The 72,089-nt window shown below is 26.3% G+C and overlaps 3 protein-coding genes across 5 annotated transcripts; 1 reads left to right on the forward strand and 2 right to left on the reverse strand.

Annotated features, from left to right (window-relative positions):
- Positions 1-14,931: 14,931 nt before the first annotated feature.
- On the forward strand, positions 14,932-37,357 carry LOC145835923 (uncharacterized). Of its 3 annotated transcripts, none has more exons than XM_082943680.1 (12): positions 14,932-15,052; positions 16,364-16,413; positions 17,396-17,517; positions 19,451-19,491; positions 19,898-20,422; positions 20,654-20,842; positions 21,441-21,494; positions 22,653-22,731; positions 25,220-25,382; positions 25,998-26,123; positions 32,431-32,555; positions 36,691-37,357. In XM_082943680.1, the coding sequence occupies exons 1-12, from the start codon at positions 14,950-14,952 to the stop codon at positions 36,878-36,880; spliced, it is 1,767 nt and encodes a 588-aa protein (XP_082799806.1). In that variant the 5' UTR covers positions 14,932-14,949; the 3' UTR covers positions 36,881-37,357. The 3 variants fall into 3 exon arrangements, with proteins under 3 accessions (XP_082799806.1, XP_082799807.1, XP_082799808.1); XM_082943681.1 differs by having other exon boundaries at positions 19,901-20,422; XM_082943682.1 differs by having other exon boundaries at positions 16,364-16,407.
- A 5,708-nt stretch (positions 37,358-43,065) lies between these two features.
- LOC145835860 (uncharacterized) lies at positions 43,066-55,066 on the reverse strand. Its single transcript, XM_082943601.1, has 21 exons — positions 54,976-55,066; positions 53,591-53,721; positions 52,061-52,164; positions 51,608-51,729; positions 50,705-50,830; positions 50,365-50,428; positions 50,137-50,186; positions 49,741-49,857; positions 48,769-48,894; positions 48,674-48,701; positions 48,110-48,345; positions 47,859-47,944; positions 47,690-47,787; positions 47,453-47,502; positions 47,049-47,153; positions 46,556-46,788; positions 46,100-46,248; positions 45,427-45,478; positions 45,270-45,316; positions 43,902-43,948; positions 43,066-43,499 (listed from the first exon to the last, which is right to left on the reverse strand). The coding sequence occupies exons 1-21, from the start codon at positions 55,031-55,033 to the stop codon at positions 43,399-43,401; spliced, it is 2,130 nt and encodes a 709-aa protein (XP_082799727.1). The 5' UTR covers positions 55,034-55,066; the 3' UTR covers positions 43,066-43,398.
- A 1,282-nt stretch (positions 55,067-56,348) lies between these two features.
- On the reverse strand, positions 56,349-59,630 carry LOC145836866 (microfibril-associated glycoprotein 4-like). Its single transcript, XM_082944640.1, has 6 exons — positions 59,282-59,630; positions 58,962-59,092; positions 58,676-58,772; positions 58,261-58,357; positions 57,955-58,019; positions 56,349-56,826 (listed from the first exon to the last, which is right to left on the reverse strand). The coding sequence occupies exons 1-6, from the start codon at positions 59,628-59,630 to the stop codon at positions 56,567-56,569; spliced, it is 999 nt and encodes a 332-aa protein (XP_082800766.1). The 3' UTR covers positions 56,349-56,566.
- Positions 59,631-72,089: the final 12,459 nt, after the last annotated feature.

The following is a 72,089-nucleotide window of genomic DNA, read 5'->3' on the forward strand; positions in this document are numbered from 1 at the left end:
AGCTTTATTTTATATATATTTGTTATATACAAAGTTATTTAAGTTTGACTTTTTGAAAAAATAATTTTTAACAGTTTCTATAACTGAATTATTTATACAGATAATTGTTGAAACTAAGTGTTCTAAGTTTTTTGTTTTATTGTCATAACTTAAAAAAATTAATATATTTATATTAGACTATTAATAATCAAATTTAGTCCAATTTCTATGTCTTAGCTTTTTAAAAAGTTTGAAATAATTGTAGAGATTCTTGTTTCTATTGTTAAACCACTTTTTTGAGATTTTTATAATCTGGGTAGTAGTTCACATAACATCCAGAAAACTAATGTTTTCAAGTTACAAATTTTAACATATCTATTTTGACTTTAGTGTTCTGTCTTTATTTGATAATTGGTGTTTATAAAATTAATGGTGTTTAACTTGATTTTATATAAACCAGTTTGTAAGCATTTATTATCACTCATATTTATATTACATTTTTTGTTTGATTAACTTTCTCAAAATATATTACTAGTGTATTAATATAAAATGCTTCAAAAATCTTCAGCATTATAATTAATAACTAATTAAATTTTTGCTAAAATGAACTTGTGCCTTTTTTCTGAGCTTAAGCAATTTTACCCGTAAACTTGATTATTAAAGTGAATAAGAGTTTATTGAATGTAGATACCATTAAACATTTTTTTAGTTTGTATTGAAACAAGTCACTATTTTTGTAAACAATGATTGAAAAGTGTATTGGTACATTATAGTTTGGTCACTATACCTTAAAAATCTGGAATTAGAAATTTAAGGCAAAAAAATCAAAAATAAAATAATTTGTTTAAGAACAAAATTGGAAAATCTTAGGTTTTTAGTCAAAACATTGAAAAAATCTGAACAATTTTGTAAAGTTTTTATATTATGTAGAATTTTTTTGAAGTAGTTGGGAAAATAATTTGTAACAGAGTTGCTAAAAACTTGTAAAATTCTAGATTTTTTAACAATTTCAACATGTTCACTAGTAAAATTTTGATTTGAAACTAAAAATCTATCATATAAAATTTTTTGTCATGACCAAAATTTTTTTTTTTACTTAAAGACATTTAGAGTAGCTTTACAGTATCTTTTCTATCTTTTTATACTATTTAAAACAGTTTTCTACCTTAAACTTTACTTTAAATTAAAATAGACCCAAAAATGTGTACTTTAAAAACCTAGAGGAAATTTTGAAAACCTAAAAAAAATTTGCCAAGAATATTTTGCAACCCTGTATGTAAACAAAATTGAAATGTATTGAAAACACATTTAGGTATGTTTTACTAAATCAAAATATTAAAAGCTTTTTTTCTACCATAAGTACAATTTTTTCATTAGTTGTCAAGCAAACTTGTACTTTAGAAAGCCTGGAAGAACTAAAAAGAAATGGCCACCCTGATTTAAATTATTATGCTTCTTATATAAAAAAAAATCATATTTACAATTTAATATTTATTGGTAAAGTTACTACAATTACAAAACAAAATTTTTCAAGATAAAAAAGTAGTTGAGTATAATACAAAATATCTTAAGCTTAAGTTGTTTAAAGAAAGCTTAAAATTAAATTTAATCTAAATAAAAAACATACCAACAAAAAAAAATCAAATTTACTAGTGAGATGATATTCATCACAAAATTTAATGCTTAAATACAGCCAACACTTTTAGTTTTTTTCTTATATTCATAAGTGGTTTGTCAATAAAATAGTCTAAAATTTAACAACATCAAAACTCATTAAAGTTAATTTTCACCAGGGTTGCCAAAACAATTGAAACTTGGAAGTACTTAAAACTTGACAATTAAGGCAAAAAAAATCCTAAAATTTTAAACCTTATTTATATATAAAGAAATGAAATTTAGATTTTATTTTAAAAATCTATCAAGTACAATTTTTTGTATTATTTTGAATTTTCTATTTAAAAACACATATAAAGTAAAATTACAGTATCTTTTCTATATTTTTATACCAAAATATCTTTAACAAGTTGTATGATTGCTTTTTAAATGTAATGGTATGGATTGGTAATAATTTTAATTGTAAAAATTTGGTAAATAAATAAGTATAGAGTTTAAATTATAAAATGTACAGGTCTAAAACCAAAATTCTTATTGGAATTTTTACAATCAAAACTAAACAAGTGACCAGTGTTCATGAATAGTAGTGAAACTTGACATTTTTCCAACTTGAATAATTTAATAGTGGTTAATATGAAAATTTTATTTTCAAAGTTTTAAATAGTTCTTAAATTAGATTTTGTTATTATCTGACTGATTATTTTTATGAGTTAAAAATTGTTTTGAAAATAAAAGTCTTAAAAATAATTGAAGTAATTTATGCTATCTAGGTTAAAGCAATTATAACCTTAAGTTTACCTTAAGTTAAAATTAAAGTATGAAGGAGACTTCAAATCAAAGAATATCAAACACTATTTGTTTCATGTAATACTCTTTATTACTGCCTAAAAATTTTGAAATCTGTTGATAATGAATTAATAAATATAGACTATAGTATCTGCATATTATACTTGAAAAGTTTATATGTAAAAAATCTTTAAAGTTTTAAGAATACAAAACAAAGTTTATTAAGTTATATAGTTAAATTGTTGAACTTAATTTTTTGTTTTAGTTATTATATACATGTACAAACAACAATCAAAACAACTTAAAATTGGATAATAAACTAAAAAGCTTTTTATTAAAATTATCTCTACATTTTTTTTTTTTGTAAAACAAAGTTCTCATTATTTTGTCCTATAGCTAAATAATAAGTGTCAAGATATTGTTATGCTTAGTAGATTTAAATGATGCAACACAAATGTTTCATTATCAATCTATAATATACTATACAATTAAATATATTTTTCATTGCCTAAGTGATTTACAGTTCTTTTGATACAATGAGTTTAGTATTTTTAGTCAAATTAAACTGACCCATATATATTAGTTAAACATGTTAGTTAGATGTTATAAATACTTTTGGCTAACAAGTTCTCAATTTTAAGTACTTACTAAAACTTGATAATGAAATTTCAATCATTAAAGATTCTAAGTTTTTCTAACAATATAAAAATGACAATTTTAATAGAAAATTGAAATAACTCTATGGTCAAATTTTAAGCTTTTATCTCTTAAAGTTTTTAATTGTAAATTACTCTTATGAAAAATTTAAGTTGAAATGATATATTACAAAAAAAGTAATATAAATTTAACATTCAGTGTAAAAGGTGGTGTAAAATATCCTTAAAAACATAACAATGTTAATTTTGATTCAAGAAATTTAAAACAAAACTGTAGTAATACCATGGTATTTTTTTACTAATTTTTTTTTTACTAATTATTTTTTAATTGTATGAACAGTTTTTAGTGTATATTAGAGTTTTATAATTGTACTTGATTAACAAAAGTCCAGGTAAGTGAGTGAACGTAAGCTTTGATATTAACCATATAACTTCTTTTGGATCATGGGCGGCCTAGTATTTTGTTTATGCCAAAACCAAACTTACAAGTCAGGTTTTTACAAAATTGTTTTATAAAAAAGTCCCTAAGTTGCAATTAATATTTATTGAACATATTTTGTTCATTTATAAGTTTTAAGGTTACATGCTGTTAAGAAAATTTAATAAAAATATAATAAGTTGTGCAAAAAAGTTTTAAATACTATAAAGAAGCCTGGCAGCTAGTTTTTGAGAAATTTAGTAACATGTTTGGCGTCAAACAAAAAAAAAATCTTATTTACAAAAGTAAATTAAGGAATTTTAAAATCTAGTGAATCAAGGAAAAAATTCCCAAATAAAACCAATTTGTATTAATAACTCATCAGGTGTAGCTTTATGCAATTTCAAGAAAATGTTCTTTGTGTGGTCATAAAAACTCTATATGAGGTATTTATATTTAAAAAAAAATTATATCTTGAATTAAAAAGAAATTAATTTTTCAAAGAAAATTAATTTTTACTCAAAATATCAAAATATTCCCAAACACTGGAGTTTTATAAATATTAGACTAAAAAAGATTGAAAAGTTTACTGAAAATTTTTTATATAAAATATTTTTTTCATTAACTAGTATTTTTTTTACTATTTTGATTTGTTTCTTCAATAAGGTTAATGTTCCCAATTTTGATCCAATATATTTTAAAGTTTTTTTTTCAAGTTTTAAAATGGGGAAAAAAGTCTGTTAAACAAGCTGCAAATTGAGACCAACAAAAAAACTGTTTTACCCCATGACCTTTATATATTTAAACAAATTTAAAATAGTTCAGAAGTAAATAAATATAGCAAATATTAATTAAAAAAAAAAACCTTGGAAATCTTAAAGTTTTTAGTACTAATTAAAATGTAATGAATTAATTATATAAAGTAGTCTTTTTTTTGACTTTTGTAGATTACTTTTCTTTTAAGAAGTATATTTAAAAAAAGAAATTAATAGTAATTCCCTCATTATAATTTCATTCAACAGGGTTGCTAAAAAAACCTGGAAAAACCTGCAATTTGATATGTTTTGAAAAAAACTTGAAAAACCTGGAATTTTGGACAAATATCACTGAAAACCATGAGTTTTTAACAGTTTCAACATGTTAAGTAGTAAGATTTAGATTTGACTCAAAAATATATCATATAAACAATTTTTTTTATTTTCATTAACTTTAAATTATAAAAAAACTTATTTAAAGTAACTTGACAGTATCTTTTCAATGTTTTTATATTATTTAAAACAGTTTAAAAGACCCAAAAATGTGTACTTTTTAAAACCTGGAGGAAATTTGTAAGCCTGGAAAAAATTTGCCAAAAACATTTGGCAACCCTGATTCAAAAAAAAGTTGTAAATGTAAAAAAATGTAATGTAGATAAATTAAATGCTTAAATTAATGTTAATTAGAATATATCTTACTTAGTTTAGATCAGAATTTTTTATTTTTGTCAATATAAAATTACTATATTGTGTTGTTGTTTTTCTCTGTAGTGAAGTATTTATTTATATTTTTTATTGTCAGATAAGTTTTTACATCTAGTTTAAATTCATAAAAGAAATAATTTAAAAACTAAATGAGGCTTTTAGTTATGAAATTTAGTGCATAAAAGAGTAAATTATAATTGCATAACTTATTTTGTGCTGTAGTTTGAAAAATATTGTTTGCCTTTAGGTTTTAAAACAGTTAGAAATAATCTTTATATAGTGTTTATCTTTTAATTTATAAAATTAAATGTATTTATGTTTAATTTTTTCAACGTTTTTATTTTAATATGGATGTAAAAAGTTAAAAAAAACCTACAACCACATTTGTATCTTAAGCAATAAAAGCTAATGACTAAAAGCTCAGTTTTTTTTACAAGAATAAATTAAAAATATGTGTAACAAAAATATTTTTGAAAATTTTAAATACTTTTTCCTAGCTTTTAGATTTTTTAATAATATATACTGGCTTAAAATTCATAGCTGCTAAAGATATCTATAAAAATAAGTAGTAAAAAGTAGACAGTTTCTTAGTTAAGCTTATTTTCTACTAAATGCATTTAAATTTTTGAATGGTTGGATAAAATTAAATTTTTATCTTTTTTTTTTTAGTGTTTTTTTATATTTCTTTCAAAAAAAAGGTTATAAACTACATTTATTTATGAAGCTACTTTTCAGGTTTAACAAAAATTAGTTATTGAAAAAACATTTGTTTGCTTGTGTGTAGCGCTGTTTGAAAATTTTTCTGCACTTTTTTTCAACCGCGTTGCAGAATATGTAGACATGTGCAAGTAGCAAGATATTTATTGATTTGAGAAGTAAATTTAGAAAAGTCAATATATTGTATAATATTAAGAAGCAGTAGTCTGCACATTTTGTGTTGTCATTTTCATGTGCTCAGTTTTGTGAGTCATTTAAGTTTGTATTTTTACTGTTAAGTTTCATTTAAATTTAGTATTTTAATTTTTTTTCAAGTGTTTAGTTTTCTAATTTTTAATCTACTTTGTAAACAATGTTTTTTCTAGAGTTTTAGTATAAATGAACAAATCTGATTTTTATCTATTTTATTTATTATTATTTTGTTTGCTTGCTACATTTCATAATATATTAAAGTATAATTTTTTTGAATTTAAGTGTTTTTTATTATTGCTATTAAAATGTAAAATTATTTAAAATCTTAAAACCTTTAAAGATTTAAAAATTATACTTAATGAAATTTATAACAGTTTGTATTGAAGTTCTAAAAGTTTGCTGTTATATATAATCGCAATGCACAAGAAAGTATTTAAAAAAAACCAAACGAATAATTCTAAAATTATTTTGTGAAAAATATCTTATAATTTAAAACATCAATTAAGTTTAAATTCATTTCAGTTTGATAAAAAATAACATCTAACATAGATCATGGTCAACTAACTTATTCATTAGTTTTATCAAATTATTTGTTGTATCATGGAAAAAACTGCTTATATCCAAAAAAAAAAATCTGTTTTTTTTGTTTTACATAGTGGTTTTCACAGGAACTGTTTTACATAGTGGTTTTCACAGGAACCTTTTAAAATAGTTTTTTACCACTTATTTGTGAACTTGAGTTTAATATATGTTTTTAAATTTTTCATAAAAACTTTTTTGCTTCCCATCTTTCATATAAGAGCTAATGTAGTTTTATGTAAATAAAGTTGGACCCCCTATGGGCTTAGTCATTACATTAAGTTTGTAATTAAATTATAAATGAACCAACTATTTTTATTTAGTAAAATTGAAAAAATACATACATTGTAGTTTTAAGATTAAGTGTAGTTAGTTTGATTTTGAGGCCTCTCAATTTGTTTTTTTTAGTTTTATTTTGAAGCATCAATAAAATGTTTTTTAGTCAGTGAAGTATTGAATAAAAATATTTGAATTAAAACCTGTTTTTGGTAAAACTTAAGTTTTGTGCTTTATTTTATTGATTATTTTAGTTGTTTTATTGCTTAAAGGTTTCAAAGTATAAGCTTTCTTATTTTTTTTCAATAAGTTGTTTTTTTTTTGGAGCTAGTTTTAATTAAAAGTCACTAAAACATTAATAACTTTTATAAGAAGTTTTTCTAATAGTTTAATTTTGATAAATTTATTTAACATAGTTTTATTAACTGAAATGTAAAAAAAAATTCAAATTCTATGAGTTATTAAATTAAAAAAAAATTTACATAAGATCAAGTTAGTTTTACCTTAAGTTAAACTCAAATTGTTTAGAAATTTGCTGGTTATGTAATAAAAACATCTGTTTTATTTTATGACAAGTTTTTTTATCATCATTTTGCTTTAAAACAAAAAATTGTTTGAAAAATTAAATCTTGTTGTAATAGATCAAATTTTACGCAAATGTTACATGAAGTTATTCAAATTAAATATATCAAATTATAATGAATTATCTTGACAATTTAATAGAGTATCAACAAGATTTTCCAAGTTGTACTAATTTGTCTTTTGTAAATTTACAAATATTACTAAATGCTTCTAAGAAAATCAAAGTATGTCAAGGGAGTAAGGGTGAAACATTGTTAAGTCATATTTTTCACATAAATAAATAATCTACTAGTTATGTTATACCCTTCATTAAGTTTTATTAAAACGTTTGTAATAATCAAATGCTTTAACTAAAAAGTTGAAAAAAACTAAAAAAATACCTCCTGCAATTTTTGAGCAACCTGTTTAAAACTTTTTTTTTAGTCTTCATAAATTTTCTGGAAAAAAACATAAAAAAAAGTATAAAAATTTATATTGGGAGACAAAACATGAAATTTTTTTAAACAAAATTTTCATTTTTTTTAATTAGTTTTGAAATATTTTGTTTATATAATTATTTCCTTAACCTAAATACTATTGCTTAATTTACTGTAAGAGCTTATTTAATTATAATGATAAATGTGCAAATAAATTATTCTCAACTACCTAGATTAAGTTAAAAAAATTCCAACTTAGTGAAAAAAATAAAGTGATTTTCTTATTTGTTTTTATATCTTAGTATTACTAGGAACAATTCTTAGAAATTTAAGGCCTCTAGCTCTATATAAGTAATATAAATAACTATAAAGGATTCTAGATTAAAAAATAGTAAGTAGCTAAATTTTAATAAAGTTTTAGTTTTTCTAAAAAATTTGAAAATAAAAAATTGCAGTCTTAAATATAAAATTTTACAAAAATGATTACATCTCAAAAAATAACAGAATTTGTTGTATTTTATAAAAACTTACCGTTAGTTAATATTTTAAGATTTCATTTAAAAGCTCATTTAAATTTTGTAAAAAAAAGTTAGTATGCACTTAATGATGAAAGGCTTATTTTATCTAGAATCAGTTAATTTTTTATTGATAAAAAATGTAATTTATGAAACTTTTTGGATAAGGTTGAGTGATAATTACAAAGTAGCTGATAAAAAGTATCTAACTAAATAAACTAATCAAGCTGGACTAAACTATACTTTTTTTAATTGTTAAAAATGATTTTTAATTTTAGTAATTTTTCTAGTAGAAAAATATTTTTGTTTTAAAATTTTCAGTAAAATTTGTTGAGATATTTTACAGTACTACTAATAAAGGTTTGTTTTAATCAATAATGTCATTTTAATAGAATAATTAAGTAATGTCCAATAAAATATTGCTAAATACTTGGAAAAAATTCTTAAATTTAGAATATATTGAAAAAGTTCAAACTGAAGTATTTTAAATATATTTTTTGAATATAATTGAATTTAAAAACAAGTTGTTTATTGTTGATTATTGTAAAGACATAACTGTACTTGTGACACCCTGTTTCCACTTATAGTAACAAAATTTTCGAATAAAGATGAAAATTCACAACCAGCTTTTTTTACTATTTATCCTCGTAAACACAAAATAACTTATATGTAAAACATACTCAAAATTTGCAGTTGTTATACAGGATTTAGAAATGAAGTTTAATAAAATTCCTTTCAGCTTTAAATTGCAAGGATAACCGTTGCTTAAAAGTTGTAAACAATAAAAGAAGTTTAAGTCTTTTATAGTTATAAGTAAAGATATTTTTTACTAACTTTAAAGTTTGTTTAAAATACTGATATTAAAAAGTTATTACCCCTATATAAATCATAACACATTAGGACTTGTAGGAGGATTTATGTACATAAAATTTACTATCTTATCTTCAAGCCTCAATATTTTTCAAAATTAAAATCAATTCTAGAAAAAGCTTATTATAATTTTCAACAGAGGCATTTATCTTCAAAATACACATATAAATTAGTTTTTCAAAAGCTATCCAGGGTTGCCAAAAAACCTGTAAATACCTGGAGCTTTACAATTCAGGCAAGAAATCCTTGAATTTGAGAAATTAAAAAAGAAAGAAAAGTTTTGAATTTTGAACAAAAATCACTAAAATACTTGGGATTTTAAACAACTTTACATTTAAAATAAAGAACTTGAGACTAAATCTATAATAAAAAATTAAATTTGTTTGTACTATTTAGAAATTTTTTCTATAGAACACATTTAAAGTAGCTCTACAGTATTTTTTGAATACTTTTCTCCATTCAAGACCTTAAATTTAATTTTATACCAAAAATGGACCAAAAAAATTGTATGTTTAAAATGTGACCATTAAAAATTTATCAAATCTATTGTGAATGTTAGAAATTTTTAACTAATAATAAAGAAAGTTGTTTGTGACTAGATGAAAAAAGTACACCTTTTTGAGAAACAAAAAAAATACTATCAGTTCAATTGTTCCAAACCCTAATTTTCTAAGTAGTTTTAAATAAACTAAGTTACTTTTCAACCATTGCTTAAATGTTAATTTAAAACATTGATTACTAATTAGGTAGTTTTTTTTAATTTATAGTGTTTCTTTTAAATTTTTTACTTAAGATATCTCATATCTCCAAAACTAAATGACTTTTTAAGCTGTATTGTACATAAAAAATTTTTAGATTTTTTTTATCAAATTTACTTTGATTCTAGTTTTAATGGCTAGCTTAGACAAATTTTGCATAAACAATGCTTTAAACCTACTAATAGTATAACACATAAAACTATGTTAGATTACTGTACAAAGTTACTAAAATAAAAAATAATTTTATGTATTTTTTCCAGAAATTTTAGCATTACATTATCTGCTTAGTAATTATAAAACTTCAAATCTTTGTAATGTAGATATTATAACTAAGTTTAAGCTAGGAAAAAGTACAAAAGTTTGCAATTAAAAAATTGTCTAGCCACTATGTAATAAAACTAAAATTTGTAGTGTAAACATAAAGAAAAACACAAATAAGTTATACCAGTAAGTTGTTTTTCTTAGTTTTTAGTTTAGTTCCTTATCAAGAAATGTTCAAAAACCTTGCATCTCCTGAAAAATTTGTACCCCTAGCTTAGAAAACCCTGGAATTTTTTTTAGTAAACTATATTTTTTCTTTACTTTTCACCTTCCATAGAAAAACCCTTGAACTTTCCATTTGATCAGCCATATCTTAAAAGGTACTTTATATTTCAAAAATTTGAAAAGTTTATACAAAGTTGTACAAAAAAGACATACATAAGAAAATAAAAGTTACCAGTTTAGAAGCTTCTAGAAATTTTACAACATTACAAAATTTTAGGCCCAAAGCCTGTTTTTCTTAATTAAATTGTTTGTTTATTTAGATAGAGTTGTAGATAGAAAACAAAGATAACCATATTAAACCTAATAAATGTTAATTGTTTGTTTCAATAATTTTGTTGCTATCATAATTTTATTAAAAATGGTTTTTAGTTACTTGTAATTAATTGGCTTGAGCTATGAAAAAATGTGGCTGACAAGCCTTTAAAATCAAGAACTACAATAGAGAACGGTTCAAAAGTTAGTTGAAATAAATGAATAAAAATAAATAATGAAAAGTTTCTTTTGCTCAAGAATTTTAAATATAATATGTTAAGTATTTTAACAAATAAATTAATAATTTTTATTTTATATTTATGTAATTATTTTTTTTAAATAGAGTGTTTTAATTTTTAACTGACCAAAATGTTTTGTAACTTATATTTTATAACAAGTTTTAGCTATATAAACTGTATTAAAGTTAATATTCTCAAGTACTTTTTACCCTATGTGAACTCATTTCTATTCAACAGTTAGGATAATTTAGTTAGTTAGATACTATCTTTGTACTCTTCCAACATGTTAAGTACTTTTTATTTATTTCCATGTAAAGTAGTTACACTTATTTACATCTCAAGGGTGGGAAGTAACTGATTTTTCTTTCATCAAAAATATTAAAAAAATGAAATGAATTTTTGTAGTCATAACTGCACCCAATGAAAATAAAATCAGATCGTTAGTAAATTTTAGTTCTAATAATGTAACGTTAATAGTTAAAAAATACTTACAGCTTTTATTAATTAAGATGGTAGTTTTTTTCTATGTAGTTTTTGCTTTAAGAAGTTTAAAAAAGTTGTTTTTTACAATTTGTTGAGTAATAGTTGTTTGATTAAAGTTTCATACTTTGATTAGAATCGATAAACTTTTTTACAATTTTTTTTAGTTTGCTCTTGGAAAAATATTTTATTTTATTTGTTTCACAATATTTTAAGTACTATTTGCAACTTTGTTTTTGCAGTAATTTTTGATATTGGGTAAATCATATCAAGGCCATAGGGGGCTTAAGATTTCTTATAAAAATAAGTATTTGCCCTTATTTGAATAATTATAAGGTAAAAATTTGATGATAATTTTTAAAAAGTATATGAATACTAAATTACTTTTAAATATTTTAAGTAAAAAAAAATCAGATATGAATTTCAAACTTCCTTGTAAATTTTAAAAATGATTAAAAATTGTTCCCTAATATTTTATTTAAGCTTCAGAACCTTAATTTTTAATAGATTTTTCTAACATGAATTAAAACAGTTTCTCAGAGAATAAAAAAAAATTAAACAATTTTATAAGTAAAATAAGTTGTAAGATTCAAAAAATAAGAGCATATGGAACATTGGATCCTATATAAAAGCTTGAAGTACAAACTACAAACCAGTTTTTATAGAATATAAAAATCTCGTTTAACTTTTGAGATATTTTAAGTTTTATAATTAGTTTCCAATACAAATGTATAGACCACAAATCATTTGAGTTTATATTTCTTACAAGTTTTGAAAGTTACTAGAAAATTATCTTCCCCTTCATTTTTTGAGTTAATGACCTGAAACTTCCAGGAAACTTTTGTTTTATGGTATAAAAGACTTTAAATGTTGCAATTTTAAAATAAATAGAAAATAAAAATTTTATATTAAAAAAACAAAAATTAAAGTTAGTTTTTCTAATAAACATTTTTTTTAAATTCAATGATAGCATTCAATCTTTTTAAAATTTTATAATAGACTTTCTATGAAAATTTGAAGAAGTTTGCTCAAAAACTTAAGGAGGAGATAGATTTTAAGTAAAAAGGTCTTTTTTTGTATATTTAGTTTGCGCCATCCATTAGGAACCTATTGAGGTCACAAACTTTGATTGCTCATATCTGAAAAATTACTTTAGATATTTTCAATCAGTTAAAAATGTCTGGTAGCTGAGATAAAACCCTATAAAATAAGATCAACTTGTAAAAATGTAGTTGGGACACCCCTATGCCCTTAAACAAAGAAATAGTTGAATAATTCACAAAGAGTACTGAAAAAGTTTAAATGATTGATTTATTACTTTAAAAAAATAGCCTTTTATTAAACAGTTTTGTCAGCTGTTAAAGTTTGTGCTTGATCATTTTGTTTATAAATTTGATCATATCGTAAAAGTTACTCTGAGCTTAAAGATTAAGTTAAAAGCAACTCATTTATTGGTGAATATGTTTATAGTAAGATCCCCTTTTATGGCCTTAACTTTACATATTAATATTTTTATGTGTTAACTGATGAAAAAAATTACTGTTTTAGTTTTTCTATTTCTTATTTTTTAAAATATGTAGATTTATAATAATAATAATAATAATAATAATAATAATAATACAAGTTAAATTCATATAAAGTTATAAAAACTTTTCTGTTCTTAAAATGATTTTTTTTATATCATTAAAATAATCAAGAAATTCAATCAAATTAAAATTAAAGCTTAAACTTTTGAAACATAAGTGATTAGTATCTTACTTGAAGTCAGCTTAGAATTTAGGTTATAAAGTTAGAAAAAAAGTTTTATCTGTTATAGCTCAAAATTAATGCATATTTTTGCAAACATTCATTCAAGTTCTTTATGTTTTTGTAGTATCAAAATTTACTGTCAAAAATGAAAAAAGATTTGCACATGAAGTAAGATTTTTATAAAAACTGGCTTATAGTTTGTAATTTAAGCTTTCATATAAGATCCAATGTTATTTTTAGTAAAAAAAAAGTATCAGACCCCCTATTAAGTGCCCTCGATATTATTATTAAATATATCAGAATAAAGTTTTAAAAATTAATTAATATATGGTAAAATTTGTCATTTAGGGCATGTAGGTAAGGGAATTTTTTGTAATAAAATGAAAAAGGGCTCTTATATGAAAGTTTTACGTGTAAACAATAAGTTAAATTAGTTATTATAAAATATTAAATAAGTTAAGGCCATGGGGGGGGGGGGGTAAACCATGTTTTTTACAAGTTGATCTTATTTTATAGAGTTTTTTCTAAGCTTAAAGATGCTTATTATTGTTTTAAAAAATTCAAATTATTTTTTGAGATATGACCAGTCAAAGTCGGGCTGCATAATAGGTTCCCTATGGAAAGGGAAAACCAAAACAGCGAAAAAAGACTAGTTCATTAAAAATCTATCTCCTCCTACATTTTTCAAGCAATCTTCTTCAAACTTTCACAGTCTAATCGTTACACTATAACAAACAATGTTACGCTGGAATAAAAAAAAAATTGTTAAAATATATTCAATTTTTTTTTATTATTGTTATAAATTTTTTATTTTTTTAAATTACCAATCTTTTAAAGTAATATTTTTTCCTTTTATTATAAGGAACGTTTCCTGAAAATTTGAAGAAGATTGCTTGAAAAATGAAGGAGGAGATAGATTTTTAGTGAATTTTAAACTTTTGGAGAAAATTGACCCCAAAAAATTTGCGATCCATACGTTTATATTAGAAAATTTTTACAAAAAATTAAATATCTCAAAAGTTAAATGATATTTTTGAATTCTATAAAAACTGGCTTATAGTTTGTACTTTAAGCTTTCATATAAAAGCCAAAGTTAATTTTTGAAAAAAAAATGTTGGACCCCCCTTATAGCTTTAAATAAATTTTGACATATAGTAATTAAAAAAACTACATTTAAAGGTATAGACTGCAATGTTTGTACTTTTAATTTTCTCAAAAATTTAAAAAAGTTATCAAGAATTATGTTTTTTTTTAGTTTATTAAGCAATTAACTCAAAGTTTTCAAGAAAAGCTCATTTTATTATACGAAAAAATAGTACTGCAACAATAAAAAAAAAGTACATTTAATGGCCATAAAATCATTACTCAAAGTTTAAAAAATCCTACAAGAGGGTTGTTGATTATTAAGTTTAGACTAGATTGAAAAAAATTAAGTATAATTGCTAAAAAACGTAGTATGAGATACATTCAATGAAATAGCTTTTATCTTTTTACTTAGCCCTAATTTCATAATGAAACTATTGAATTCATTGACTCTGTACCCTTGTACATCTCAAAGGCTTTTTTGATTTTTGAAAATTGGTTAAGGCTACTGTTAGCTACGTTATAGACTTGAAATTAAAATAAATTCAAAAAAAAAGCCTCATCACCGTTTGCACCACCTTAGCCTGGTGCTTAATAAAAAAAGTCTGAAACCAATAATTTGGTCGAATGAGGAATTTATTTTTTATTGTCTACAAAAAAGTTTAAATTAGTTACAATAATTTTAATTGAATTGTTATTTATTTATTATCTGTGTTGTATGCGAAAATTTGTACATTTTTTTCTAATCCTTAACCATTATATTCAGCAGATTAAAGTAGTAAATGATATCATTAAGCATGAACAGACACAGCAAGCAACCGGAAAGCTACCACAAGTCCTCCAGAAATTCTGACCACCACAAGAGCAGCATTAGCAAGTTTAAGGGTACGTTTGTTACTTTTGCTATATAGACTGCAAAAACTTTAAACAACTTAATTTAATAAAATATTTAGGATTTTGTAGTGGTAAGTATTTTTTTGGTATATTTGCAGATTACTATTTTAGATTGCTCAATTTACCTAAGTAAAGAGCTAATTACATTACATAGAGCTTATGCCAACAGCTAATATCATTATATATTATGTAATGGTTAGTAAACATCATTTTACTAAACAGTCAATCTAAATATTCGTTTTTACTTAATGTATAACTTCTTTTATATTTTTAACAATTTGATATATGCTGGATTTTAAGTGTAGTTAATCACTAAAAATGTTTCTTTCAAGTAAAAAGTTGTTACAATTTTATTGTACTTATTGAAGTTGATCATATAAAAAAATTAGATTGAAATAACAAAGTTAATCATTTGTTTGGTAAAATTAAATTATGTTTAATTGAGAAAAAACACTTATTAAGGTAAATGTTGAACTAGTTTTTTTGTGATATGTTACACAGGCAATTTCTTAACATTGCTGGGTAAAATTATGCTCTGTACCAATTAATCTTATTACCATACTTGTTTTTATTAGTTTTTGGGGAGTTTTCTTTTCAAATCTCTATATATGTGAACATATATCTGAAGCTGTTTTTGATGTTCTTAATGCTTTTATGTACATACTTTTGATAGATTCTTTGTATATACAGCAATTAAAAAAAAGTTTAAACAGATTCTTATTTCTAAAGCTCACTATAAAGATAATATAGTGGAAGCAGATGCATGATTTTTAAAATATTACATTAAATTTAACATTTTTTATGCTTCAGAGTAAACTGTTATTTCTTAAGTTACACAGTGTCTCTCATTGATGTGTTTTTATGTTGAATAAAAAAAAACTGATGCCTGCAAAAAAATTTTTCAGTAGATCTGACCCGTTCCACGTAGGTTGGCAATTTTAAGGCATTTTGTCAAAAATTTTAGTAAGAAATATATATTTAATCAAACAGTTTTTTTTGTTTAGGTGATCTTGATATTAATCTTCTTTTGTTTTGTAAATTTCAATACTACTGTAAAATTTTTTCGGCTGTAATAGTAATCTAGTAGGTCAGATAAAAAACAAAAAAAAAGTTTATTTTACGTTTAAATTGACATGTTTCATAAACACCTTTGAAAACAAAACTTTGTGTGAATGAAGTAGTTTCTCTAATAGTATACAATTTAAACAATAAATTTAAATCATTTCAAACTAATGATTTTATTGATTATTCCAAGTTTATGTAATTTAAAAGAGTTTTTAATATGCTATACTGGTTTTACAGACAGTGCAACGAAATCCAAAGAGAAAGAAGCCAAGCACCTGAAGGTAAAAGTATGTTTTCGTTTTATTTTGTATTATAAGCCAGCTTCTTAATTTAATTTAGAATGAATTTAAATAGTAGCAAAAAAGTCTAAAATAATGATTGTAGAAGAAATAGTTACTAAGTTTAGTTTTTTCAGCATATTCCAGTATTCAATTGTTTAAACAAAGTTAACAATTATATTTATACTGAATTTTTAATGTCATAAAGAGAAATTGTTTTATTAATTGTTTAAGACAAGTTCGAAGTAAATTTCTTACTTTAGCTTTGCTGCCAAGTATTTTTGTAAAAGCCAGAATTTCTAAAACATAAAAAAAAAAGAAACGAATCATAGAGGCCAAGAAAACAATGATTTAAACTGGAAATTATAAGTAATTTATTAGTGGTTCTTAAGCTTCCATAAAATAAAAGCATCTTTGGTTTAAAACTTAGCATTGCTGTTTTTTCAATTTTTATTTACTACAGTTGCATTAATGTAGGTGAGCTTTTTTGTAAATTAAAATTAAAAAAGGTAGAAGCAGACTAATAGTTTTTATGATATTTTGTTAAATTTCTTCACTGGAAAATGCTATTAAAAAGTAAAAAAAAATGATTCAAGCTTAACATACTCACTACTGCTACTGCAAGCATTATTTTATATTTATAATTTCTAGATTGTAAAACAAATCATCAATTATTAAACTATTTAAACTTTACATTGTTATAAACTTAAATTTCTTTTTACAAAACTAAGCATAATTTGAAAAAAAAACAGAGTGCGAAAAGCAATCACTATTGTTACAGTAAGCATTATTTTGTACTTATGATTTTTCAGAGTGCAAAACATCATTTTAGTGATAACATGAAAGTTTGTATCTCTAAAACTGATAATAATTTATAATATTTAATATAAACTTCCCAACAAAGTTCAATTTGTTCATATTTTATACTTAAAAACTAAAAATAAATTATGTAAAAAACTAAGAGTAATTCATAATACTAATTATCAAACAGAGTGCGAAACGCCAGTGCGGAGATTGGACGGAGCACGTGTCTTCGAAGACGGGCACTACGTACTACTTCAACGTTCAAACCTCCCAGTCCCAGTGGGAAAAACCTTTGGGGTGGCGCGACAGGTAACTATAATACGTGTTTGAATAGTAGGGCTTGTTTAACTGTGTTCTAAAGGGACTGCTAGATTATGGCCTAAGTCGTTGTGCCTTTAAAATACAAGCGTGTTGTTTCAGTATCATATTGTTTATTATATATCATAGTATTTCAAAAGTAATTTAAAAAATCAGGATACTTAAGTGTTATCTATAAAAGGTAATTATGCCTATTTTTTCAGTTCTTAAAAATGAATAAAAAACATGTTTTTCTAAGCACATTAAATTCGTTCCTTTATCGACCTGCCGACCCCCTGTGCAGGGTATGATTAACTGTGTTCTAAAGAGCTAAACATTGCTAGATTGTGGCCTAAGTAGTTGTACTTTTGAAACGCAAGCGTATTATTGCACTATAGTATACTCTTATTTCATTTATTTAGGTTTTTTATAGTTCTCTAGGTAACACTACAGATGAAGTAAGCAATATTTGTAACTATTTAGAAATTATTGTTTCGAGACACATGTTTCACTGGCTAATAAGTTAGAAGAAATAGTCTAAAATGATATGGTTTTAATTATGAACTGCTAAACAGTTAAACTTTTGCGTTTAAGTAAAACTCTATGAAAATGACAAGTAAAAATGTAAGTTAAAATATTTTTAAAATTTTTTGAACTTTTTATTTTTAATTAGGAGTTGCTTTTGTCTCTAAACCCTTAATTGTTGCAATTAATTGTTTTATTGGAAACTCATTTTTAACTAAAAGTGTTGTAATGTGATAAAAATGGAAATACAAGTTAATTCGTTTTATTTTAGTAATGTAAATTTGTTGCTACCTGGTTTAGCATAGTTTTAAATAATTATTAAAATAATAAAGCTAGTAACACTTACAGCTTAACTTGTGTTTTTTAAAGCGTAGTTTTAAAACACCTTGCTTATTAAATGGAAAATAATTTTAAAACTATAAGTATAATTTTAAGGTTTTAGTTCTAATGTTTTTATTTTAATTCATACATAATCAGTTTGAGAGTTTCATTGAAAAAATTAATTATTGCATATAATTATATAAAAGTGTAGATAAAGTGTGAGAAAAAGTTTTGTTGTAAAGATAAAAAAGAAGCATCACACAATTTTAATATTTTGAAGTCCTATGTCATACTTTTTATCTACAAATATGCAATTTTCCTTCCTGTGTTATTTTTTTTAAAACACGATCATTAAAGCAAATAGTTTTATAAAAGATGCGAAATCTAAATATTTGAAAATGAAACGCATCAACTGCGTAGAACGGTTGTCTTTTTAAATCTTTTGTAAATGTGTCAGAAATATCTTCGCATAAACCCAGAGTGTTGAACAAAGTAATTTGATGTTTTCATTCTTCAGATTGGTGGCTTGTAAGCTTTTGTGTAAATAAAAACTTTGTTCTCCATAAGTTTGCATTGCAATTTTGTTATATCAAATCGTTATGTTCCCGCCCGCACATAGTTTGAAATTTAAAGTAAAATATTAGGATTTGATTATTTATGCACTGTAAAATTTTTGCCACACTTTCTCATGGTGTAGTTGAAATGTAAACGTTTTGTTGGTTGTGAATGTTAGTTAGGTGCTTCCTTTTAAAATGAGTTTTAAATTTCAAAACATCACCTTTGTAGGCTGTAACTGGAAAGTAGATAGTTTCAAAAATACTTTTTTTGCTGATAATTTTCCTTTTGCGAACAAGATTACAAAATTAAAAATTAAAACAATTTAATAAACTATATATTAACTGCAAATAAACTATCCATGGTGTCAAGTTATAAAATTTAAATTTACTTTTTTGCTGAAAATATGTCCCTTAGTTAAGAAAATTTTTTACCCCTCATTACTTCTTACAAATAAGTGTTGTACTCTTTATATTTTATCATATTCCTTATTAAAAGTTGTTTTATCACAAACAAAATTTTAAAATATTACTTTTTTTTACAGCCATGCAAAAGATGTGAAACCTAGAAAAACACCTCAGAAAAGTGAGTTTTGTTTTAATTTTATTACAGCTTATAAAATAAAGTTTAAAAAGTTGATTTAGTCGTTTTTTGTCTCATTGGTTTATGACACACTGAAATTGAAAATGCTCTATGAGTCAACTAAATTTTAAAAATATATGTCGAAGTAGAAACAATTTAACTGTCTTCACTACTCTATTAGCTTATTTTATTGTAAAGTTTCTAATGTACAAGCTCATAAATTTCATCTTAAACTTAATAATTGTTTACAAGTGACCACTCAACAACTTTGCCTTAAATATCAGTTTAGTAAAAAAGTTTATTTAGTAAGTTATTACTTCATCGGACAACCATACACTGAACTGAATCAATAAGAATCATTTAACAACATTCGATTATTCTAAAACCTCAACAAATAAATAACTCTCAGCAGCTTCGTACCAACCGACGACGAACCACTACAACAACCACTCGTCAACCGGCAACCGTCAAAACCACCACCACAACAACACGCCGGCCAAGCGTCACTATGACGTCACACACGACTCGGACTTCCGCTCGCCCCACACCGGCCACCAGAAGAGGGACGGGGACTTCCGCGCGAGGGCGTGCTCCGACTACGACATGCGCCGCAGCTCCCTCCCCGGCAACGACAAGGACTTCCGCCACGAGGTGCTTTCCCTCACCAGCAACCACCACAAGACCACCGACGCCACGCAGAAGGGAAGCAACGGGTGCCAGCTGCTCGTTGGCGGGCTGCGGAGCAACTCGGCGTCGTCGGCGCCCACCGACAGTCAGACGGGGAAGGTGTTCGACTACTCGCAGCACCCCCACGCCGCCCAGGGGGTTTACAGGGGCGTTGGCAAGGCGACGCCGATGAAGCCCTTCAACCACATGATGTCCAATTCTCCTTACAACAGCAGGAGCGACCACCTGGGATCGGCCAACCACAAAAGTTTGTTTCAAATTTATAATTTAACTTAAGCTTGTAAATTTTTAAGTAAGCTAGTAATAGTTGTAATCGTTTAAGTTAAATTGATTTTTTACCTATAAAAGTTTTTATCAATTTATTAATTTATTTGCATCAGATCTTTATTAATTTTTTTTGAGGAGTTAAAAATATGTTATTTATAGTTAGTAATCATTTTAGTTTTTAACCCAATTGTTATTTTTTGTTTTTTTTCAGTCAACATGATGAGCAGTGACAGCAGCAAGCGTGCCAACAATCTCCACGACAACCACCACCAAGCGTCGCCCCTCTTGCACCTGATGCGCAACAACAGCGTCCATGGCAACAGCACCTCGCAGACCCCTAACAACGGTCCCACTCCCAACAGCAGCTCGGGTCACGGAACCCCCACGAGCGTGACGCTTGGTGAGTTTATTTTAAATATTAAAAAGTATATTATTTATTAAATTATTTATTAAATTATCATAATTATTAATAAAATTATAGAATATTTTAAAGTTTTAAGTTTTTTAAAACAAAATTTAGTTAATGTATTTTTATATGTTGAACTTTAAAGATATGACTATTTTATTGAATATTTATACCAGTTGTTATCATTTTCAAAATGTTTAACTTGAAATTTAAACATTTTTGTAAAAATTATTTCGTTGTTATTATACACCTAAACTTAATGTTATAAAGTATGCATCACTATTTAAGTAAAAACTCTCTTTAGCCCATTGGCATGTATAAAAATTAATTTGTTTTATGTTTCTGTTAATGTCTGGCAATGTAATTGAAATGCACGAACTGTATTAAATTTATTTATTGTAATAAAATTAGGATAAAGTGAAAAAATGTATAAGTTTGATTTGATACATTTTGGAGTTGGTAAAATGCTACTTTTTAAAAATACGTTTGAGTAAAAGCTTTTAAACTCTCCGAAAATGATTTCAATTCTTTTGATAATACAACAATTCATATTAATTGGTTAAAATTTCTTAATTAACTTTACTTTTAACAGCAATCAGCAAGTTACTCCAGAGTGTGAACAAACCCAGAAAAAGATCTAGGCACGGTTAGTTTTCATTATACTAATATTTTTTCAAAATTGTTACATGACAATTAAATTTTGAGATATGATAATATTCATGTTAAATTTACTACTATTATATGTTTTGATTTTTCGAAAACTAATAAAAAGATCTCAACTTCTAGAGGACAATTTATATTTATTATATTCTTTAAAGACTTTGTAATGCAAACTCAGTTTCGGTCAAAGACCTCGTCAGTGCTTTTATAAAAAAAATTATTCAAATAGAATATATTACTAGGTTTTATTCAATATATGAAAAAATATGCTTAAAATAAAAAGTTAAAACGGAAGTTAGTTTTACTTTACTTAATGTTGGATGTTCATACTTTAAACACTCTTTTTTATTTTATTTTTTTTTTCAACAGTTGAAATATTTTTGTTCTTATTTAAAAGCTAGAAATTGTTAATTTTATAAACAAATAAGTTTTTACACTAAATAATCAATTTATCTGTTGTAGTCAGAATTAGAGACAAAGAAAAAATTGTTAAAACTTCAAAATACTTGAGTGTCTGTTTTATCAACAAATATGAATAGAAATATTACAACCTTGTATAAGTCTTTTTTCTACACCTGAGAACACAATAGTAGTAAAATCCTGAATAAGTATGAATTATTTGAAAATTTTATTTAACTAAGCTTCAAGGGCATCAAAAAAGTTTCAGTAGAGCTTTTTTCAATTTCTAAGTTTTTCCTAAATGTAGTGTACACTTAACTTATACAAATGTTTTTCTATGTAGTAAAAATACGAAGATATATATCACACCAAAGTACTAAATACTATAATAAAATTTTATTACTCAGTAACATATCTAAATTAATAATTTCTATTAAACAAAAAGAGGCAAATTACCTAAGTTTAAAGTTAATAAGAAGTGTTGTATTATTTTTTTTTAAGTCGTAAATAAAAACTGTATAAGAATAGATAAAATATCATTCCGTTACAGGTATAATTTAATAGCCATATACTTATAGGATTTATAAACAAGCATTCTTGCAATTAAATTTTAATGATATCCTATCAGTTGTCAGTATGATTTAATTAAACTAGTTACATCAAATTTTAGTTTTGATTCTTTCTGAAAGTAAATATAATGAATTTATTTATATTGTGTTTCTGAAATAATTATTTTTTTTTTCAGACGAGTCTCCGGCGCACCAGCTTGAATCTTCGTCTTCCAAGAAAACGAGGACTCTCTCCTCTCACACTGAAGATTTAAAGTTTGTTTTAATTATTATTATAATTAAGTTGGAAGATTAGTCGCCATATGCTTGGGTGGAAAAAAATTATAAGAAAATTCATTTATATGGTTTCTGAAAACTGACTACATACTCACTCTAGCTAGTTTTAAGATTTAGGACGTTTGATTGATTTTTTTTAACACATGGCCAAATATTTTTATTCGACGCGGATTGAGTTTACCATGTGCCATAAATGTCTCTGATATCATTGCATATAAGTTGGTGAAACGCAGTTTTGTCTTATGATATTTCAAACTTGTTCAATATTTTCTTCTTTTTTTAGCTACTATTAGATTTGTTTTTAATTTAATTATTCTCCCGCGAAGCCATGCTGACCGAGGTTTTTTTAGAAAAAGTCCAACCTTAAAAAGCTTGCTTAGTAGTGTAATCTTAGACATTTTTTAGATGTAAACTAACAGGGTTAAAACTTGGAGTTTGACAATTCTGGCTAAAAAACCTAGAATTAAGTTTTTTTTACATGTTAAGTAGTGAAGTTTCGATTTTACGCAAAAATCTATTATATAGATATACAAATTTATTATCATCAAAATTTTTTTTAAATGCATTTTAAGTAGCTTTACAGTATATTTTCAATGTTGTTATACTATTTATCACAGTTACCTTTAACTTAACTTTAAACTCAAAATAGACCCAAAAACGTGTACTTTTGAAATCTGGAGGAAATTTTGAAAACCTGGAGAAAATTTTCCAAAAACCGGTGGCAATCCTAAAAATAATTTTATAATGTATTGTAAATAAAAAAACCAGACTTGTAATTTACAAATTTAAACAATTATTTATGTATTTGTGTTTTTTACTAAAACTTTTTTGTTAATACTCAGCTGAGTAAAAAGTAGTATGTTTGTAAGAAAAGTATTCAATATAAAATGTTGCTCGACCAGAAATTATGCTAATATTGGTCATAATATCAATATACTGGTAGATTTTGGGTTTTGTTTGTGTACAATTTTCCTGTTTTAGATGTTTAAATCTGGTATGTCTGATGCACGCTAGTTATTTTAAAAAAATATTCTACAACTTTAACTAATTATCTTTCATGCTGTGTTTTAAGCATAAAGCAATAGTATTCGGATTTTTGTTGGCATCAAGGTATCGATGGTAGTGAATGAATATTTTACTATTTGTAGCTAACTTAAAAAATTCTCTTGAATGATTAGATTACTGTGTTTTTAAGTAAAGTGTTCACTATAAGACCTTACTTGGCCAAAACGTAACTGATGCTAATACTGTTCAATAAATGGATATACTAGTTAGTAGTTATGTAATTTTTAAATTTTAGAAGTAGGTTTAGATATTCCCTGGTGATTCTTGAAAATACATATTTTGTAGTATAGGTTTCTAACATACTAATTACATAAAGTAGTTATACCTTTTTCATACTAATGAATTTAACTTCTACATGTGAGTTCCAAGGTTAAATAAAAAGAATGTTAAAGCAAAATAACATTATGTTTTAGGTTAATTTTAAATGATTGAATCTTTTGAAAGATTAATCTTAAAGTACACTAAAATTATAGGCTCTATATTAAATAAGAATTACATAACTGTATGTAATAATGTAAATTACAGTGAAGTAGCGTTTCTTAATTTCAAAAGTTAAGTTTGGTTGTTGAGTGAAACAATATTTATTGAACTAAATCACATTAAACTGTTAAAATGGTATCTAAAACATAGCTTAAGTGTCAAAACTATTTTCAGATGTAATTAGTTTACTTGTTGTAAAATATATAAAAGTATAAACATATAAAATATAGAACATATAAAATTTTATATAATTAAAGTCTAGTGTACACTGTACGTATAATATTAAATTACTGGAAAAAATTAGCTAGTTACTTAAAGCCATATTAATTTAATAAATATATGAATATATATTTTATTTCAAAAAATTATAGTTTTTAACATATTTGGAAATTTAATCTAATGCAAGTATATTTTACACATTAAACAATTGGAATACAACTGACATTTTATTTTTTTATGAACTTTAAAAGTTTTCGTATTAAAAGTTTTCTAAATATTAACATGTGTTCGAAAAGTGTACGACTTAAATAAAACCGTTAAAATTTAACTTGCTTTATAGTTTTCAAGTATACACTTTTAAAAACTAATAACATCATTGATATACATTTATCTCAAAGTCTTTAAAGTTAGTGCTATGAGTTTTACATAGAACTAAGTAAAAATTATTGCTGTGTTGATGTATTTAAACAAGGAATTCAATTTTAAAAGATGATAAAAAGTTTCAATAGTACAACATAAAGGTAAAGATAGAAATAATTAGTTAAATATTATTTCCACTTTTTTGTGCCAGTTAAGCTCTAAACTTGTTTTGTTTTAAATTAATTGAATTCAAAATATAAATATTACCAGTACGTTGCCAAACAACCTTAAAGTACAACCCAACTTCCTTACCAACAACTAACCAACTTTTATATTTTCATAGCAACCACGTCGCACCAACCGAGGACCACCACCCTCACAGCAACCACCATGGCAACCACACCAACCCGGTTGCCAGGCGCCTCTCCATGCACCAGTCGCCCCAGCAACCGCCCAACAGCCACCTGCAGCACCCGCATATGGCGTACCAGCAGAACTGCAACCAGGTAGAAATATATATTAAAATAATTATAGTTATTATTATTGGTTAAAAAATATATGTATATATATATATTTTATACCTGATTGTTATATACATTTCAATTAATAATAAAAAATGTTGTTATGATATCAATATATATGCATATATATATATATATATATGAAAAGGTTTGTTACAAGATGTAGAACTCAAAGGACTTGAGTTTCGTGCTTATGCACTCATCAGCTTCAAAACAAGTTTAAAATAAAGCACAAAACAAAACACACAAATAAAAGTTAAAAAATTAGCATAACTAGATACATATACATATATACACATACATGTGTAAACAAACTAAAAAAATAAAATAAAACATAAATTGGCTTGTACAGAAGTTGTTTTTAAAAATAAGCTACCTAAACCTATTCAAATTTATTTGACACATTATAATGTGTATTTTTGTTATTATTTACAAATTTGCAAATAAACTTTATCGTTGTCCTGATGATATGCTAAACGCATTGGAACTGAGTAAACCAATCAAATACTAGCTGTTTTTATGTATTATAAGTATATTTAGATTTTCTTTTTGAAGATTATTAAAATCAATTAAATGTTAATCATAACAAAATATCATCAGATTCAGTACCAGATGCAGATCGACGCTTCGGACATCTTCAAGTCGATGAACAAGCTGAGGCACGTCGTCGACGGGCGGCTCATGCACCACGCCGTAAACTGGCCCACCAACGCGCTGGAGAAAGAGGTTTGTTTTTTAATTTATTTGCATAAAATTTTTAAATATTGTAAATGTGTAAAACTGGCACATTTGATCATCGAAAATCACTGCAATACACACGCTCGAAATTTGAGTTTGTCTCTTCATTTTGGTTTTTTTATTGTTTAGTACGTAGCTCACCAGCACGCTGGAAAAAGAAGTTTGTTTTTTAATTTGTTCGCATGAAATATATAAATATGGTTGTAAACATAGAAAACTTCTTTCTAAGTTGTAAACATAGAAAACTGGTTGATCATCAAAGATTGCTCTTCTGCTACACACGCTCTAAAACGAAGATTTTTTTTTCATTTTGGTTTTTTTTATCAATAAATACGTAGTTGTTGCGGGGCGCACCGAAAAATTAGAGAAATAAGTATGTTTTATTTTTGATATTTTTATTCCAAAAGAACCTGTTGTACTCTTTGACTTTAACCGACTGTATCTCAAAAGTTATGTTTTTGTTTTGAAATCTGTAAAAAGTAGGGGTAGGTAGTACAGCACTTTTTTTGGTCATGTTGTAAAATCCATATGAGGAGTCTTGATTTGGATGTGATTTGGTATCATAAAGAAGAATTAAAAAAGATTAAAAAAATTCCTAAAAAAAAAACTGCACCCCAAAAAACTGATCTGGACCCCAAAAATCACATAATTTTTGATTTTTTGACTAAAATAGTAATAAAGTCACTCATACACGTCCTAGACTTATATTTTATATCTTTAATTAAAGCTAATAATTATAGGCATACACTTAATGACATTTCAACTGCTTTTGGAATATTATGACGTCATAATCACATAAAATATGTAAATTTTATCTGTAAAATGGTGCGTTTTGAAAAATTAAGAAGCATAGCTGGTTGTCTAATCTAATTAAAACAAAATATTTTAAAATAAAACTTTGTAGATATACTTACTTACCTTTAAAATTTAGGTGATGTTGTATGTATATTAATGGGATATTTGATGTCATAATTCATTTGCTATAAGTATTTAAAAATAACCTAAGAATGTTATTCAATTTGCATTACAACAACATAACGAAATACAAAAAAGTTATAATTTATTATAGGCAACATAATGTTGTATGGTATTAAACATTAAGTTAATGATTGCAAAATAAATAGAGACTAGTATAATAAAGAAATAAAGAACATTGCATAATAAAACGAACATTGCACTGTATCATTTAGTATTAACACTTAAGATTACTGCAAAATGACTGATACTTTTAAAAATACTAGTATAAAATAACTTTCAAATGATTGATAAAAATCTAACTGACTATATGTACATAATACTCATAAAAATACATAAAAACTACTTTTTAACTTTATGTAAAAGACATCTGTTCTACTATTAAATCTATTTGGACATGGTTTCTCAGTGAAAAAGTAATAGATCTTTCATTAGAAACATCCCATTCCCCATCAACTTTACAATCAAGAATAGAATCTAAATGCAAGTTTAGCAAATCACGTTTAGGTAGGTGTTTCCACTTCGAATTTCTTCTGTCTTGAACTCTCATGAGGTGGTCCATCTTATGGCAGAAGAATTTGCTTTTTATAATAGAAAAAATTCCAATTTACAGACAAAATTTGCATATTTTGTGTAATTATGACGTCATAATATATCAAAAGCAGTTGAAATGTCATTAAGTGTATGCCTATAATTATTAGCTTTCATTTAAGATATAATATATAAGTCTAGGACATGTATGAGTGACTTTATTACTATTTAAGTCGAAAAATCAAAAATTGTGTGATTTTTGGGGTCCAGATCAGTTTTTTGGGGTGCAGTTTTTTTTTAGGAATTATTTTAATTTTTTTTTTAATTCTTCTTAATTAGACCAAAACACATCCAAATCAAGACTTCTCATGTGTCTAGCAAACATCACCCAAGTACTCCCTACCCCTATAAAAAGCAACTTGTAGCTTAGTTTATAACCTACAAGATAAGGTCAAGTTGTGAAAAAAATATATTTACTCTCCGTTATGGCTTTAATTGTTAATAATATGAATTTACCTAATCATAGTTGATTCAAATATTTTTGAAATCATTCAAAACTAAGTAAAGATAGAGTTCAAACTTATAGAGTGTTGGTAAGATTTATTCTAGGTGTTGAAAAAAGATGTTTGTTTGTTGTAAAATTATTACTTTAGGTAGTAAAAATGTAAAATCATTTTAAAACTATACTCAGTCGATCATAACAGATGTTTTTTTTTAAATATTTTGGTACTGTTAAGTAACGAGATGAAAGTTAAAATATATTGGCCCTTCAATTTACCCACTGAGACGATAAAGAATACATTTTTTTGTTAAATGGTTTCGTTGTAAGGTAAAGTATTGTTATATGTAAGCAAGCTTTGATTTCTTTGAAGCGCACATGTCAAGCGATTTGTATCAAAAATGTTATAAGCCTTCAAGTGTTGGTGGAAACCTTTTTAAATAACTAAGATATAATCGACATGGTGTGTTTTGTGCAATGTTAAAAACCTGTAGATTTTTATGTAGTTTTATTCAGACTCGTATATTTTTGAGATGTGTAGATTTTGTGCTTGAAGTTTTCGACTAATTAATCATTCTAAAGTTTTACAAACTTTATCTAGTATTTAGTTAATGATAAGTTGTTTTTTTTTTAGATTATTAGTAAAGAAGTGGTTGTGGTGGAATAAATATAAAAAATTCCAGATCTTAAATAGAAATATATTTTTAACTAAATTCTATACATATAGTATCTTCTTCAAAACTTTTAACCCAATACTCCATATGTTGGAATTCAAACTCTACAGCTTACCTTAAAGATGTTTTTTATAGTAAATTGAAATGAGGTTGAAAAATAATATTCAAAGTTTTAAAACTAAACCAAGCTTTTATTAAGTTACGTTTTCCACTAATACTCTTACGTAAGAATTCAGCTAGGTACAAAATGGAATAATAAGTTTTGTGGTTGCGAAAAGTTATTACAAATAATGTCACAAAGTAACCATGGTAAATCAGTTTGAGGGTGTAGATACAAGTTCACTGAATTGTTACTGAATCTTAATAAGTTAATATTAGTTATATAAAACTTTTTACAAATAAGTTGTGTTGGATAAGATAGTTTTTCATGTACTGAAACAAAATCTCCTATCAAGTACACATTTAGGTACAGTAATTACAAGTCAGCAAAGTTTCAGATTTTATTAGAGCAAGTCTTTGTTTCAGCTGAGTGTTAAAACTTGTTTAAAGTTTAAAATTTTTTTGTGTTTATGGCACTTTCGATTGCCAGTGAGGATCGTAAAATCAGACAAATGTTTGTTTTAAACAATGTATTTTTAGCACATTTTCGGTATTGACTCGACATGAAAAATACAAGCTATAACGTGCATTAGACATAAAATTTATATTTTGATGTATTATATTTTTAGTGTGAAAACAATTAATAATTCATATTTCTGACAACAAATCTCACCGCAGGCTTTTAAAAAGCAGTAAATTAAAACGAATGCTTTTACCACTGGGTGAAAACAATACTTTTAATATTATACTTGTTGTAAATCACGTTATTAACATTTAGATTTGTCCCTATAAAACTTTTACACTTTTAACTCACTATAAAAAGCGCAACTAGTGGTCTTGCATGTCTCTAAAGACCTTATTTTTTATCATAAAATTATAATTTAGCGGTTTTTGTAATACAGGTAAATGTTTGGTCTTTTGTCGAAACAGTTTTTATTGATTGCTTCTTGTAAAGAAGCGTTGTATAATAACTATACTCAGTTGTAGTGAAAATTTCTGGAGTTGGTACATAATTTACTAAAATTAATTTAAGTTATTGTTTTATTACATAAATTAATTTTACTTGGTTAACTAAAAAGTAGCTAAAAAGTAAAAATTTTTACAGCTTTAATAGTTTTTTATTAGAATCAGTCCAGCAGTTATTAAAAAGAAAGATTGTAAGTTAAGATAAAGTTACTAATTTTAGTATGTCTTAAAATTAAACTGAGCATAATAAAAAAAAGTAAACAGGTGATTTATTGTCCTTCACAGTGTGTAAACAAGTTGTAACAAAAAACTTGTTTGAATATTTGTTACTGAATGGTGATTTGTTAAAATAAAGGTGTTTGAAAAAGTTGTAGTTTGAAAGTTTCTTTGTTGTTTTTATTTGTTAAGCAAAAGTAAATGTTTTTAAGTATAAATTCTTTTCAATGTGTACACACTTACCTTTAATTCCTACAATTCACCAAATTGATCATAAAATTAATTTTTGATATTTATAACACTTAGCAAAATATAGTCAGAGCAGGTTTTTAATAATTTTGAAATTGAATTATGAGATTATTATATTCTTATTAGACTTAATTTTTTGGTTCCTCCAATTCACACAATTAATCACAAACTGGCAACAACAAGCTATTTTACTCGCGTTGCGAATATATTCATTATTGGCGCAAACATTTCCACACAACGCTTCTCGCCAAAGCCATTCAAAAACCTTTCACGCACTCCTCTCTCTCTCACTCGCCAAAGCCCGCTCCTCTTTAAACACTGCGCAACGCCGCTCTCTACCGCGCCCGAGCGGTTGATTTTTTTGGCCGGTAAATTGGTTCACATGTTAAACGCGCGTTTCTCTGATTTAAATTGCCGCTGCTGTTTTCATTGGCGCTTTGTTTCTTGCTCGTCAGTGTTTTATTGAAAGTTAAGTAAGATAAATATCTAACTGAATCTAAATAAATACACGAGTATTTTTTTATTACTTTCTTAGCTTAAATTTTTGTTAGTTAGTTGGTTTATATATATTGTGTGAGCGTTTTACCTGATTGCCGCAGCTTGTTGAGGCGTTTTGTTTATTTTTATATAATTTTTTTCTGCATTTATTTACTAGCATCAGCATTTATTTGAATGCAATTTTGGTAAATTAGAAATAATATATTTAAGTACTTTTCAGTATAAAAGTAAATTTTGTTAATTTTTGAAACTTTATTATATAAATAAAACTTGATTTAACTTGATATCTGTGCGAAGTGTTTTTTTTTTAATTTTATAAGTAATTTGGAGTATATTGACGAAGCTTGTTAACATTTACTTATTTAACTTTTTTATTATTAAGCTTATTTGTTTAATTACTTTTTTGATTAAACTCTTCTTATATAGAAAATTAAATGGTTGACAGGTATTACATTTACTAACTTTTTACGTACATAAGTATAAAGTTCTATGAATATATATTGTGCAAAATTACAGAGAAATATAAAGTCACTGTATATAAAAGCTTCGCTAAAAATTATCTCTGTATATTTTTAATATTCTATTTTGTATTGTACTGTTCAAATACGTATAAGTTTTAGTTTTAATCAATAAAAACGTTTCAGAAAAAGTGAAGTTTTATTAATTAAATATTTGTTATTTAACTTTTACGAAAACAGCATTTAATTCTTTGAATAACATAAAAAAAAGTTATTAAAAAGCTAGAATTTATTGAGATATCATAAGCAATTGCTGGCTTAATTAATTCAAAGTTTAAAATTTTCTGATTATTTCACATCTTCTATTTTGTTATGACCTAAAATATACTTTTTTTTGGAAACTATATTTGTGTGTTGTTTTTACTGGAACATGCAATTTTTTAAAACATAATCCCTTTCATTACTCTGAGCACTGCTTCGAAAGAAGTAGAAGTTACAAAAAAACCTTAAGAATTTGTAGTATTTGTTCTACAAAGATAAACAATACTTGTAGCTTAGTAATATAACTTTGGTAACTATTTATAAAACATTTTACTACGTTGAAACATACTAGGTAACGAATTGATTACATTGTTATAAAACAGGGTTGCCACTTTACCTGGAAACCTTGAAAAACCTGGAATTCGACAATTTAGGCAAAAATAACCTGGAAAAACCTGGAATTAAAGAAATTTTGGAAAAAACTTGGAATTTTGAACAAAAAAAACTGAAAAAACCTGGAATTTTAACAATTTTCAGATGTTTAGTAGTAAAATTTCGATTTAACCCGAAAAATCTATAATAATAAATAAAAACTTGATTGCATTGTTATAGTAAAATGTTTGCCATTCATTTGAGGTACTTGTTAAATATAATAATTGAAACCGAATAATACTATATTAAATTTTATTTTTTAAGGAATAAAAAAAATTGACAAACGCTTTTGAATTATCATTGTTTGTAATTAAGTTTAAATTTGAAACTTTTTAAGTAATACGATGGTAAAGGCGCTTAAAATCAAACACTTTAAACTGATCTAAACGCTTTTCTTCCACAACTCAGCATTGAATAAATCCCCTAACTCGAAACAGGTGATGAAGAAATCGCGCGACCTTCAGAGCGCGGAGATGGAGATGTGGACGTTGAACACGGACCTGGCCAAGCAGAGGATGAGCATGTGGCAGACCGAAGCCAAAAAGCTCCTCCTACAAGACCAGTGAGTGATAATTATTTAAATTGTCTTGTGAAATCTAAGCTCGATTACTTGTTCTTTTAAATCAGCAAGATGTATGCGTTCGTGCTTTAAAAGTAGTTGAAGCCAGTGATGCATAAGCTTACGAATTTTTAAGTTTAACTTTTCCACTGCAAAAAGCCGTTAACGTCTAGGGGGTAAACTTTTTAGATTACAAGTTGTGTAAATTTGTTTTTATTTATTGTCTTTTTCATTAAAAAGTTAGTATTTAAATTTTTTTTTGAAGTTAAATGCACTCTTTAATTTTTTAGTATATTTATGAGCTTAAACTTCAATAAACTCTTTTTATTAGATAACCAATGAAAATTCTATTGGGGGTAAGTTTAGTAATTACCTTCCATAAAAGGGTAAATTATGAAATAAAGTTAAGAACCGCTGGTCTAAAGACTTAATAAAGTTGTTTTTATTATTTTCGCATTTCAATATAGGCAACATAAACTTCTTCTTCAAAACTATGTGATGTATTTGTATTAGCACATGTCACGTTTTTATTTAGTTTCAAACTCATATGTACTGCTAGACAATACAAATAAAAATGTACATAAATTTTCCTCCATAAACAGCTAGTGTTTAAAAAAGTTATAAATATGGTTTTAGGCAACCTATGAATGAAACTCAAGTTAAACTATTTTATAAGAAAAAGTTGTTAATGTCACAAGTCAAACTATATATATTTAAATTGCATTAGTTTAGTTTCAATTGCATTGTTAACTAAAAGACTCCTATTTCACAACCGGCGCTGTTTAAGTCCTGAGTTTGTCCTTAAGCTCAAATTTTGTACAGATCCTAGGTGTAAAATACATAACGTCTTAAGTATTTGTAAATATTTGTAAAAACAAAAATAAATCTTGATAGCTAATTTTATTATATAAGTACTGTTGACTAGACGGTTTCGAGTAAGCTAAATAACTGATTTTGCATTTTAAACCTTTTTTTAAAGCGTTAGTATTGACATAAATGTTCTTGGTTGAAATTTCTTTAAAAGATGTAAGCTTTAATATAACAGACTAAGTACGTACTTGTACATACTCAAACGTATCGTTCTAATCAGTTTACAAAAAGTCTTTTACAGAATTCTTAATTTAATTGTTGTCTTAAAAGGAAGTAAATGATTAATCAGGGTTGCCACTCGGTCAGGAAAAGTCAGGAAAAATTTAGAAAAATGACAAAAGTCAGGAAAATTGAGGGGGTTTTGAAAAAAAGTCAGGAAATTTGATAAAATTTAAAAAAAAGTAGGTTTAAATTTACAAAATTCCTTGTTTTCTAAAGCCTTCAAATGGTAAAAATTAATTAAAGGTCCTTAAAAGTCAGAAAAAAAATCCAAGATTTTCCTAGAAATTTACAAAAATATTTAATTTTATTTCCCATACCTTCATCTGGTATAAATTAGTAAAATATCCTTTATAAAACTGCAAAAATTTTCTATTAACATATTGAACAAGTACCCTACTTGAACAAGCAGATTTTGTAAGCTTTTTAGTATTAATGATCTGTAGCAAGGACACTTCCATAGTGAAACTGTGATATATAAACAAACGTTTATCTAGCATAATTTTAGAATCAAAGTGTTTTTTGTTTAAATAATTGAGTTCTTTATAACTAAGCAATAGTTTAGTATTTTATGTAACAAGTTAATGTGTATGTATACTGAATCGGAATGCAGACCAGATGAAGGAAACCATATCTTCATTAGATGAAGAGGTTGAAGTGCTAATAAAAAAACGAAGAAAATAAATTTTAGTACATACATTTAAAAAAAAACAGTATTTGATTAAGGTCTTAATTGTTTTAATGTTTTAACTGTAAAAGTTTGTTATTGTTTTAAGGTTTGAGTTGTGAAAGTTCCTTATTGATTTAAGGTTTTAATTGTAAAAGTTCCTTATATGTCGTTTGTTTATCTAGATACATTTATGCTAGGAAAAGCTAAAAAATTGTGTCTTTTTTCAGACAAGCTGTATTAATAAGGTAATAATACTATATATAATAAAATATACAGTATTTTGCTGATAGAGCTGTTTATTACAAACATCAATCATACACAGATGAATTAAGTGATGTACTGGAAGTTTGATGATAGAATTCAGCAAAAAACTGTTGTTTTTAACCTGTATTGAAATTAGATTGAAAGCTTTATATAGTTTCAAGTGTTAGGTTATGTATTTTAGAATAAGTTTAGTTTAAGAGTTTGATTTAGAAAAGTCAGGAAATTTTTTGTAAAAGGTCAGGAAAAGTCAGGAAATTTTTCTCAGCTTGAACAGTGGCAACCATGATTAATTGAACCTTTTCAAAACTAAAGGTTTCCAACTTTTAAATTAAGATTTTTATCAATACACAGTAATAGTTTCTATTTTTTTAACTTTTTTTATAACTATTTTTATAGTTATAAGTCTAAACTAAAATAAATTTGATTACTCACGCAAATTTAAATCTTACTCAAACAAAATTTTGTTTAAGCCCGTTTAATTCGAAACCCCAAAAATAAACCTGAGTGGCAAATTACTAAAGTGTTTTCTGCTTCTAGGTATTTTATAACATAAAGATAAAATTGATTTCACCATAAAATTAAAAGTTTTTTCAACTTCAAAATAAATTAAAACAAAATTGTGGATAACAAGAAAACACACAGTTATTTTTTTTAATGTTGTGACCAATCTTGCAACGTTCAACTCAGAGAGTTTTTAAAGCCGTCTTTAAGACCTATACAACATTAGGTAACATTTTTCAGTTATTATCATAATAAATTTTTTAAACTACGTATGGTAACAGTTTATCATTGCCTATGCTTGAAATTTACTCCGTAGTTTAACTTTTTGCTGTTTCAACAATTTTTTGCACGCTTATTATTTTGTTTTCAAGTAATTACGGATTGTTTTCGTCACATAAATAAATAAACAAAATTGAAAGCACGCAAAAATTTGTTGGCTTATTAAAAATATTATGTATGAATTGGTTCGTATGTTTAAGAAATCATAAGGAAAGTACAACAAAAATTTAAAACTACAGTTGAAACTTAAGCTATTTTTTATAAAATCGTTGTATGTATAACTTGCGAGTATTACAATTTTGTTGTGTATTTTACGCCTGGATCAACTCTTACAAGATTGTACTTTTTGGTATTCCTTGGTGCAATCGAAAACTAACATAGCAGTTCTAGTTTTCCTAAAACAATTAATAAAACAATATTGTTTATATTAGTTTTCTCATCAACTTTGCGAATGAAAAATAATTATAAAGTACAAAAAAATATATTTTTATTTCCATGAAAAATAAAAGTTAACTAAAATATAAGATGGTTCAATGAAATTAAGCAAAATTAAAAAATATCTTTCTATTAAAAGGCAGTAACGTTTTAGTATACTTTTCTTTGGTAATCAATTTATTTTGTTATTTTAAAATTAATACTTTTCCAATAACAACAGTGACTGAAATACGAAATAGTAATAATATTGAAACTAGGTTTTTCATATTACCACTTAGTTTGATTGTCTTTTCAAAAGTAGGGTGTATAAAGTCTCAGCAATTTTTTTTAATAAAAAAAAATCAACAAGGATACACTCTACTGCTATAAATACATATTTTTGATCGAGGAACTATTTATCCCAAGTGCAGTTGTGTTAGTTATAAAACAAACTCAGGTAAACAAAGCAGTTAACATATATTTTTTAACTGCAATCGTTTTACTACACAAAACATTGTTATACAAGAATTAGTAGCATAAAAAAAACACATAATATAATCTTCGAAAAGACTGATTTTTTTTTTAATACACTTTCATTTGAACTTGAGGGCTTTACTAAAATAATACACAGAAACTTATCTTTGAAAAATTCGTCATTTCTTAAAGATATGATTATTTTAGTCTTTTATTGAACAATAACAGTTCTCAACTTTTATGTAGTATGACAAGTTTTGTTTGATTTGCGAATTTATTTATAAAACAAAGTTTTACACAATTAGTAGATTAATGAGATCATCAGTTCTCCTTGGGTGCAAGTTGTTGTTGAACTCGATTAAAAGTCTTATGCAAGTATAACAGATAATAAATATTAAAGTGAAACTTGTATAAATTACTATTCTCAAACAAAACGTTTCGTTTCAGGTTGAAGTTTCTGAGGGAAGAGAGGAAGATGCTGATGTCATCGTTTTCCTCCCATCATGACCCGAACGCGATGAAAGTCAACAAGAACAACATGATGACGTCACTGCAGCCCCTAAATGACGTCGCGACTGTCAAAAGCAGGTTGCTGGGCAACGCGGACTCGACCAAGGCGGGAACCCAGATCAAATAGGGGTTCGCCCCGAACGCCGCCTTCGATGCGGCTTGAAACTGAAGAAGAAAGTTGTTTAAATGCTGCTTTAATGTTTTGAAAATAGGGAAATTCCCTCGAACGAAGAAAGTTGTACATTTTATTTTAGAATAATAAAAATAAAAACAAAATTTCAAATGGTTTTGTGTTGATCGCGCGGTTCCAACAAAAATATAGTTTTTTTTTGAAACAGGTCGGCTTCGAAAACACTTTTTTTTTTGTTTTTTTCAATCAAATGCTTTTAGATACTGTACATAAGTTTGGAAAACCAGAGTTTATTCTCGAAAAAAATTCTATTAGTGCTTTTTTTGTATAAAATAACATGAATTTTAGCAACTTTTTTTCTTATAATCCGAGTAAAGCCACGTAAGCTAACAATTCTTTTCTATTAGTAGACGCAAAATTTTCCTTTACTTCTTGTTTTGTTATATTTTCCTATATAATTTTAGTTAATGTCTTTAGAGCTATTTATTACGAGAAATTTCGTTTTGGTTTCCCTGTTTTTTTTTCTGACCAAAACGTTTTTTGTATTTATATTTTTAGAATTAATATATATATATATTTGAATGTGGATCTCTTAGGTCTTTCTGCGACTATTATGTTTTTTTTGTGATTTTTTTTTTCAGAGTTTATTGATTTGCTACTCGAACTTTTAAGTCCTAATAAATTAATGTTGTTTATCGGGTTTTCGTAGATGAATTTAAGAGCGGCAATGTGTAAAATAATTAATGAAATCAATTTTAAGGTGTTAAATCTTTACAAACTAGATACAGGGTTGCCACTTTACCTGGAAACCTTGAAAAACCTGGAATTCGACAATTTAGGCAAAAATTACCTGGAAAAATCTGGAATTTGAGAAATTTTGAAAAAAACATGTAAAAACCTGGAAATGTGATCACAAAACCTGAAAAATTTTTAATGGAATTTTGAATAATTTTAACATAATCAGTAGTAAAATTTCGATTTGACACAAAGAATCTATCATATAAGTAAGATTTTTTTGTCAACATAAAAAAAAAAAATTATTAAAAAACACAAATAAAGTAACTTCACAGTATCTTTTCAAAGTTTTTATACTATTTAATACAGTTTATTTTAGGTAGAAATTAACCTAAAACTAAAATAAAACCAAAAATGTGTACTTTTAAAAACCTGGAAGAAATTTGAAAAAAACTAGTGGCAACCCTGTAGATAAGGAATTAAATATTTATGCGAACAAAATATACTCTTACTTGTATTTAAATTTTTTATATAACTTAAGTGTTAAGTACACGTATTAAGAACCACTCACAAAAAGTTTTGGTACAAGTGAAAAAAGAAAATACTCATCAAACTATTTCAACAGAGCTTTTTAGATAAACAATTTATAAGTCAGAGTTGATAAACACTTGAGCAAAACAAATACGATTTTATTTGGTTTTAAACAATGCCTTTTAATAAATAACTATTTCTCTTATATAGTTTGACAATATCATACTACAGTAACTTTAATAAAGCTGAAACTAAATTATACACCTTGAATTTCAGTTTTGTCATTTAAATCAGCTTAAAAATGTTTTACTTAAATGTCTAGAATTGGGGTGGGCAACGTTTTGAATAAACATGTTAAATTTGCCTAATAAAATCTAACTTTGATAAAAATTATCAAGTAAAAAGCATTGTGCAAGATATAGTTTTATTTAAAGGGTTACACGTTGAGTTAACAGCACAAAATTTAATTAAACATTATTTACAGGGTTGCCAAAAAACACCTGAAATTTAAGAAGTTCAGAAAATTTTTTACACGTAAAGTTACAAAAAATCTATCACAATGAATATATTTTATTTAAAATTACTATTAAAGTATCTTTCTAACATGTTTGTATTATTAGGAACAGGTTTTTAAACTAAGTTTAATTTTTTACTATAAATGGACCAAAACACATGTTTTTTAACCTTGAAGAAATTTACATTAATCTTTGGCAAACTTATTTATAATTTAGTAATTCTTTCTCACACAGTAATAGTTTGTTTTAGACAATTTTCCTAGCAGACTAGCATGATATTTAAATATTCAGCATGTTAAATATTTAGTGTTTAATTTTTACAATGAAAAAATGAGTAATTGAATACTATAAGTCTCAAAAATGAAAACTTTAATGAACGGTTTTGCCTTTCTTAATGTATTTGAAATTTATTTTAGAAAATTTGTTGGATTATATGAGTATAAAATTTATACTTTAGATTATACTATAAATGAAATAAGTTTAATATTTCAAAATCTAACAGTTTTAGAAGCTTGTTTTGACTCTTATATATTTATTTATACATCTAATTCTGATATTTTAGCAACCAAATGAAGCTTTGAGATCACTATATTTAAAGAAGCTTCGTTTATAGCAGGGATCGGCAAACTGCGGCCCGCGAGCATTTATTTTTGAATGGAATGCGGCCCGCGATAATGTAAATGTGGCCCGCTGAGCAAAAATTTATTTTAAGTTAATATTTTTTCGGTAATTTAGTTAAATTTAATTAATTTCGTTTTAACTCCCTGTTAAAAATTTCAGAATAAATAAAAGACTTTACTGCTTAAGTTAAAAATGTGAAAAAGACAGATTAGCATTTTAACAGGTTTTTTTTTTCTAAGTTTTATAATAACTTTCTTCTTACAACAGTAAGTAATTATCTATAGTAAAAAGATGTAAAGAGTGCTAAGATTAAGTAAGTTAGTTGTATAATACCAATTTAGTAAATAAACTAAATTCAAATGTTTCCCGTTGTGTGCAAAAGTAATGCACAGTAATTGAATAAAATGTCATTTCTTTTAAATTTATGTTTACCTTTTGAATAAAGTTTCTTTTATAGATGTTTTATTACTAAATGTTATATTTGAATGTGCACTAAAACATTTATAATAACATAATCATTAGAAATAAGGTTTATTTGACTTTAGTTTTGACACAACTTGATATTTTAGAAGTTTTCTTTGCACTTTAGATTAATTCCTATGCACACCAATGTACAAAGGTGCTCATATTTTAAGTCACTTTTTATTTAATACTTAAGTTATATTATGTTTAGTTTAAGCATAATTTACTAACATTATTGTTTGTTTATGTGATATCTAAGTGTGTACAGACACACTTAAAACAATACATATGACATAAATTAAAATACTTTTTGTTAGGTATACATTTTTATTTTTCAAACAGAGTTTTTTGGTAAATTAAGTTAATTTTCATGCCTTGTATACTAATATACACAGTTGCTGTTTTTTGGATCTACCCAATTAATTTCATAGATGGTTAATTTGTTTAGTTTGTACACTTTAAATCAAAATAATTCAAATTCAAGCAGGAAAATAACTAAACATTGCCACACGCTCAAACTATGACTATAAAACTTCAAATTCCAGGTTAAATTAGTCATTTTTTCAATTGTGGATTTGAATTGCTTTTTGTATACGAAAATGTCAGGCTAGTTTTCTGTCACTCAAGCTGGCTTTTTTGGTTTAAAGAGTGGCAAATAAAACTTCTGAAGTATATTTTGTTCAATTCACAGTGTTGACTTGAATCATAATATATGTTAAATTTTAAGTCTTGCAGCTGATATAATTTGAAATATTACTTATATTATTGTATACATATAAGTGTGAACAATCAGTGTTGGCAAAAAACTTGAATCCCAAAAAAGCTTGGAATTTGACAGATTAAACTAAATATGAAAAATGCTTAAATTTAAGAACTTACAAAAAAAAATTAAATGTAAAGTTATGAAATTTCGATTTGACACAAAAAATCTACCATATAATTTAATTTTATTAAAAACATCTTTAAAGTAGCTTAACAGTAACATTTTTATAGTTATATGTCATTTAAAACAGTTTTTTTTACCTTCAAATAATTTTTATACTAAAATTTGAAATAAAAAATTGTACTATCAAAAACTTCATATTGGTGCATCGCACCTTTGCCTTTAAAAAGTTTTTACCTATTGTTGTGCTTTGCATTGAAACTAAACCTAAAAAATCTTCTAAAATATCAATGTTAGTAAAAAAACCTTTAATAAAAATTCTCAGATAAGCAATATTTGTTGTATCAGTGTTCTCATCAAAACAATCCTAATTTGATTTATGCATGTTTATGATCTTCAGCCATTTCCTATACACGGCTTCTTTTCGTCATAGAAGTAATAAACAACAATTTTTTAATAATGCCAACACAAGCTATTTCAGTAAGTATATAATTATAAACGGTATCTTCTTTATAGTAATTAATTTAGTTTCTTTATAACTTGCCTTAACAAATTCTTTGATCAGTCTGTAGGTACTAAAAGTTTCCCTGCGCTTTCTTGAAACTGACTTTAGCAATTTGTTTTTTTTTTTCGTTTCTCGCAATAAATTCTAACTAACGTTTTTTAATTCTTATGGCTCGTCTTACATTTCACATTTACTCTTTTTAAATACAATGTTTTTATTACAGATAAAGAAATGCTATAACGCTCAATAAAAAATAATTTTTTCTACTTCATTAACGGCTTAATATATTTTTATACTTTTGTTAAAAAAGTTTAATTAACTTAATTATCCATTCAAACTGACCTATAATTTTTATTTTTTTTGCTATATATTGAATTCACTGTTAACAAACTTCGTTATTTCTTTATTTCGTGAACTTTATTTTAAACAGGGTTGCCAAATAAACAGGTTAGTTTAAAAGTTTTGAAACTCAGACTAGGTTAAACATGTTTTAGAAATTAAAAAAAACTCACATGTGTGTTAAACTTTTATTTCAAACATTTTGAATAAATCTTCGAATTATCAGAGGAGTTTTTAAGGCTATAATGTAGTTTACTAATTGAATTTTTTTCTTGTCTTCTGACATATTGTGTACTTTTTTATTATGATGAAATTTTGATTAGATATTTAAAATTAACAGCAATATTTTAGCTTTTCAATTTTTAATAAACTTAGGCTGGTTTGATATAACTCGGACATATAACTCGGAAAGTGGCAACCATTTAAAATACTAACTGATTACTGATAAGGTATTTTATTAAAGTATTCGAGAATTATTCTGTTGAAAAATTAGTTTTAGCTTTCTATAATATAAATGGGTGTGAATTTTATTTAATTAACTAATTACTGAATTTTTTAAAGAGTGTATTAACGACGCAAAAATTATTTTAAAAGTAAAAAAAAATAGAAATATAAAAAGGCTTAATAATATAAAATGTGTATAAAAGTTAGCCATAAATGTTTTTCAAGCTCAATCTTTTTAGAGAGTTAGGTTGTAAGTAAAATTACAAAAACATTAAGTTTAACTTATTAAGTCTTTAAGAAAGCACGTAGTTTATTAACTTTAAGTATTTTGGTCAATTTAAATTTCATTCCAAAAAGTATTTATAATTTGAATAGGCATTCTGTGTAAAACTAAATGTCATTTAAAATATTTAAGTGAATAAAAGTAAAACTTTCTCTAGTGTGACTAAAACTAAAAAATTATTCAAATGCCATTAAGACTAAAACTGCGGCCCGCACAGACTTTGAAAACTTGAAATTTGGCCCGCGATCACCAACTGCCTGCCGACCCCTGGTTTGTAATATAATCTAGAGTAGAGACCGGCAGCCTTTTAAAAGTATCAGGCTAATTTTCCTAAAAAAACTTGCTTGTTGGCCGCAGTTATTTAAAATATTTGTAGTTACCAATAAAAATATACATTAAACCAAAATGTTATTAAATATGCAATAATAAAACACTAGTAATTACCTTTCTTTTAAAATAAAGAGTCCTATTATTATAAGTTTGTACTAAATTTTTCAAATTGTCATTGTAAGGCATGTTTTAAGCGGTAAAATTAAATCAAGGATAGCAGATTTTTAATTTTATCTACTTTTAGTTTATCACTTATTTATAACTCTACTTTTATCTACTTTTAGCTTAGTAAGTAGCTGAATTAAACAAGTTCATAAATGTTTCATGAAATCGTTTCTGCGTCATGGACTTACTAGTTAAGGTATATTTCACAGTAAGTATCTTCAAATAACAAAACAATTTTATGTTACATGAGATAAATGTGTTTTGAAATATTTCTGAAATAACAAGATCTAAAGCGAGAAAACAATTTAGATTTAGAAAAGTACGTAATTTTCGTAAAAAAAAGTTCTTAAAAACAAATTGGAAATGGCCTAAAATTCTGAGAGTTTTAAAAAGTAAGAATAAAAGTTAAGAATAAAAGTTGTAATAAACAATGTAGTACTATTTGAAAAAAATATTTTATCTGTATTTGATTTTCGTCAAGTAACTTAAAATTAGTCATTTAATTTGGATTGAAATAGCAAGTTTAGTAGCTCAAAAAACAATCACGATCAAATTCTATTTTTTTAAACGGGTTAGTTTAATTTCAAAACGCTTTAAATGTACAGAAAGATGTTGTCGACAAGCTGAAAATATTTACTATAAAAAAGTAAAAGTTCAAAAAACATCTGCTGATTCTTTCGTCGGAATGCACGGTGGCGTGTTTTATGAAACGAAAGCTTTTTCCCTCTTCGTGACCAGCCCCGGCGCCACGTGGTTGGTCGTCATCTGATCCAACTGCTTCTTCTGATCTTTCCCTTTATTGTCTGTTAAAAGTGATTAAAATTTTTAAATATTGTTTTATTAAGTTAGAAAATAATGCTATGAAGTTAGTTGTTATTTTGAGAATAGAACGTTCAGTAATTAGAGAAGGTAAGTTTTTTTTAGTAGCAATTGCGATACAGTTTTAGAAAACAGTTTAAAACATGCTACTTGCTAATAATGTTTGTCTATGTTTTTAAGTCCAAAAAAAAAAGTTTTATCATTTTAAAATTAAGTATACCCGTTACATTAGTTCTCATCACTCAATAAGCTTTATAAAGTCAAGAAGAAATTTTATTAACTCTTACCACACTGTAACATATTCTACATACTTATAAAAAGCTGTAGTAACTGAAGTATCTAACTTAGATAGTATGTTACTTATTTACAAAATAAAAAAAATTCACCTCCATTGCTCACTGTTGGCCTTCTTCTAGGTTGTGCGGGGGATTTACTGTGAATGTTAAAAATTAAAATTACTAAAAAAAAATTAAAAAATATACAACTGTAGTACAGAACAACAAAGGATAAGCTTTTATTTTCAAAAAAAAAAGTTAGATAGATACTATTTTTAAAAAATCCTCTGGTAAAAATAGTTACTTTTTTTTCCAAAAAAAAAGAGACATAGCACACTATGCTTTTGACAGTTTTTTGAATGTTCGGAAATTTATCAATCACTTTTTTTTTTATTGTCAAGTTAGTTTCGAATAAGAAACGCTACTATAACTATTATTTTTCAATAAAATATTAGAAGGTTGACTTATAATTTATTTTATAAAGTTGATTTTTGTAAGACTAGAGCATTTTCTATGATATTTTTGTTTAGTTATAGAAAACTACTTTGAATATTAAAGTATACGAACTTTGTCTATATAATAAATTAAAAAAGTCTAAATACTATTACTTTATTTTTGGTTACATTTTAAAATATGTTAGCTGTTTAATCGAACTTTGCATTTTTCAGTTTAGCTCTTAAAATTTTACTGAAATAGTCGATATATTTATAGCAGGGTTTTCCAAAATAGTCCAAATGGTTCCCTTGGAGCAACCTTAGCACTTTAGGGGGCAATAAACTACCAAAAGGAAGTGGGCGTGACTAGGAAAAGGGCAATAAGGTGGTACTCAGGTTTCTCCGGCAACAAACTTAAAAAAAAGTCTCCGGTACAACTTACGGGAGATTAGAAACTTACACTAGATGTTCTGAGGTTTCTTATGAGTGTAAAATTTGTTGAACTTGGCATTTTTCAAGTTAGCACCTAAAATGTCACTAAAATGGTCGAATTTTTAAAGTATGTTTTCAAAAATACTCCAAATCACCTCCTTGTATGGTATTCTAGAGAAAACCGATACTTACACTAATTTCTAGGGTTTGTATTGAAGAGAAAAAAAAGGCTCCGATGCAACTTACGTGAGATTAGAAACTTACACTAGTGGTTCCCAACACTAGATGTTCTGAGGTTTCTTATGAGTGTGAAATTTATTTTTCTGAAAGAGGAGCGCTTATGCAGATGAGTTCGAAAGGCCCTAATTTAAAATTTGATGTTTTTTACTGGATAAAGTATTTTGCCATTAAAGCTATGAAGAGTTTTTTGAAAAAATAAAACTACTATCCATCTTTTTCAAAAGGGTATGTTTTGTATTAAATCAACTATCTTTCTTTTACTTGTTAAGGACTTAAAAGTTATAAAAAAATTGTAAAAACATAATTCAAATATTATTCAATTTTTCCTATCGAAATATGGTTAAAAAAACTTTTAAGATAAAACAAAACTCACAACTTTTTCTTACTGCTTTCATTTTTTTCGTTATTCTTTTTCGAGTTCTAAAATACGAGGTTGTAAAAATGTTAATCTTTGAAGAAAAAAAGCTTAAACTAGTTTAACACTTAAAACAGCATTTTGAAAATTTATTTTTTTACTTAAATTCACTTACATTTTTTTGATTATTTTCTGTTTTTTCGTTTACTCCTTTCGCATCATTTGGCCTGGTATAAAAAAACATTGTAACTCTTTAGAATTTTTTTATATAAAAAAATTACAAGTTTAAAAAAGTTTAACCTATTTATAAAAACTTAAATGAGATAAAAAGAATAAAGTAACAGCGATGGGTACATTAGTATCAAAACTGTAAAAGCTAAACAACAAAATTTCAGTTGCTTTTTGTTTAAAAAAAGTCTTAACTTTTATAACTGCTTTAAACAGTAAAGCTTATGCACTTTTAATCGACTGCCTTTTTAATAAACTTAAAATTTGAAACCTTTCAGTTGAAAGGTTAGTTTTTTTTTCAAATAACAAAACTTTAAGTATTAAAATTTTATTATAAGTGTTGTGGCAGCTTGGAGATTTGGAACGCGTTGATCATATTTGGAAAATATTTATCTGTTAAAAGTGAGAAAAGTTTATAATGTTTTAAAAATTTAATTTAAAATCTCTGACGAAAATTTATAGAAATCTAACAGTTATAATATATTTCAGTTTTTACACATTTTGAATATTTAAACTGTTGGAGCTACGGAAAACATTGATCATATTTACGACCTCGTGGGTTAAAGTTTTATCCTTATTTGATGCACAAAGTCTAAAAGATAAACTAAAAAATTTCTAACTGCGGCGGCAGCTTGGAGCTCCTGAAAGCGTTGACCATGTTGGCAACCTCGTGGGGGCGCAAGAGCACAGTTTGCTCCCTCCTCATTGGCTGAAAGTTGTTCGACTGGTTTCTCTTCTCCCTGATCACTCTCAGCATCGCAGCCGCGTCCTTTGCAAGAAAGTTACTTTTTTAAAGTTTTTTTATCAAAATAAACTGAACTTTAATATGCAAATGATTTTTTTAAACTATTTATTTAGTAAAAGTAAACTTTTTAATAACAGGAAACAACTGTATTGATTAAACTTGTTTCTTTAATAATCAAAAAAAAATTTATTAATCTGAAATTGTTTTTTAATTCTAATAGATCAAATTAAATATTTTTTTAGTTTGTCACTAACTTTTCTCAAAAAACTTAAAAAAATATTTTGATAAAAATATTGAATAAAACTATCATCAAAAATTAATCAAAACAAACCTCGGGCGACACGAAGTTGCTCCCCTGCTGCCCCGCTACCGTCACCCTGTTCCGGGGCCGAATCTGGTCGTTTATGATCATGGCCGCCTCGTCGGCCGTTATCGCCATCTCAGTGACGTCATCGTACCCTTTCAATGGGTGTGACGTGGGCGTGAAGTAGCTGGGGTGGTACTGTTGCGTCACGCGGGGGTGAGGGGGCGGGCGGTACATGTGGGGGCTCGGGTACCCCGCGGCTGTTTGAGGGGAGAAAATAGTTGTAAAAAAAAGAATTAGTAGTTTCAAATAAATTTTAGAGAAAAATATGGAATGTAAAAACTTAATCTGTTAATTGTTAAAATAGTTTTAAATTGGTGAAACAAAAGTAAACTTGTTATTTTGTTCAGAAAAAAAATTTGAAATAACCTTTTAAACCGTTATTGAAAAGTATTTAACATTGGAATTTTCGCCATATCAAACTAAGACTGATACAACAAGTAACAAACAACAAACTCACGTTGCCCCATAAGCTGTGGGTTGTATGGCTGCTGCGGCATCATGCTCTGCATCTTCAGCTGGTTGATGACTTCGAACGCTTTCTCCGGTGACACTTGCGCGTTTCCTGATCAAAGCACAAACATATTCAAGTTGATTCGAAAGTATGGCGCGTAACTTGCAAAGTTCTACAAGAGCTGTTGTAGTTTTTAAAAACTATCCTTGTTTAAACTTTTGAAAATAGTTAAGTAATCACTTATTTTAAATTAATTTTCAGCTTTAATTTACTCTATTTAATTAACTTTAATTTAATTTACTCTATTTACAGACTATTTATATTAAAAAAAAATCCAAATTGTAGTGAACCTACAAATATAGTTATTACTTTCATGAATTTTTACTTTTTTGTAAAAACTTTTATCTTACCTTGATTGTTGTTTCTAAGTTCGTTTGGAAACAGTGGAATCGTCATTTTTCTGGAAACAAAAATTTCAAGAAAAAAAACAGCTTTTATTTATTTTAACTAATTAAACTAAGTAAGGTACTAAAAATATCTTTGGATGATAGAATAATTTTTATGAATTATAAAAAAATGCTTTAAAAGCTACGTCAAAAAAAATATTCAAACAAAAATCAGTTTTTTATTTAATCAAACAGTTTTACTTGTAACTCATGGGGCTCTCTTGTTCGCAATCCACAATTTCGATTTCGGTTATTTCCGGAGAATCGCTTTTATGCCTGCTCCGGCTGTTTGCTGACTTCTAATTTATAGTTTTTTTTTTAAATTTATATATATATATACATATAGAAGTAAAATCAACGAACTACTTACTACGGATTCTTGGCTGCAAGATGAAGTTTTAAATTTGGTTTTTCTTCTATTTAAAAACTTTGTTTTTTTTCGCGAACTTTTCGAACCTGTCAAAAAACAATATGGTTATACTTATCAGGTATTATCATATCATACCATTTTGCATTCAATTAAATTAAAAATTGAAATTTTTAGAAAACATAGATATTAGTTTTCGTTTACCCGCATTCAATTTCCCCAACATTTTTGTTTTCTATTTTTTATTATCTTACTTTTCTCATCAACGCTCCTGACGCTCACAACGTCACTCTTGTGTGACGTCGCCCTCCTCCTCTTCTTCTTGATTTTGGGAGAAACTTCCTCCCGTTCCGCCTGAGTGACCTCCTTCAGAGTCACCGTGTGATCCTCCTTACTATCTCGCTTCTGCCTCTTCTTCAGGAAGAAGTACGCTGCCGCCATCAGACCGAGGAAGACGAGAGTCATTATGACGTATGTGAGGACGTCACTTCTTTGAAATGAAAAATAAAAATTTCAAAAATGAATAGAAGAAAAAGTAAGCCAGTTGCTTTAAAATAAAAAAACTGTGACACTTTTCGAGTTAATAAGGAAACACCAGCTTACAGACCATTAGTTTTTTTTATTCAAGACTGTAAGTAGATATTTTTTTATTATTTTGGCAAGTCTCTTTTGTTGGCAAAAACGAAGGTCAGTAAAGCTGTAACTTTTTGTTTTAATAAAACAATACAAAAAAGCTTGCAGGCAACTAACTACTTTTTTTAATAGGCCAGTAAAAATTTAACAAGTTGAAAAAAAACAAATAAGAAAAAAAGTCTTACCCTTCTTCTTCTTCGTCGTCTTCATAATCTGAATAAATATTTTTTCAAAATAAATAGCAGGTTAAGAAAACAAATTTTTTAAGTTATCTACGTACCATCGTACTCCGGTTGATCTTCTGATAATTCTTCTTGTTGTTCCGTGGTCGTTGTCATGATTGTTGTTGTTGAAATCGTAGTTGTTGCTTTTGTTGTTGTCGTAGTGGGTTGGGGAAATGTCGGTACTGATCAATTGAAAATATTTCGTTAATTTTGATAGATACATTAAAAAGATTATTTTTCTTTAAACTTTTAGTAAACTAACGTTTTTTTTTTCGCAGTTAATTGTCACAACAGAATAAGTTTAGACAAAAATTTATGTTAAATGGATAGCTAATAAAACTAACTTTGGTTGTTATCTCTTAACTTATCATCTTACAAAACAATATAAATTGATATTAAGATTCATCTGCTCTGTTTTCTTACAAAAACTTAGTACAACTCATAAAAAGCTTCTTGTTTATTCCATCGACCAAACTCATAACAAAGGAATTAAAGTTAAACAAAGTTGTGTAATTTGTAAGTGTTGTACGTACTATTATCGAAAAAATACAAACACCTAAATCACATTATTTTTGCCACAACCTAAACAGTTAAGGTTTTAGTTTCTATCATCAAACACATGTACTTAAATGATTTCTTGCATACTACATATTATTTTTTTATAGTAAACGTTTACAAACGATTTATATACTTCAACTGATTATAACACAGTGACAAAGCATCTTCGTTAATTTTGGCACATCAAAAATCAAGCATTTCCCATCTTCATCAAGCTGTTTTTATTTCTTTAGACATGCACAAAAAAAAAAAAGAAAACACATAAACTTTCAAATAAATACACACAAAACCAGCTGGGAACATTGCATATGTCTAAAACAAACGTTTTATTATGTATTATACACTGCTTTCTATATTGTAATTGTTTTAAAATGAATTAAGATATTTTAAGTAAGCCGTTCGGCACACACAAATACACAAAAAAGAAAACACTAAAATTTTTAATCTTAACAATTACAAACAAAACGAACTGGGAACGTCGCATATGTCTCCCATGTAGTCGTCGGAGCACTGGCACGCGAAATCGTCCAGTCTTCCCACGCATCTCCCGTTGTTCAGACACGGATTGGGATCGCATCTGTTGGGAGCTGAAAAAATAAGTGTTGAGTGTAAAAACGAGATTCCAAATATTACTCATAGTTGTAAATTATTAAATACTAAAGGTTTAAATCTAATCGTTGCTGAGTACATAATGTTTGTTTGTACGGAATGTAATGTTAAAATGGTGAACTATTAGGAGCAACATTTAGTTGTAGACATTTTCAAAAAAAAAAGCCTAATATGTTATGCTATAATAAAGAGTTTTTTTTTAATAAGTTTATTAATTAAACAGCTTTTATTCTGTAAGCGTTGAAGAAAAAAATTACCAATTTCACACATTGTGCCCTTGAAACCGTTCTCACAATTGCAAATGTACCTGAATAGTTAATAGTTTATTAAAAAATGTTAGTTAAACATGTATTATTAGTTAACAATGTACTTGAATTGTTTACAAGGTGGTTAATAATAAACAAGTAAAACTAAAATTTTAAAATTGCAAGTGGACTTAAAACAAAAATACAGTTAGACAGTAAATAATCAAACAAAAATTTTACCTTCCCGCCCCATTTTCGCATTTTCCTGCGTTTTTGCACGGAACAGAGCTGCACTCATCCAAATCTTCAAAAATATATAGGAATGAAAATACTTTAATACGTTTTTTTTGAGCCATAAAAAAAGCTGTTAAGTTTTAAATCACTAGAAGAAACTGTCGTATTCAATAAATGAATTTCTAAATGTGGTTTTTGGTTCAAATATATATTTATATTTTTTTCTTATCAACAATAAATTTACAAAACTAAAACACACTAATGTACAAACAATAGGCTCTTTGAAACAATAATAAACAACTCAATAAAAAGCATCAATTTGAAATAAAAGGTTTAAAACTAAAACCGAGTTCGCAATTTTGACCACCCACCCCCCGAGGGCACTGGCAAACGTAGTAGGTGGCCATCCTCTTGCATTTCCCGCCATACTTGCACGGGTTGGACCGACACGGGTCCGGGCCCCTTAACTCGACTGTTGGTGGAAAATAAGTAAAAATTATGAAGCAAAATAAAAACGCTAAAATTTAACTCGACATTTGATTAAATCCGACAGTTTAATGTAAGTTGAATAAAACTGTTGTAGTTGCTTAACATAAATTACTTAGGGTTTTTAGTTTAAACTTGATAAATGGTCTTTGAAAGTTGTTTTCAAAGTGTTTAAACTTGTGTTTTTTTTTCAATTTACGCAAATGAAAATAGAATATTTCTAAAGATAGTTTTTTATTAGAAATATGCACAAAACAAATTTTTGTATATTTTTATACGCAAGCTTTAAACAGATAAAAAAATTTTCAGCAGTTAGTTTTTTTTTAATTTTTAGCAACACATAATACTAACGATTTAAAAAATAAAATAACAAAAAAAAAGAGATACTATTTAAATGAACTTTTTATACCTTCATTAGTAGTCAATTAGTAGTGAAGTTGATTATACTTAAACACAAAGACAAAAAAATTATAGGTGAACTTTTTCAAGAAATCTAATATCGTTTTAATACCTTCATTAAAAGCTTAAACAAAGTACATACGAAAGTTTTCAAGTTAACCTCTACAGATACGAATAATTTTTTTAGTAAAACAAACATTTGTAAGTGAACTTAAAACGATGTCTCGAAAAAAACAAAAGTAGTATATATATTTATCTACCAATTTATACGTAACAATAATACTTATACAAATATAAAACTTAACAAAACAAGTTTCCACATATAAAAAAACAAACAACAAACAAACAACAAATCAAAACAAACACTTGTACGTGAACTTGTAACCCTTCTCCGTCCCTGACGCGTCGCTTTTGAACAGCATCACAAGAGGGCCTTTCCCCCTCACCATACCACCGCTCACGTACTCCAACCCGACTCCGCATTTGCTATGAAACAGTTGTATTTTGTCAATAAGTAACACTCCGCGTTTACTAGTTATTTATTGTTCATTTACTTATTAACTTGGTGTATGAGGGCTATCTATTTAGTTTATTTAAAATACTTTTGCTTACACTAATACTAAGTATTAGATAATTGAAATACTTAATGAACAAATTACAATCTGCATTTACTCTATATAAAAAAAAGATCGTACCACCTAATGTACTTATTTTATTTACATAATAAACACACACGTATCTAACATTTAAATTATTTTATATGTAAATTACGTTTCTTTTTTTTTTTTTGATATAAACTAAATCTTTCAAAACCCACGTGTTCATGTCGGGGTTGGGGGATGTCGCCTGGAAGATGAACTTCACGAAGTCTTTGCTGCAGGCATCTCCCGCTTTCTCAATCGCAAACTCCGAGAAGTTTATCTTTGAAAAAAAGATCATTATTTTTATATTAAAGCTGTTTTCTTATTTAGCTAGTATTAAACAGCGCTATATTTTGAAGTTTCAAAAAAGTGTGATTGTTTTTACATAGAAAACTCCCGCTTTCTCAATCGCAAACTCCGAGAAGTTTATCTTTGAAAAAAATTATCATTTTTTTTAGAGAGGTATCCTTATTTAACTAGTGCTAAATAAAAGGCAGCGTTGTGTTTTAAAGTTTTATAAAAGTGCGATTGTTTTTAGATGAAAAAATTTGGCTTTTAAACCGCAAACTCCTAGAATTTTTTTTTAATAGTTTTCTTATTTGGTTACACCCTTGAACTAGACAAACAGCAATGTTGTGTTTGAAATTTATCTTTAAAAAGATTATCGTTGTTTTTATAACATTTTCTACATTATATAATATTTATTTTTAAATATCATTTATATTTTCTATTATATAATATAATAACTTCTATATTAAATCAATACTTATGCATTAAAACTTGGTATAAATGAATTACAACGTTATATTTTAAAGAGTCAAAATATTGGTTTTGATTTCTACGTGAAATTGTTAAAAAACCGCTAACTTTTCGAGGTTTATTATTGAAAAAGATGATCATTATTTTTGTTTTTACAGTGGTTTTATTATTTTATTTAAACTTTATGCCTTAACGCTGGAACTAAATGAATAGAAAAGTTGTGTTTTAAAATTTCAAAACAGTGGTAGCTGTTTGTGCATGAAATCAATAAAAAAATTTTTTATTTAATTTTCAGTAACAATGTCGATCAAAAATTTCTAATCAATTAAACTTCAAAAAATCAAAAAATAAAAGGTGTTCCGCAAAACGTATAACCGAAACAAAAACTTTAGCTAGTAAGTTCAGTGAGAACTATGTAGATTTAAATTGTTAAATGTTACAAACGTCCATCATAACAAAATACTTTTAACTATATTAAAACTTGAAATAAATGTTTAACCGAATACGAATCTTCGACGTAATTGTTAATAATATTGTTTATTTTTTTAAGCGTTTCTTACAATTGTCATACCAAAGTTCTTTTTACTTCTAACAAAGCAAGTTAGTTTAAATTGAAACCTGAATACAACTTTTGGTGAATAAATCGTACATTTGAAATGTGTGTTTGATACAAAGACTTATTCAAACAAATTACTTCAAGACATTAAAGTTTCAATATAAAAACATAAATACGCCTGTTGTAACATGCAATTTTTAACAGTTAAAATTGAAAATTTGACGTAATAACCGGTTAAAACTCTATATTATAAAAAGTTTATTTGTTTTAAACAACTATCATTACAATTAAACTTTTTCAATCATTAAAAACTCAAAGTTTTAGAAACTTAAACTGAGTTTTCACAATGTCTTAAAAGTAAAATTTAGTAAAACTCAAAACAAAAACAAACCTCGATGTAGTTATCGGTGAATATCCGGTAGGTGACCAGCACGTTTTCCGGATAGTTGTTCGGATAACCGGGAGATGCAATTTCTCCTTCCGGCTCGTAAAATTCCTCCGTTATCTCCTCCGGTTTCTCTCCTGCAAAAATAATTAATTTATGTTGTTCTCCTGCGAAAACAGTGAGTTTTATGTGAGTACTTAATACTCCCCTGCAAAGATTCGGAACGTTTTTGTACTATGCGAAATTACTTAATGTATTTTTTTTGAATAGATAGTTTTTTTTTTCCTGCGAAAATACTTATTATTTTTTATGTTTTAGATAAAAATTGTCCTTGGAAATTCTTTTTAATCGTTGTGACTGTATATCTTATGGTTAGAGCATATAAGTCATTTTAATTAAAAACTTGTGGCCTTTTTTTTTTTAAAACAGACCTGCTATAAACGAAGCTTCCATAAATATATGTTTATTTTTTTATTAGTTTTTTAAGACTAGACTGTTTAGTTTTTGTAACCAAGCATATAAAACGACATTTAAAAGTCTAATTTAACAAGACTCAAGGTATGGCAACTTTGCTTTAGAGAATGTTCCGTAGGTAGTTTTATTTGTTTTGCGTTTTGTAGAAGTTTATATTAAACACTAGTGTCCCTTTTTTTGTGCAAGTTATTTTGTATGAGCACTTTATTAAACTTTAAAGTCACTACACAATATTTTTGAATTCCTTTTTTTAATGATATCACTTTTAAAAACTACGAATGAAAAAAGATTAACAACAAAGACACTGCACTATAAAGCATAAAAAAAATTATAGTTTTATTTCAAAGTAACAAAAGTTAATATATTGTGTAACTTAGTATCAACTATTAGAGTCCGATAGTTTCTCAAATGATACGTAAGGTATTATAAAATTTGTATATTAAATTATTAAATACAAAATAGAAATAAACGTTGAGCTCAAATTTTAAATCAACAAGTAGTCTTTTTTTTCGTATTTTTACAAGATAAAATTAATATTGTAGCTTATGAAAAACGGTATTAAAAATTCTTATGTGCGAAAGTTTATTAAAGAAATCACTATCTATTATCTAATTTATCTTTAATTAAAATATAAACTTTAGGAAATATTGTAGTTGTAAGTATAAAAATTATAATTAAAAACACTTTGTAAGATTTAAATTTTTGTTCTACAAGTTTTTACAAACAATGAAATCTTAAAAATGAGTTTTAAAGTAAGTTTTATTTAAGCTTATGTTTTAATTTGATAAACTAATAAATACATTTAAGATAATAAGTATAAGTTTATCAAAATATGGACTGTTTATTAATAAAACCTGTTATCAAAACTATCAGAAATAAATTTACACTGACCCTGTTTTAAAGTGTTAACAACTAACCTTTAATTGAAAAAACAAAACAAAAACAGATCAAAATTTTTCTCAAAACTAGTTTCATACCTTCTATTTACAAACTAAAAATTTATTTACTTCTATTCAAGCGCAAGTTATTGAATGAAAATATTCAAGTAGTTGTAACTAATTAGTAATAATACTTTCAAGTACCCTCTTAAATGCTTTTTTTGTCGTAACAAATCATATCCGATGAAATTTGTATTTTTCAAGGTAAATAAGCTTCGGCAAGAAAGACTTTTGAATTATAAATAAAAACCTGACATCAAACTTAGCATTTTTAACTGTTGGTTTTTAAATTAACTTAACATATTTAACATTAAAAAAACATTATCTTTGAAACAACAATAACTTGTGGCTTTTATATTGAAAATTTACCAATAAGCAATATATCTAAAATAAGTGTAAGTAGTACATTTAATATTTAAAAATAACCTTTTTTGAAGGGTATAAACAATTTCTTAAAAGTTTTAAAAATTTTAAAACTTTTACTACTAAGTTTTGATCTAAGGTTTATTAAAAATCATAATTTTAAGCTTACAAATCTTTTTCATTAATTGGTTTCAGAAATAGCTTCATAAAGCAAAATGATGTATTTTGAACAAATTTTTTATATACCTTTTAATCTAACTAATTTACTAAATCTGCAACTTATATTCGTTTTTTTATAATTTTAGTAAACCGTTTATGAACTATAAATATAAGCTCAATTACTTCAAAAATAAAAGCTTTATAAAACAAAACATCTATATGAATTTTAAACTTGTATATCCTATATTTTTAAAAATTTTTATATAAAACTTTAATGTGCTTGACAGCTATTGTGTGTTAGTTATACTTATATACGTTTTTTGTTACTTTTTGAGATGATTACGCAACAAACTTTATGTTTATGATAAAAATATATATCTACAAAAGCAATTTTAGAAATATAATTTTTAATTTTTTTCATAAACAGTTTATTCTACAACATCAGTTTAAATAAAAAATCAATATAAAAGTTCTTATACACAATAAAGAAAGAGAATATTATACAAACAAAAAGTAACCTTCTTATTACGATCAAGTTTAAATTGTGAATGTTAAAAACAGAAAGTTGTAATTTTATATATTTAATGTTTATATATAAGAATTTTTCAAATTATTTTTTCCATATATAAGCAAGTTTGTATAAATATTTAGTTTAACCTTTGCATGCTGAGAAAATTGTAATATTTAAATAGTCCATTTATACTTAAACAATTTAAAAGTTGTTAGTTTTTAATTTTATTGCAATTTAACCAAAAATATCTTCTTGTTTAAACGGTTTTTGTTGTTAATATAAAATTTGTTGAAATATTTTTTTTTTATGTAAAACTTCTAGAAAATGTCTTATAAGCATGAAAGCATATGTGAACGTATTCAAATTACTTCTAATGCAGATTTTCCAAAATGGGAAATAGTTTACCTTTTGGGGAAGTTTTCCCTATCAGGGGGCAAAAACGAGTGAGAGTGCGAACAAGTATATGGTTTTTTTAGTAAAAATAGCGACTTTTTTTTTGAATATAAAATGAGTTAGGGAAACTCTTTTCTAACGCAATCAGTTTCTTGGCCTGATCTTCATGACCACTGCTCTCACGGACTTGGCATTTCCCATCCACGTGTCCCATATGATTCCGTCCCACCTCGGAAAGTCGTCGGTTTTTCGGTACGGCCCGTTGAGCGAGGCGTGGGCGCACGCGTTCAGCCACCACCCGTTGTTGGTCGAGGCGCAGTCGTAAGATGACGAGAGGTCGTTGTCCCGGTCGCGGGCACTGAACTTCATCCCGTTCAAGTTTTGAGAGTAGCTCATCGAGTCTCCTAAAATTTTTTGGTTGTTCTAATTTAAAATTTAAGTTTGCAACACGTAGTTAATTTTTGTAGGTGTATTTTTTCAACTTAATTCTAGTGTTTCGAACATAGTGGTGATGTATTAAATTTACATGTCTATATTGTCTATAATCTGCATAACTCCTTTATACAACTTTAAGTCTGAGAACAAAGTTCAGTGTACCATAAACAGTTTCAATTGCTATGAACAGCAGGGGCGACGAACGATGACGTCATAGAGGGGTTTTATTATGACGAAACAGCACAAAAACAAATATCAGTAATATAAACTACTTCTGAACAGTTTTTAACTGATGCTACGTAAAAAAACAGTTTTTATTAGATTTTACAAAAACACAGAAGGTTTAAATTGAAACATTAGAGTATATGTGTCACTACATTTATCATGTTTATGTGCTTCTGCAAGCTCTATGACGTCATCACGCGTCTCCCCTGATAAACGGTTGAATTCGCAGTATGTTGATCTGCTACTCATTGCAACTATGAAGAGGTATTTACTAATAACAACTTTGTTTTAAATAAACTTTTATGTACGGTTTAAAACGCTTCTACTCTTGAAACCTTGCCCTTGAAAACTTGCAGGAATAAACCCATAGGTTTTACACTTTAGTACTGTTGTATAAACTAACAAAGTTTCTTTGAATTAATTTCAGTAGAAATATACTAACGTTTTTCCTGTCTCAGTTGAGTTTAAAACGTTATATAATCTAAAGCAATAAAGTCCAACTTAATTCAAAAATTTAAACTGTTTATACAGTTAAAAAACTATAACTTCATTGCGGTTTTGGCTAAGGCTAATCAGTAAACACTCTTAGAAAAAAAACTTGAAAAAAATTAAATACTTAACTACAAGTATTAACAACAAACTTTAGATTTTTTGTTTTGTAAAGGGTACTTGCTGATTAGCCTAAATCAGGGTTTCCCAAATTGGGCCAAGTGGCCCCCTTGGGGGCCATGACAGATATTCAGGGGTCCACGAGCAGCAAAGTAGCCAAAGGAGGGGCCATGGGCAGTAGTTTTAATTTATAAAATCAATTCTAGGATTTTTTTTTACTAGAATTCTACCTTAATGTATTTTAACATAAAATACTTAATTACCTGCGTTACCAGTAAATCCATCGAATTCCAATCTATAAAAAGGCCCTGGACCAACATAAAAAGATCTGAAAGAATAAAATAACTATTTTAAAATTAATACAAGTATTCAAAACAAATTCTTTACGAATACTTGTATTTATTATTTATACTTTAATTAAAATAAACAGATTTTAACTTAGTAGAACTAAGATGATAGTTTATCACAAATAAACATTGAAAGCTTTTATAAATTAGATACAGTAAATAACTGTATATTTATGTTTCAGGTAGAACTTATTCAAGAAAGTTTAAACAAGTAAAAAAAACTCGTATTCGGCGAATCTTTTGTCTCCATGAGAATTTTTCATCTCAATTCTCAGTATTTTATCTCCATCTCTAGTAAGCCGATGGATTGCATCTAAACCTGGTTATTTATACTTTTTAAATATTTAATACTTAGTAATTATAATTGAATACAAAAAATAATCTTTTCTTTAATCTGTGACTAACTTGCTATTAACTAAAAACAAAGTTTAAAAATATTTTGACTACGTTTAGTGTATTGGTGGGTAACTCACGGTTTACTTTTTTTAAATTGTGAGAAACATTTTAAGGTAGTTTTTACTTTACTGTTTTTTTTTTGGTAGTTTAACTAGCTTTAAACAGAACATAACTGTTTGAATAAACACAACCCTTAAAAGTAAAACTAAGAAACAAAAATATTTTGTTAACAGCAACCAACCTAACCAATGCTCTCCATTTTTGTCACCAAAGCCTTCAACATAATCGCTCCAGTCTCTGTTAAATTCTACACTCCCATCTATTCTGCGTTGTATAACCTCATAAGGAAATTAATTAATTAATAACAGTAAAGTATAGTTAATATCGAATAGGCATAAATCTATTTATTAACGACCTAATTTTAAAAAACTGTACTTGATTGAAACTAAAAGTACAAGCTTATTTTTAGTGCTAAGACAAATGAAAAGCTCTGTATTGTATAAATATTAGTATTTATTTCAACTAACAGTCCACCCGTGACTTGATGACGTCATATCGCACCAAACGTCGATTCTTTTTGTGACGTCATAAAACGGGAAGATGCCAAAAATGCCGTCAGTCGCAAAACTGTCAGATTTCTTGATCAGGTCGCAGTTTTCTGGAATTAAAATGTTAAATTTTTCTTTTTTCCCACAGTAAATAAAACAGCGCAGCAATTAAAAGATGTACAAAAAAATAGGCTAAATTTTGAAACAGGTTTTTTATTTGTACAGAAAATAGTTTACAACCTTATTTAAGTATATATTTGCCAGAAAAAATATTGAAATTTTAATAAAATGTTTTCAACCTGGTCTGCTTTTTTCTTCCTTAAAAATTTTCAGCATTTCAATTTCGGCTTCCTGCTCCTTAACTTTCGTTTCCATGGCAACCAGCCTACTTTCCACGTCATCAACCCGCACCCCGAAACTCGAAACCCCGCAATCTTTTCCCGGGGTTCCTGCAGCCCCTCGATGCCCCCGAGGTCCGGTGGGTCCCGCAGGACCTTCGGGACCGGGGTTTCCCCGGGGGCCCTTTTTGCCCCTGACGATGGTTGCTACGTGATGTCTTTCGTAGCAGGAAGCTCGACATTGCTCCAGCTCGTCCTGACATTTCGCCAGCAGAAGAAGATTGAATAAAACCAAAAGTGTTATTTTCATTTAATTGTTTATAATAAAATCTGAAATTAAATGTATTGGTGCTGATAATTTTATATAAAAACAGTATAAAAAATTAGACATTGCTTCTAAAACGCTAAAGAAAATAATTAAAAAATAACAAGTTAAGGAAATCAAAGGCTATAAATAGTACTTTAGATAAGTTTTAAAAATTACTATCGTATTTTTTTCTCAAAAGACTCAAATCCTGTTTTATAAAGTCTAAAATCGTGTTTATGTAGTAAAGAAAATGACTAATCTTAAAAAATCAACTTTCATTGATGTAAGCGTTTAATAATTCTTAATCAAATAGTTTATTCGCAACAGTTATAATCACGAAAATTTTGTCACTTTAATTCTACTCTTTTTAAATAAGTAAAAAAAATAAAGCAATTTGCGTTTTATTTTTGTTTCAAAGTTCTTTTAATATTTATTATTTTTACGAAGAGTATTATTAAAACTTCAAGTTTTTCAGGTCATATATAATTTTTACACTTTTTAGTTTTACTTAAATTTTTTAAAATAGATAAGTGACTTGAGAATTTAATTCAAGTTAAAATAAAAATCAGTTTGTTAAAAAGTTTGAATTTAAGTTTAACTTATATTTTTTTATATTTTGTACTTTACTTAATTTCGGTTAATTTTTAACCTCAAAATTAGCGCTGATAAAAGTTTAAGAGCTCAACTATATTGATATATTATTTACCAAACAAAATAAAAAACTACAAACAGTATTAGAATTTTGTTTAAAACTTACCTCACTTTAAGTTTTACATAATAAAATAAAACTTTAAAACAATTTTCGTATAGCGTACAACATGTTCACTGTAAAAGTATTCTTTGAATAAAGATAAAAATAATAAGTTAAAATACCAAAAACTTTATATATTTTTTTATATAAGGTGTATAGAAAAACAACAAGTTATGTACCTTTGTATAAACTACTTAAATAAAAGTAAAATAGTGTAAAAATAATATAGACGAAAAAACTTAAAACTACCATGTTTAATGTAAACATGTTTTTAAAACATGTAACTGAACTAACTTTATAATGGAACAAAAACAGTTGTAAAACAAAGCATAAATTCAAAAGACAAAGTCCTCATAATAAACTCTTAATATGACTCTTATTTAATTTACTGGACAGTTTTTTTATTAAAACTTTATCTGTAATTTTTATAGAAACATTTATAAACTTTTTTTTTGTCCTTTTTACTAAAAAAATAATTAATGAATCAAATTATAAGCCAATAAGCTTAGTAGAACAATATCGCTAACATTTAAATAACTACTTTATTAAACAAAATATTTTAAATAAAGTACTTATTTTACAAAACTCTAGAATATAAAAATAACAATACAAATATTTAATTAAAACAATGAAACTAGTTTAAAAACATAACTTTGTAGCACTTGAGCTTTAGTTTTTATTTTGTAAACAAATATATATTCGAAAACAAAGAGTATTCTCGTTGCAAAATTTTCAGTTCCCTTGATGAAGATACAACTATGAAATACGTTCTTCTAAACTTTCATCAACTGCAACGTTTCAGTTGCTGGTTCTTAGTCACGCAAACACAAGCTTTGAATTCTTTACAACCTTCTTATCGCATGACTGGATTTTGTGGTGAACAAAGTTTTTCGAAGATCTTTACTTGTGGTGAAACAAATGTATTTCGTTGAAATAAATTGTTAGTAGCTTTTATTTTCATAATAAATTTTTTTTTAATTAGATGTGTCAGTTTTGTACGGAAGGTCAATTTTGCACGAAGACACTTTTGTATTAAGAGTCATTTTTGAACGAGGAAAAATTTTGCACAAAAGGTAAAAAAATAAATGCAATAAAAATATAAAATGAAATAAAGTTTCTGACCAAGGGTTAGGGTAAGTGGTAACAGTGACAATAAAAAAAGAAATAAATAAACAAACAAATAAATAAATAACAAAAAAACAGTATTGAAAAAAAACAACCAAGGGCTAGGGTTAGAGGTAACAGTAATAGCAAAAAAAAAATAATAATTAAGTAAGTAAGTAAGTATTAATAAAAAAAGTTAGCGATCAATGGTAAGGGTCAAAGATAACAACAATAGTTGAAAATAATAATTGATTAAAACAAAAAGTAAATGTAGTAAAAGTTACTAAACAATGGTAAGGAGTAGGAGTAAAAATGGTATTTTAAAAAGAAAAAGTATACAATAAAGTAATAAACTGAAAAAATAAAACATAAATACAAAAAAAAAAGTTTTAAACCGTGCAAAAGTGTCAGTGTGCAAAAAAGACACTTAGTGAAAAAGTGTCCTCTTATGCAAAAATGACGCCGTGCTAAAAAGTGTCTTTGGTTGAAATGTGACTTTTCGTGCATTTTTGAACCTAAGCTACTTTTTACTTGTTTCGATTTCACTTTTTGTCTGTATAAATAAATGCAAAAATACAAATTTTTAATGAATATTATACAGCACTAAAGTCAAAATATTAAGTTTCTTTATAATTTTAAATTCCTTAATAGCATATAACGTTATTCTACTTTGTCTCAAGCGTATACTTTTGATTTGGAAAATACAGAAAACATTTCGAAACACATACTGAAAATTAAAATGATTTTGATACAAGTTTACAAAATTAAGAAAAGAAATTTGGTAGAAAGCTTAAAATGCATAAATTTATATAATTTTAATAACTGTTCAAAATATAGGTTTAATCGTTAGTTAACAAAAGATCCTAGTAAAGTAACTTCTCTGGAATATAAATAAAAACAAATTATACAGTAATCTTCCTTTATTGTACCAACATATGTTTCTGTGTGTTAACTAATCAACACACAGTTATCTTTCCCATTAACAACCAAGTTGAAGTGTGTTGATTAGTTAACACACAGAAACATATGTTGGTACAATAAAGGAAGATTACTGTATAGTTTTTATAATTTTAATAACTTTATTTTATAACTTCAATTGACTTTTGGTTAGTACCGTAGATTAAATTTGATTTAAACTTCATCAAAACTCGATAGTTAAGAATCAGTTTGTCGATTTAATAAGTTTAAACTATATGGAGACGTGTTAGTAGTTTAACCCATGGCAGAATTGCTTTTATCATTCAAATACATGTAAATCGTACTAAAGTTTTTAGTCTATTATTGTAGCTGAATTGTTCTTTTTTTAATTGAATTTACAAAATCTATTTTAAACTTATTTAAGCCTTATGAAGGATTGCTGAAAACTACTAAATATATAATTTCCAGCTTTGTTTTTTGTAAATTTGTTTTTATGGTTTCAACATGTTCGACTAATTTAAACTTTAGTTTATACTTGTTCCCAAATATCTGTTAATACTTTTTTTTTACCTTTTTTTACATCTATACTTTTCAAAAAACTAATTTTTGATAGATATAGATGCATACTTATGATTTTATCCAAATTTAGTTAAAACTTGTTTACAATAAGCCAATCTGATACCTTACTATGTTCTGTATTAAAATTTTTACTGCCATTTAGGTATTTGTAATTTTTGTAAATGTTTTGTATCAAACTTATCATATGCAAAGTTGAGGACATTAAGATCATTATTATTCTGTAAGTTAAATATATGTTAAACAACATATAATTAAACAACAAATAATTAAACAACAATGGTCCTAACAATGAGCCTTGTGATAACCCAACTTCAATTTTTTCAATTGATGACAAATGTTGGTTCTTTCCTTCAAAGCTAACAAACTGATTTGTTCCATCTAGATAAGAAATAATTAGTAGAAGCATATTGCCTTTTACACCATTGCGTTTCAATTTCCTTAAAAAGGTATTGCTATCTACACTGTCAAAAACTTTATTTAAATCAAGTGTATAAATACATAAATAGATATTTTGGAATTTCATTAAAATATACTTATTAAAATTTACATTAGCTGAAATAATTATGAATTCAGTTAAGAAGTATGGTATCTAACTTATAATGACAAATCTTATGAATTCTTTAACTAAAATTCTGCTTACGGTGTTTGAATTTTATAGCTGTCTGACTTAAAAAGTTTTTGTCGTTTGATAAAGCAGTCGGTTATGGTTTACTTTGAAAACTAAAAATGTAAAGACTAGATAACACTAAAATTGTTCATTAAAAATAAGAGTTTTTTTAATGATTTGATATACTAAAGACTAGATGATTACGACGCTAGTATTTTTTGTGATACAATAAACTTCCTGTTGATTTTTTTAGCCAATACTTTGTGTTTGAAGTTTAAATTTTATTGTTATATTCCAATATACACTCTTAATTGAACAAAAAAACCGTTCAAAAATTTGGTCCAGAGACCTGGTGTACGAATAAACCTTTCGGTAATTACACTTATACTTGTATTCTTATATACGCTTTTTTTAGTTGTACTTAAAGCGCGAGCTCATGAAGATAGTCGCAGCATTAAACTTGTATGATGAATTTTTAATATAGTTTAATGTTAAAAAAGTTAATTTAACCTTTATCTCCATATAAACAGAAAACAGTTATGTTAATAGTTTTTATTTAAATAAAAAAATAATTACTATAATAGCTTTTATTTGAATTAAGTCAAAAGGTAACAAACCATATGTTAAAAGACAAATTTTAATGTAAAAGTATAAAAGATATGTAAGAAACATGATAGTATAATTAAAATCAATTTTATATTTAATTTTTAGAACTCATATTAGGTTAATATAATATCAATGATAATTTAGATGGTAATAAAGTTATACTTATGTATAATTAAACTTAAGGTTTATATGATTCAAATACATTATGTTTTTTAAATAAATTTTCCATTTACACAATAACAAAGGTTTAATTTTTTTTGCTTTAAAACAGTTAAACTTGGTCTTTAGTCGTTATAAGATATTATGATCAATGATGCATTAAATATAGTGGTGCTTTTATAAACTCAATTAGTTCCAAATTTACAAGTGGCCCGTTGGTCTAGTGCAGGGGTCGGCAGGCAGTTGGTGGTCGCGGGCCAAATTTCAAGTTTACAAACTCTTCGCGGGCCGCAGTTTTAGTTTTAGTGACATTTGAATAATCTTTTGGTTTTAGTTTTAGTCACACTAGAAAAAAGTTTTACTTTTATTCACCTTATCATTTTTAATGACTTTTAGCTATACATTGAATGAGTATTTAAATTAAATAAGGAATAATGAATATTTAATACATAATTAATTCTCGAAAACTTAAATAAAATATCTTATTAGTAGCTAGTCTTTTACATGGTTGTCACTTAAAAAGCAAAAATTTCTGAGTTGTATCAAACCAGCCTAAGTTCATTAAAAATTTAAAAAGCTAGTAAATCGTTGTAAATCAAGCTTAAGTACCTAGTAAAAATATCATCATCATCAAAAAGTACACAAAGTGTAAAAAATCAAGAAAAAACTACAATTAGTAAACTACACTACAGTCATAAAAACTATTCTGGGAATTCTAAGATTTATTTAAAGTGTTTGAAATAAAAGTTTCACACACATCTGAGTTATCAAGCTTTTAAAATAGCCTGTTTGTGTAGCAACCCAGTTAAAACAAAGTTCACATCATAAAGAAATTATTTATTAATAGTAAAAAAATTACATGCCAAAAAATGAATGGACATTTAACTTTCTTAAACATTTTTAACAAAAGTATAAAACTTAATTGAGTCATTAGCGAAGAGAAAAACCTCTTTTTTATTAAGCATTACAGCAATTCTTTATCTGCAATAAGAATTTAAAAATATTTGTAGTAAAATAAAAGACAAGCAACAAAAATTAAAAAAAACGTTAGTTAGGATTTTTTGCGAGAAACGATAAAAAAACAAATCACCAAAGTCAGTTCCAACAAAGCACATGATTATCTTCAGTAACTACAGAATTATCAGAAAAAAGTTGTTAAGGCAAGTTATAAAGTAGCAAAACTTATTATTAATAATGAGATACCGTATATAATTGAAAACTTTTTTAAAGAACTTTTGTTGGCAGTAATGAAAAACTTTTGTTTATTTCTTCAATGACAACAAAAAGTCCTATTTAGGAAATGCATTAAGGTTATAAAGTCGCATAAAACAAATTATGACTTTAATCAATATGTTAACATGAGACCACTGATAGAAAAACTATTGCTCATCTGAGAATTTTTATTAGAGATGTTTTTTTAACTTTGACACTTTAGTATAATTTCTTGGTTTAGTTCAAACACGAAGCACAACAATCGGTGAAATTTTACAAGTAAAGGTGCAATGCACCAAAAGTTTTTAGAAGTACAACTCCTTCTTTTATTTTTAGTATATAGTTTAATTAAAGTTTAAAAAGTGTCTTATAAAGTATATCAATATTAAAAAACACTGTTAAGCTACTTTAGTATATTTTTTAAAAAAGAAATGTTTATTTGCTAAATTTTTTGTGTCAAATCGAAATTTCACTATTTTACATGTAAATATTGTTTGAAACTCCAGGCTTTTTTTAAAAATTCTCAAAATCAAGTTTTTTCCAAAATTTTTAAGCATAAATTTTCAAGTTCAAAGCTTGAACTTGATATATATTATGACATATTATAACTAAAACTAACACTTTGGGTTGAGCAAAACTTACATCATAAGTTTAATTTGCCACTCTTTTAAGCAAAAAAGCCAGATTTAGTTAACAAAAACATTCCTGATATTTTTGTATACAAAAAACAATTCTAGCCAAAAAATTATAAAATGACTTAGTTGGCCTGAGATTTGAAGTCTTCAAATAGTGATAGTCTGTGTGTGTGTCAATGTTTATAAACCATTCCTAAGTCTAATTTATATTAAATAGGTAGCTCCAAAAAACAGCAAATGTATGTATTTATATGCAAAACATAAAAGTTAACTTAGTTTGACAAAATCAATGTTTGAAAAATAAAATGTATACCTAACAAAAACTATATTAGTTTATGTCATATATATTATTTTAGTGTGTCTATACAAATTTAGATATTACATGTAGATAAAACAAACTTAGAAAATTATGCATAAACTAAACTTAAACTAACTAAAGTATTTTATAAAAAGTAGTTTAAAATATGAGCATCTTTTTAAGTTGGTGTGCATATAAATTAATTCAAGTGCAAAGAAAACTTCTAAAAAATTAAAATGTGTCAAAACAAAACTTAAATAAACCATTTTTCTTATTACTATGTTATTTTAAATGTTTTTACACTAAAACATAACACTTACAAATAAAAAATATATAAAAGAAACTTAGGTATAAAAAATAGGGAGCCGATCATTTCTAACCCGCTATCATTTCTAACCCGATCACTTCAAACCCGATCACTTCTAACCCGATCACTTCTAACCCGATCATTTCTAACCCGATCACTTCTAACCCGATCACTTCTAACCCGATCATTTCTAACCCGATCACTTCTAACCCGATCACTTCTAACCCGATCAATTCTAACCCGATCACTTCTAAACCGATCACTTCTAACCCGATCACTTCTAACCCGATCACTTCTAACCCGATCAATTCTAACCCGATCACTTCTAACCCGATCACTTCTAACCCGATCACTTCTAACCCGATCATTTCTAACCCGATCACTTCTAACCCGATCACTTCTAACCCGATCACTTCTACCCCGATCACTTCTAACCCGATCATTTCTAACCCGATCATTTCTAACCCGATCATTTCTAACCCGATCACTTCTAACCCGATCATTTCTAACAAGATCATTTCTAACCCAATCACTTCTAACCCAATTAAATTCGATCATTTCTAACCCGATCATTTCTAACCCGATCATATCTAACCCGATCACTTCTAACCCGATCGTTTCTAACCCATTTTACTTATGTTACGTTTTAATTTTTTTATCTGGACTTCATGCAAAAACAAACTAGTCTTAATGAACTTATTAAAATGAAAAAAAAATTAAACTTTTTATTACTTTAAAACATAATGATTTTAATGTGTTACGTAAATTTAGTAAAACATTTAATTTTAGTATTAACTTAACATAATCTTAATATATTTTTTTATACCTCATTTTTTATTTTTTTACCTACACATAATTTTAGTTTTTTTCTATTATTTTTTTGTTTTTTCAATACATTTTAAGAGACGTTTTTTGTTAATCATATACAATTTACTAAATTGTTTACTTTAAAGTATTTTGAACTCTTCTTTGTAGGATTTTAAAATAAGCAGTGATAATTATATTTTAATTGGATCTTATTGTAATTAACGTGACTACATTAGTTTTAACATTAGCAAATTTTAAAAAGTAAACTCTTACAATTGTAATATTCAGATACAAACACTTTTATATTACGGTTTAAAAACTACATTGAAAGTCTGACGTAAATGTTTTATTATTGCTTACTAATGTATTAACCTTTTATAGTAGGATAGTTTTAAGTTTCATCTTAATAACTTATTCAAATTGTTATGCAACTTGCATAGGCCTATTAAGATAATGTAATTCAAACAAACATTAGGAGAAGTTAAAAACTTTTGTTATATTAAGTGGAAAAGCCTGGTTTTTAATAGAAACTAGCTATTAAAACAGTTATGTCATATAACTAAACCGCAAAAGTTATTATGTCGATTGACCGTCTAGATTTCACATCATTAATAAATTCCTACTTAGTTTTAGAGCAAAAAAAAATGTTTAACACTAATAGTTAATAAGACAAGTTTATTTGTATAACAAGTTCGAGGGTAATTAAATCTCGCTTATGTTTTAATTGCGACTTAAATTAGTACTTTAATTGACAAATATTTCTTTAAAATTACTTTATAATAAGCAGTTAAAATAACGAAAGAAAAAAAAATTTATTAAAAATAAAACATTTTGAAATAGAATAATAAATTAATTATAGTTAAATTAAGTATAATTAGGAGCCGAATTTTATAAAAACTCCATTAAATTCTTTGTTTCTTTTTATCAATTTTTTTTCCAGACGACCATTACGCAAAACATATTTATTTTTTATTCATTACTGTAAAGCCAGCTTGCAGTCTATTGACTTTATTCTCGGTGGTTTTTTGCACCTTTAAATTTCTATAAATATGATCAGTTTTTTCTTTATTAAAAATTTTAACCTATATAATAGGTTTCACAATACAAAATGGTTTTATTATTTTGTTATAAGTTTTTAAGATAGATAGTTTACTCTAATAATTTATACTTACATTTCATATCAATGATCGCTAAATAGTCTAAAGTTTTTGTGTTTTTAAAACCTGTAAAACAACAATTTTCAATAGATATGAAGAAAATTATTTTAGAAATATCTACTATTAATCGTGAGAATAATCGTGTTTTTGCAATTTTAAATTTTGAAAACTTTTAAATTTTTATGAAAAATGTAAATTCATTTTGCCCTACATAAATTTTATTTCAAAAGAAAAAGAAAAATGCGTAATAATAAGTTTTCGACACTAAACTTTCTTAGTTTAGCTTATTATAATTAATTACAACTTAATTACAGTTAATCTTTATACACAATTTACCAGTTGATTTAAAAATTAAAATTAAATCAAAGTTTCAGTAAATGACAAGTTCTGAATATTTAAAAAAACCTTCTACCTCTACTTTTGGCATTGTATTAAGCAGTATGCACTTTCGTTTAAAGAACTTAGAATTTAATGATATTAACTTTAAATGAAACCACCATTATAATTACAATTACTAAATTTTATTAACTATATTATTTAAATTTTCATAAACGCTGATATTATTATTTTTCAAAAGTTGTATTTCATATAAATTCTCCCTGAATTTGGAGGCAAATTGGTAATTTGGTTTCTACACTTAAAAATATATATTAACCATATAGAATCATTTCAAAAAAAAAATAAAGAATAGACTTTAACCGCTGTGATACTCATTATATTTCTTACATTGACGACTATCAAAACTTAATATTTAATCCTTAGAATACAAAAGACTTATACTTTTCCTAATGCTTTTTAAAACTAATTAACTAAACTTAATTAATAATCCAATTTTAAATCTTATTGTCAAAACAATAAATAAAGCAATTAATATAAAAAATTAAATTTTAACAAAAGCTATCTGAATATTAGGTTTTAATTTAAATAAATTAACTAAATTTCACAATAAAAAATTGTTGAGATTAATTTGTTTTTAAAACAAATCCTTATCTTAAAAAAAAAATTAATATATTAATACAGATCGACTAAATAAATTTCGGGTTAGATATGATCGGGTTAGAAACGATCGGGTTAGATATAATCGGGTTAGAAATGATCGGGTTAGAAATGATCGGGTTAGAAATGATCGGGTTTAATTGGGTTAGAAGTGATTGGGTTAGAAATGATCTTGTTAGAAATGATCGGGTTAGAAGTGATCGGGTTAGAAATGATCGGGTTAGAAGTGATCGGGTTAGAAGTGATCGGGTTAGAAGTGATCGGGTTAGAAGTGATCAGGTTAGAAGTGATCGGGTTAGAAATGATCGGGTTAGAAGTGATCGGGTTAGAAGTGATCGGGTTTGAAGTGATCGGGTTAGAAGTGATCGGGGTAGAAGTGATCGGGTTAGAAGTGATCGGGTTAGAAGTGATCGGGTTAGAAATGATCGGGTTAGAAGTGATCGGGTTAGAAGTGATCGGGTTAGAAGTGATCGGGGTAGAAGTGATCTGGTTAGAAATGATCGGGTTAGAAGTGATCGGGTTAGAAGTGATCGGGTTAGAAGTGATCGGGTTAGAAATGATAGCGAGTTAGAAATGATAGTAAACCAAAAAATATTGGAAAGAATATCTAAGCTATAAAGAAATGACACTATAGTTAATTACTGTGCATTACTTTTGTACAAAATGGAAAAATTTGCATTTAGTTTATTTGATAAATAGGTATAATATAACTAACTTATTAAATTCAAGCACTCTTTTTTTAGATAATTACTTGCTGTTGTAAAATAGAAGTTATTATGAAACTCAGAAAAATATCCTTTTAGAATGCTAATCTGTCTTTTTCACATTTTTAAATTAAAGTAGTAACTTCTTCTAATTATTTTTAAATGTTATACAGAGACTTAAAACCAAACTAATCAAATTAAATCGAATTACCGAAAAAAATTTTACTTTAAATATATTTTTGCTCAGCGGGCCACTTTTACATGCTCACAGGCCACAAAATTTTCTTTCGCGGGCCGCATTCCATTCAAAAAAATAACGTGCTCGCGGGCCGCAGTTTTACCCTTCGCGGGCCGCAATTGGCCCGCGGGCCGCAGTTTGCCGACCCCTGGTCTAGTGCAAGGTTTCCCAAACTCATTTATTAAATCGCCCCCTTTTCAGAAACTTAAAATAAAATCACCCCCAACGATTTTACAAAGTAGTTTTTCATTTGAGTACAAACTTTTGAGCCAAAAATGTTGTGTTCGAAATGTTATTTAGTCTGGTACTTCTTATTCACACACTTTTAAGCTATGTTCAAATTAGTTTACAGCGCTTGAGTACATAATTTACAGTTGATATTTTATAAGCCCGGTAAAGTGTTAAAATACTTAATTATTAAAAAGCCTTCGGTAATCTGTATTCAATCCTGTTTAAATATGAATTGTTTGAAAACTTCTAAGTCAGTGGTGGACAACTTTTGTAGTCAGCAATTCATATTTACTAGAAAATATTTTCTAGGTTCAAATCGTTAAAGAAATTTAATTGCGGGCTGCATAATTTAAAAAGAATAACATATAAGAAAATAAAAAAATTTGAGTAGATTGTAATAAAATGGTTTAGTATTACTGTGATCTAGGAAATACTATTGTGAACTGAAAATCAATTTGAAAGCGTATTTTAAAATATTTAGTATCAAAAAACAAATTTTATTCATTTTGCACACATAGTTTTCAAGTTACTTAGCGGGTCAAAAATTGACTGGATCTGAACCGTACGTTGCCCACCTGAAATCTTAACTGAAACCTGACATGACTGAAATAATGTGTCATATAACGAACTTCGGATATTTAGAACTTAATACTTAGTAACTTATTCAAGTCGCACACACACTTAAATTATTTTATAAATAGAATATTCTCAAATTACTATACCAGAGTTTAAAAAACTATAAGATAATGAACAGTTTTTTTTTTACGCATTATGAAATAAATATTAAAATATAATTTCTGATCTAGTTTGAGAAAATTTGACCGACTGGTTGATTTTCTCACATGAATTTTTGTTTCATTAACAGCTGTAGTTAATGCAGTAAAATTATTAAGTTTAATGCTAAGATATATTATAATCAAGTTAGTTGTAAAATTAAAAAATTAATTTAAAATATTTTATACTGTATATTTCGTAGTAGAATACCATGAAGTAGTATTTGACTTCGAATAACCTTTAGGAAACTAAACCTTAATTCTAAGATTTTTTTATTATTTTAAATTAAAAAAAAAATTATATGTTTTACTGTTATTTCTGTAAACAGAAATTTAATAATAAAAAAAACTTTTAATTAAATAAAAATAATTTTTTTTGT

This window comes from Thalia democratica, chromosome 5 (genome assembly GCF_965202585.1).
Source record: "Thalia democratica chromosome 5, ktThaDemo2.hap1.1, whole genome shotgun sequence".
Classification (NCBI taxonomy): domain Eukaryota; kingdom Metazoa; phylum Chordata; class Thaliacea; order Salpida; family Salpidae; genus Thalia; species Thalia democratica.

Excerpts from the sequence above, each read along its gene's own strand:
- LOC145835860 (XM_082943601.1), bottom strand. The coding sequence starts at position 55,033 with ATGAAACTAGTTTTGAGAAAAATTTTGATCTGTTTTTGTTTTGTTTTT. Across the intron at positions 53,722-54,975 it reads TTTTGTTTTTTCAATTAAAG|GAGAGAAACCGGAGGAGATA; the intron begins GTTAGTTGTTAA and ends TTATTTTTGCAG. Across the intron at positions 43,500-43,901 it reads GCCAACAGTGAGCAATGGAG|ACAATAAAGGGAAAGATCAG; the intron begins GTGAATTTTTTT and ends CACTTTTAACAG.
- LOC145835923 (XM_082943680.1), top strand. The coding sequence starts at position 14,950 with ATGATATCATTAAGCATGAACAGACACAGCAAGCAACCGGAAAGCTAC. Across the intron at positions 19,492-19,897 it reads TAGAAAAACACCTCAGAAAA|CAGCTTCGTACCAACCGACG; the intron begins GTGAGTTTTGTT and ends AATAACTCTCAG. Across the intron at positions 21,495-22,652 it reads CAGAAAAAGATCTAGGCACG|ACGAGTCTCCGGCGCACCAG; the intron begins GTTAGTTTTCAT and ends TTTTTTTTTCAG.
- LOC145836866 (XM_082944640.1), bottom strand. The coding sequence starts at position 59,630 with ATGAAAATAACACTTTTGGTTTTATTCAATCTTCTTCTGCTGGCGAAA. Across the intron at positions 58,358-58,675 it reads AAATGGAGAGCATTGGTTAG|GTTTAGATGCAATCCATCGG; the intron begins GTTGGTTGCTGT and ends ATAAATAACCAG. Across the intron at positions 58,020-58,260 it reads AAAAGATTCGCCGAATACGA|ATCTTTTTATGTTGGTCCAG; the intron begins GTTTTTTTTACT and ends TTATTCTTTCAG.